The following is a 71,336-nucleotide window of genomic DNA, read 5'->3' as shown; positions in this document are numbered from 1 at the left end:
AACACTGCCGAATCTTACAACCTTTTAACAACTACAATCTTTGAGAGCAAATCACAGGATTGACTATTGCTTTTCGACAGTGTTTTGATATCCGGTCCGGTCCGATCGGTTAAACCGTTTCAACCGAGACCCAAGGCCTTCGTTGAGCAAGTTATCACTTTCAAATTTTCACCCTAATCCCTAGAATTATGGACATCAATCAATCAGCATAAGACAACAATTATGTTAGGGCTTTTAGAGAGAAAATGTTGATGATTCCAAAAATGGTGAAAATAGTAATTTCTGATCAATGAATCGATTGAAAAATACAAAAATCAGTCAACTAAAACAATGACCTATTGCCAGTGATTGATGAAGCAAACACGAGAGACGTGAGATTGGTTTTGGTTAAGAGGCCGAGGGGAGTGTTATCGCCGGAATAGATCCTATCTGGCCTAAGTTGTTGACGCCAACAGTGGTGTTTGAAGTGTTTTTGCGAGATTTCAAACTTGTAAACACTTATATGTAATTTTTAAAGGTATTTTTGTTGAATTTCAAACCTTTAGACGCCGATTTAACCTACCAATCAAACCGATTCAACCAGTCAATTCAAGACCCAGCCAATTTGCCAAGTTTCACACTAGGTTGATTATTAAAACATTGCTTTTCGATATTTACTAGTGTATCAACTTTATTAGTAAGACACAGTAGGAATTTGTGTTTTTATAGCTGGAAACCTTTAAAGAAGAATGAAGAAGCATGTATCTACTTTTGTTGAAGCAAACAAAGGAGGAAGAATCTGAGGGATGTCATTGGCTAATGAACCATCACATATAATGCCATTGCTGGCCATAGGCATACAAATACAAGTAACTAAAATAAATGGAAAGATCACGAGCTCATCCAGAACCAGAAGGCACACAACATATAAATTCTTTATTTCTTTTTCTTTCTCATCAATTAATTTGGTAGAGTCAGTAGGGTAAATTCTGAAGCAAGACGGTAGAAAGTTCAGGCGAAAAGCTGCGATACTATGAACCGAAGTAGCTTTGGTATCCAGAGGCAGTCTAATGGTGTCCAAAAGAGTAACAAGAAACAAGAAAATGATTTCCAATCGTCATTATAAGATCAGAGGAGAATTTGTAAAGAGTCAATTGCACCAAAAACAAATGCTGAAAAAGCCACAAGTTATAAAGGCGGAAGAGATACAACCTCATCGATTATAATAAGGAGGGTTACCCAGTGGTGATGCACCACCTGGTCGTACATTAGGCTGAGCACCTGGCTGAGTCATTGCCATACCAGTTTGTGACGAGGGTGAGGAACCAGGAGGTGTCGGTGCAGTGGCATAGGCAGGGACTGAGGATGGTGGGTATGTTTGACTGGGAAAAGTGCCAGCAACTGATACATAAGGTGGTGCTCCTGCCTGTGCAGATGGATTCCAAGATGGCACTTGTCCGCCGGGAACTTGCGGTTGCACGGCAGCTGTGGCTGCATACTCACTCCCAGGGTACATGGACGGGGCCTGAGGATTCTGCCATACAGGTTGCGCGGCAGAGACACCAGGGATCTGCTGTGCAGCAAGCAAAGTTGGGTCTTGGACAGTGTAATCTCTACTTTTATCACTGTAAGCCTACAAACAAGGAATTTGAACAAATCAATATAGTTTGTAAAGCAAATCCCCTGAACCATATGATGTAATTAAATATAACAAACCAAAAAAAACAAAGCAAGGGGGCAATTAAGTGTCAAGAAGCATACTTTTTAGGTGCCAATTGTTTTTTCGACCATGAATGAATCCACTTTTTCTTATAAGGATGTCTATATATTTTCCTCTTTTATTTTCTCATGAACATTAACTCAAAGCATATATTTATACCTTAACATTGAGATCAGTATGACGAGAGTATGATAGATGAAGCTTACAATAGCCACCATCATATATGCAGTGTCCCTCTAGAGATTCTTTTGCAAGTCCTGCGGTTGTGACATCTGGAAATAAGAAACCTAACATCAGTACAGCCTAAAAGAAGCCTCAATACAGAAGGTAAGAGCATGATATAATAAATAAGATAACATTTTCATGCCTTGAAAAATTAAAATAAGAAACCGAATATCATATACAGGATAACATCCAAATTAAGGTAAAAAGATTTTTGGTCACCAAAATAATTCCAGTTGATAAAAAGTGTTCAACTAACAACAATGCCCAGGGTCAGTCATGAAAACAAAACCCTAAGTGAGATGATAAAGGCATAACTAAAAGGAACGGTTGATAAATCCTTGACCTCAAAAAAAGGGTCTGCTCACGTTGCTCCCTCAGTCAAAGTGATGATTTGATTTTGATTAAGAGAGTTTTAAAAGCTTCAATATCAAAAATCTATGATACGAACAGACTCCCATACCTAACTTACTGTAAGTAGCAGACAATGTCATGCTTCATCTCTCTCTCTCTCTCTACTAGATGACTACTATATCCTTGTAAGAACCAGAAAAAGAAACTACAAAATAGAGAGTACGACGACACTTGTGTGAAGTGTATGAGGTTCTACTAATCTCCAAAGGGAGGGTATGAGTGGTACTTTACCTTCCAAATCTTAACTGATTACCAAACAAGCTATAAGTGAATACTTTTTAAGAGCAAAATTTTCAATGAACGATTATCACTCTCCCAAACTTGCCTTGCCTTGCTTTTGCATTGTCCAGACTAACAAAAGCAGAAATTCCGGGTCACTATCTGGCTAGCTAGAGTTACCCTTTTATGAAAGAATTCCCCAGACACTGCAATTGAACCACATAAATTTGATCACCTCCACTGAGAATCATTCAAGTTTATTAAACATGAATAACAGGGTTCTGAGAATACCATTTGTCCCAGTATACTTCAAATTTGTCCTCCTAAAATTACAATATCACAACAGATTGACAATCATCTTTTACTGCATTGGACATTTTTTTCCTTTGCTACTCAGAAATCCCCAATCTTTATAAGGAAGTCACTGAGATTAAAAATGCGAACTACGGCCTGACACTACAAATTTGGTAGTTAGTGAACCTAAGCGGCTTTAAGGATTTGAACCCGTAACCTCTTAGTTGAAACCAATGGTCCAATAGTCAATCCCAAAAATTAATTATGTCCAATAAAATGTATGATAGACTACATCAAGGCTCTTAAAAGCAAACAATGCAAACTAAGACTTTAGTCAGACTTCGTTTAGTGGTAGGCTGAGGCACTTGAAATCGCATCACCCACTAAAATCTTTTGCAGAAACTGAAACTTACCCCAGGCATTCACTTCCTTGCTACCAAAATTTAAAAGTACTGTACAAAAATACATCAATTTAAAACATCTTCTATTCTCCAGTATTTGTTTTGCCACTTCACATGAAAAGAGCATTGATGAGAGAATTTTCCACCTTTAAAAAATGGCAATATATCATCAATTCAAAGATGTAAATATTCAGTGCATAAGGATGTTTTGTCCATAAAATACATTGAATCTAGGTTTGGTGAGCTTGTGGGTTCAATTACAGTTTCTTGCATATGGAGAAGAGGTGAAGAAAAAAACCAAAACAGGAAGGAAAAAAAAGGCTAAGAAAAAAAATGCCACATATATGATCCTAATCCAAGAAAGATTCTTGAAGCAAGAAAAACTAATGGTCACAAAATGAATGAACAAATTGTAGTCAAGTTGCAACTTACATGCCAGAACTACAAAAAGAAATAGGCTTCCAAGACATCAGGTTTTTGAAGAAAAAAGGAGTTACTGTAGGAATAAGTAAAGAAATTAACACTCAGGAAGGTGACAAACCGGGATATTGAACTAGAGCCTGTGTTCCACCGTTTTTCTCAAATATAGCAATTTTCTGGACAGTGCCAAATGCAGAAAATACCTGTAACAGGTAAGCCAAATACATTGTATAAGAAAAATCAAACTAATAAATCAGTAATACATGTGAAGAAACATATATACAATTACTCACTGTATGGAGAACATCCACTGTGACAGCATACTGCATATTCTCAATTGAAGCAAGAAGTACATTACTCTCAGGTTCTTTCTTCTTTCCGTCAGGACCAACAGTAGGCTGGAGATGACAGCTTGTCAGAACACTCATTACTACAAAAATAGACCAACTGATATAAAATCAAGAGGGTACCTGCATAACACCCTCAATTGCTGTAGGATTCACAGGAAGGTAGGGATTTGTGTAGTCCCTGCAATATTCATCAAATAAAATCCATCTCTATTCATTCAAATATTATACAACATTGCTTATACATGAGCTTCAGAAACTGTATAAAGAATGGGAATACAGCCAAACCAAAATCATAAAACACATAAGTATCAATATGAATACAAATACAAGTTATTGTATAAACAAATTTAGGAAAATACATCCACACCACATATATGCACGCATGAAGAGCCAGGATGTCACTATGCGTACAGAAAATTTATGCAAGGTAGAGAAGATTCAAGAGACAAGCAATAAGGTATAAAAAATAATAGTTGAACTCTGATCACAATACAAGAAGCCACAATGCAGCATTCACTGAAATGCCACCACCACATAAAGCTTAAAAGGTTTTCACAAGCAAACTTGGTGACAGTTACAAAAAACATCAATAGAGTTTAATTTCAAATGATCAAATAAAAATACGCCTACTGATATGAGAACTTCCTTTTTTTTTTTTTTCCCCCCTTCAATAAATATGACAATATTAAGCATGATGTACAAAAATCAATTTTAGAGTTTCAAGAGAGAGATAGAAAAGTGATTGAATAAAAAAGGCTTCATGTGATACAGTTCACAATAAATATGCAAGTAACTCAGTGACAAAGACGTTAGCATAAACATTAAATTACTCTCAAAAGATTAAAGAAATTACTACTCTTCCATGACAACACATCTGTGATCTGTTTACCAAGCTTCACTAAGATCCTAGATGACAAAAACACACACATCAATTAGAAAAACCTCAGATGCCAAAAATAGACAATAAGAGTAGTGTAAAAGACTCAACGTGATGAACATGATCACACAAAAAATAACGAAACATCAGAACGTCAACCTCTTGGTTCCCTCATTACCTGCTTCGATGAGACTGAAACTTTATATTCAAATCTGTGTGCGCAGAATATGAGATACGCAAGTGGCAGGAACCAACATGTTCTGGAAGCAAGTACCTGAATTGAAAACATGAGCCCAACTTAAATATTTTATTCCAACTAAATAAATTTCAAAAGTGAATGTGGAGAAATTGTTCTAGGACAAGCAGAATCAGTGCATGCCTGGGAATACTTCTCCCATCCAATGCATTCCTTGCTGCAGATGCAGTCTCAGCATCAGTGAACTGAATTAATGCCTGCCAAGATATGTAAACTTGAGAATGAAAGCAAAAGATCAATGCAACTTCAAAACTAACAATATTCAATTCTAGATTTCTCACCTGGAAACCAGCAGCCTTCTCAAAAGTGGCTATCTTGTGCACAAAACCGAAAGCAGAAAAAACCTGAAACAAGTTTCGGATATATATGATCACATCCTAAAAAACACAAACGATAACAATGAATAGGCCACAAGGTACCACTCCAAACATTGATTCAATGTGAGAAGAAAAAAATCCAAATGGATAAGATATAAGTGCAGAATGACACCTGTACATATATGCGTCAAGATAGACCTTAGAAAGGAGTATGACGGACATGATAAAATTTCCAAACTGTCTCCAACAAAAGAATCTAAATAAGAGGCATAACCATCTGTGATTCAATTGATCTCAATCAAAATTGACATAATTTAATCAAGGTGCCAATTATGAGAAGACAAAAAAATTATTTATTCGGATGTTAAAAGTTGACGGATTAAAGGTGGAAAGCTATTAAAACAAAGATTTCTTATCAAAAAAGAGGAAAAAAATAATGCCAGTAAGAATGAAGAACATAAGGTTTTTGAAATAACCAACACAACACAGTTTTCAAACAGGCATGACTCCATCAGTCATCAGACACCAAGTTTAATCACGATATATTACATCAGTGCATCACCGTTTCCAATGTTTCATAAAAAGATGCTTTAGAAATCAACAAGAAGAGAGAGAGAGAGAGAGAGACAGAGAGAGAGAGAGAGAAGGAAAAGGAGGTTGATTAGCAATATGTATGATATCTTCCCCACTGAATTACACAGCATATAGTTTCAGGTTGACATGTGGGCAAAAACTATGAATATAAGCATTACATAGAATTCAAGCTTTGAAAGGTATTTCCAAGACCCAACGTTATGTTGTTGGTTCATAAAACATCTTGACAATCTGAAGTTAAAAATTACAATAACTAAGAGTATAAACTGTGTTAAATTCCAGACAAAACACAATAGACAACTACTGTGCTACTTGCACCATCTCAGACATCACCTTGTTTAAATACCTATCAGGCCAACATTCCTCATGAATTTGGCAGTTCTTTCATACTCTATAAAACATAGATCATGGAAACAATAAATGGACTTGTGAATGTGACATTGTCGAGCCCAAATGGGATACCTTTAAACAAAAAGCACTTACCAGGTGAATAACATCAATGCTCACATCACCAGCTTCTACACCTTCGATAGTTACTAGTAGAACATTTCCAGGAACATCTCCTGGACTCTTGTTGTTGACAATTTCATGTCTATTTGAATACTGAATATACACAGTCTTACCACGAACCTGTGCAGGTTCTGATGATGAAGCATAATATGAAACCATCGAAATGGCTTGATTTAAGTCTGCCTGCAAAAAGTTACTACTTCAATCAACTAATCAAAATAAAAAAAATTGTAAATCGCCAATATTCAACAACCCAAGAAGCAGTAGCCCTTTAATAAAAGCTTTGGTAAAACCAGACGCACTAGTGGTAGTCCAACTTACCTTGCATTCTCATTCAAGTACAAATCAACTAAACTAAGAACCAATCCCAAACTTTTGAGGTCCACTACATAAATAATCTTCCTCCATAATACCCTACACTGGGCAATAGTTTCAACAAACCGTTTAGAAGTCAGTCTCCTTGTCACTACTTTTAAGTTTTACCAGTGAAATATTTAAACTGCCCTCTCTATTTTATCCCTAGTATGTGAATTGAACGATTTTTCTGTAATGGAACACCAAATGTCAACATCGGATATGACTCAACCATCTCAGTCAACCTCCCATTTACTCATTCTCAACCGGCCCCACCTCTACATTCTCACTTATTATTTAGTCGTTCCATGTATCTCACACGTCCAGCTTACCTCCTCATTTCAATGACATGCAATTCAGGAGCAGGTCGTTCTCTACTGCCCTTGACTTCGAGGTATAATCTATTGCTACCTCATCTTTCAAGTATATTATCAAACAATAGAAAAGTAAATCTACATCGTGTTATCAATTTTGGCTTCAAAATCAAAACATACAAAATTAGCGCAACCCTTAATTCTCTAATTAATTTTACTAGAACAGCAACTGAATCAACTAACAATAGTAAAAATTACGGCATAAACATCTATTTTTACATTTTATTCCCAACTAAAGCTAATAAAAAGAAATCCAATCTTCAACGAATCTGAAACAAAGTAATTAAAGTACTTACGAATTCGACGAAGGCCTGGTTACGATTGGCGCCGACATTGCACTTGGTGTTAACGATCTTGCCGAAGGGTTTACAGAGCTCGACGAGTTCCTCTTCCGCACACTCCCAGGGGAGGTTACGGAGATGGAGGACCTTCGACGGGGTCTGAGTGTATCGGAACTGCGGCTGGCTGGAGGTTGACATCTAGATTTTGAGGATTTTTAGGGTTTGAATTGTGTTTGGTTGTCTAGAAAATTCGTGATTTTCTCGGGAAATTTTTCTCTTTCTTCGAGAAGAGGAGTCAGTTTTTGTTGGGACTTGGGTGTGGTGTGGGTTTTATCTCAATTGGAAGATTTGTTTGTTTAAACGAAGTTACTAATTTGGGCTTGTAACGAAATAGTCTCTGGCTGTCTGGCATTTAACCGATGGGGGTATTATTGGTATTATAAGTCTCTCTTTTTTAATTTTTTTTTTCCTTTTTTTACTTTTCCTTCTTTTACAATAATTGAGTTATATCAATAATGTATTAACTTGGGACAAAAACAATAATAAATGTAATATCCATAAAATTTGGGAAAATTTCGTAATTACCAGGAATCAATACGCCGTGTGTTGCACGTGTAATAGGTCCCAATAAAAGTAGAACCCAACCACCAAGCTAGGTCAAAACCCTAGAAATCAAGCAAACACAAACACAAACACAAACACAACTCAGAAGAAGAAGAAGAATTTTTGGCCCAAATCTTACACTCTCTCTTCCGTACATCGACTTCTATCGAACTCAGATTCGTTCCCTATCAATACGGTACAACATTTCTACGCTCTTCTCAATCTGTCCTCCAATTTGTTTTCTTTAATTTGGTTTACGATTTTGTTTCTTAAGAATTGGGTTGCAGTAATCCTTTGCCGTTCGGATCTACTTAATGTGAATTAAGGATTGACTTTTGTTTTCTATTTCTTTGTAAATTTTTATTATTAACTGTATGTTTGGAGTGAATTCAATTTATTGAAGTTTATTTCAGTTTTAGATTTTCGGTTAAATGTTGTTGACGCTTTTAGTTTCTATATGTTTTTTAAAAAGGATATAGACGATAATTTTTGGGTAAAGTGATGTTTTTTCATTGTATTTGGATGGTTTATTGTATTGGTTTTTTTAACTGTTTAGGTTTTGATTTCTATCAGATATAAATTTGCCTTTGTGTAATGGCGGGTCAGAGGAATAGTTATGGGAAGCGGCCCCATTCGCAGTCTGACCATTCGGACAGTGGTTCTAATAAGAGGAGATATTCAGGCGATGATAGAGATCAATTCGTGATTGGTTCAGATGATACTGTGTACCGATACTTGTGTCCGATTAGAAAGATCGGGAGCATCATTGGAAGGGGTGGGGAGATTGTCAAGCAATTAAGAGTAGACACTAAATCGAAGATAAGGATTGGGGAAACGGTTCCAGGGTCTGAGGAACGTGTTGTTACTATTTATAGTGCTAGTGAGGAGACTAATTCCCTTGAAGATGGTGGCAAATTAGTGTCTTCAGCCCAAGATGCACTGTTCAGAGTGCATGACAAAGTTATTGCTGATGAGTTGCATGGTGATGAGGACTCAGAAGGTGGTCACCAAGTTACTGCTAAGCTTCTTGTACCATCTGATCAGATTGGATGTGTTATTGGGAAAGGTGGACAGATTGTTCAGAATATTCGTAGTGAAACTGGTGCTCAGATTCGCATTCTTAAGGATGACCATTTGCCTAGTTGTGCCTTGAGCTCAGATGAGCTTGTGCAGGTATGCTCAACAAAATATTATAACTTCCCTTGTTCTGCTAGCATTTAAACTATATAACAGATGCCTGTGCTTTTTGTCCTTGGTTTTCGGAATTTGATCTCTTGCAAGTGTGTAGAATATACTGTTGCTTCTATGACTCATGGAAAGCATAACGAGCATTATGTGGTTTCTGACTAGCTTCGTTCAAGAAGCTATCTCATTGTCTACCACTAGATGGTATCAGGAGAACATAGGTCATATTATAGTATTACTTGTTGATGTTTTGTTATTATTGCTTTATGGTGTGGTGGGGTTGTTCGTATTTTTGTCCTCTATTAAGCTTGCATTTCTTGGATTTTGATCTGTTTTCATGAAGTGGTTTTTATACTTTTAACATTTTGGCCTTTGCTAATTGAAGTCTTTGAATGCCTGTACTTATGTGGCAAATTTACCCATATCCAAGAAAATAAATAAAAAATGAAGGAGCCTATCACTTTTTTCATACCTTGTTGGCTTAGGCTTCCAACTGAACTTACCTAATGCCTTTTCTGTTGGTGTACAGATATCTGGGGAAGCTGCAGTTGTGAAAAAAGCTCTGTACCAAATTGCTTCTCGCTTGCATGAAAATCCATCACGGACTCAACACTTGCTTGCTTCTGCTGTCTCCAATGTGTATTCTTCTAGCAGTTCACTCATGGGTCCAACTGCTGCCGGCCCAATTGTGGGAATAGCTCCATTGATGGGTCATTATGGAGGATATAAAGGTGACACCTCTGGTGACTGGTCGCGCTCCTTATACTCTGCTCCGAGGGATGAGATGTCTTCAAAAGAATTTTCCCTTCGGTTGGTTTGTCCTACTGCTAATATTGGAGGTGTGATTGGCAAGGGTGGTGCTATAATCAATCAGATTAGGCAGGAATCGGGGGCATCTATCAAAGTTGATAGTTCAGCAACTGAAGGAGATGATTGCTTAATATCTATTTCGTCTAAGGAGGTTGAATTTTAACGTTTTTCTGTACTATACTTAGAATTGATAAATGTGAAGTATCTTTCTGTGTAGTGCTGATCATATTATAATTTTACACTGTTCCAGTATTTCGAGGACACATACTCGCCAAGCATAGAAGCAGTTGTGCGGCTGCAACCCAGATGCAGTGAGAAGATTGAGAGAGATTCAGGATTAATCTCATTCACTACCCGCCTACTAGTTCCTACCTCACGAATTGGCTGCCTTATTGGTAAAGGAGGAGCAATTATAACTGAGATGAGGAGACTGACTAAAGCAAATATTCGCATCCTTCCTAAGGATAGCCTTCCAAAAATTGCATCTGAGGATGATGAGATGGTGCAGGTAGATATTGTGGGCTTTGCTTATACATGTATTCTTATTCCCTATCATGCATATTTGTAGCTGCTCGGTATCTAATATTTAATGGTAACTATTCATTGCAACTGTTGATGATCAGATATCTGGAGACCTTGATCTTGCCAAGGATGCTCTCGTACAAGTAACTACGCGGTTAAGAGCTAATCTTTTTGATAGGGAAGGTGCAGTTTCTACATTTTTGCCAGTGTTGCCATATCTTTCTATGTCTGAAAATGGCTCAGACAGTTTAAACTATGAAAGTAGAGAAAGCAAAAGGCATGTGCGTGGGCATCCTTACTCTGGTGGCTATGGTTCAAGTGATTTGGGGGCTGCTGATAGATATGGAAGTTATGGTGGTTCACAGGTATTTTAGTTACTACTATTATTTTTACTTGCTCTGTCTGATTTCAAATTTCTTTAGCACAGATATTTTCTTTCTTCTTTTTTCTTTAAATTGTTGCTATGTTCTAGTAATCTCTTCCTGAATTAGATTTATAACTGTACGTACATTCGCCCTGCTCTATAGACTTCATACATTCACCCTGCTGTGTGGAAAATTAATTGTTTCAAAACCCATTAACTATTTGCTTTACAATAATCTTCTGTATTTTATGTAGATTGGTGGTAGTGGAAGTTCTTATGGAGCTTATGGAAGTTATTCTTCAGAACGTAGTGGTGCTTCTGGGTAAGAATTACTTTTTCTTTTGTGTCTCTCTTTACTGTCCCTATGTCATGGGTATTGTTTCTTTATTATCAATTAATTGGTTCTTATCCTGGAATACAGTCTAGTGATGCTCTAGGGTTACAGATGGTGCAAATCCTTGGGTTGAGCATGAATTATGAGAGTTTTTCTTTGCATGCCTTGGATTTTATCCTAGTGTCTCTATTTAGATTCTCCAATTTGTGTGCTCCGGAGTTTCTAGTTTTAGCTTTCTTTGATATGGTCATTTTATTGTTTTGCTGCTTTATAACCCAAGAGTCCTCATTATTAGCTTCTGTTACCAGGTTATCCAGCCATACCCCTGTTTCTCGGCGCAAAAGCTATTACTAGAATCCAGTGATGTCCATGCAGGTAGTTTGTGGTTTTCCCTTATACCCTCTTAATTGATATAATTGACAGAATCCTTTTGTTATAGGCCAGTCACATACTAGTATATGACAGTTTGATATCATACCTATCCAACTCCCTATATGTAGGATTCTGATGCTCTTGTTTTCCCTTTGTTGCCTCGCCCTTCCCAATAAAACAGCTGAGATCCATGAAGCCTGAAGCCAGCCCACTGCCTCTTTTGATGAAGCCTGCCTAAACTGGAAGACCAGATGAACCAGGGTTGACATACTCATGGCCCACCCTCATGCTTGTACTTAAGACGGACTAAAATTATGTGGAAGACTTGTTTATTATCTATTGAAATTTGCCATGTCCATGACACCAAATTCACCAAGCTCTACATACTGCGTTTCCAAGAACCTATATAGCCAGCATGCCTGTGTTGCTGTGTTATTTTGTTTTTATCTTTCCCTAGTTGAAGTTTCTTTAGAAGTACAAAACCATGTTAACTCATCTTCTGGCACTTGTATTAAGTGTATCAAGTTTTGTTGATCTACCGTTTCTCAGCTACATTGTCCCAGTTTTATGGTTTTAATTGTTGTGGCATCAGTCCTTGGAAACTTAAACCAGTAATGCCAAGTTGTGAATTTTGCATGGCTAATTTGCTTGCATTGATATTTTATGCATTTTTCATCTCAATATGAAAGCAGGCATCGTTGCTGTCTTTACAATATAGCGCTCCTTCATTGTTAAGTACAGCTGCCTATGAATTGCCCTTGCTTACTACCCTGTTGGGGAGAAAAAAAAAAAGAAAGAAGGAAAAGAACATGCATAACACATGAGAGTGAATAATGAGGCTTTATGCTGATTGTTGCACACAGTTTGGCTGTGAAATTCTAATATTAGTGCAGGGGAATGACTTTTGTTAGAAAACTAATAGAAGCATGTTATCATATCATCTTTGTGCTCAAATCGTCTGTATGTGGCATTTCAGATAATTTCATTTGTGTATTTAAATTGCGTTTCAGGTTATGCCCTTTAATTTTAATTTTACATATTCTTTAGCACTTGGTTTTTCAGCCTTCTCATGTACTTTGAAGTAATTGCTAGTTTATGCAGCTTTCATAAGCATTGTTGGAACTGAGAAATTTAGGGTATGTTCGGTTATGTTTCCAAATTCTGGTTATTCAGTTTTACCTTGGAATTTGTACTATTTATGCTTGGTTAAGTTTGTCATTTTGAGTTTTTACAAAATAGGAAAATGATTGTTTTTGTTTTTGTCTCATGTTAAAAGCACTAAAAGCGGAGAATGACTACCTTTTATTTTCAGTCTTTTCCTTTTTAACAAAAATTCTCTTCATCTATGATATATAAACCCTAGATTCTCTTCCATATCTCTTTCATCTTCTACCCATAATTATGTTCATCTAAAGTTGTAGATGTCTCAAACCAGAAAAATACATCATTATAATCCTCCTCTCAGCTTTCTGAGAATTTCTGGTTCAACAAGACAACATCCCTTTTAAGTGTTCATCAAACTTGAATCCAATTAATTTCTCTTAGTTTTGTTTATTATAATTAAAGGGGAGAATGACTACCCTTTGTTTTCACTGTTTTCCTGTTTGACCAAAAATTCTCTTCATCTATGATATAAAAACACAAGATCATCATCCATTTCTCTCATCTTCAATCTGCAACCATCTCATCTTGATGTCCCGAACTCACACCAAGAAAAAAAAAAAAAAAATCATAATAATCCTTCTATCTTTTCTCCACTTTTGTTATTTTGACACATGAAACGAACTCTCCTTTTTCTAGTTTGTAAAATCCCAAAATGAAAACATAAATTGTACATATTCCAAGACTAAANAGACAACATCCCTTTTAAGTGTTCATCAAACTTGAATCCAATTAATTTCTCTTAGTTTTGTTTATTATAATTAAAGGGGAGAATGACTACCCTTTGTTTTCACTGTTTTCCTGTTTGACCAAAAATTCTCTTCATCTATGATATAAAAACACAAGATCATCATCCATTTCTCTCATCTTCAATCTGTAACCATCTCATCTTGATGTCCCGAACTCACACCAAGAAAAAAAAAAAAAAAATCATAATAATCCTTCTATCTTTTCTCCACTTTTGTTATTTTGACACATGAAACGAACTCTCCTTTTTCTAGTTTGTAAAATCCCAAAATGAAAACATAAATTGTACATATTCCAAGACTAAACTGAAAAAAGAGAATTTGAAAGCATAGCCATAGTTTCTTTGCAATTTCATTTGGGTATGGATAAGGTTTGGAGAGGTCATAGTTTCTGGGAATTTTCATATGTGTAAAGGTTTTAGGAAAGTAATATCTGCAGTTCCAGAGCCCTCATCAGAAAGGTATGTTGCATGCCATTTTTTCATGGAATACTTTTGACTAACTTCAAAGGTTGCTGAAGGTTGATCTACCAGTTTTATGGGGTAGTAAGTTGCAGGTTGGCTTCTTCAATCTTATATTTTCTGTGATTGAGAATGTTTTGCAATTGTGGCTGATTTATCACAAATGTATCTCATACGGCATATCATCTGGCAGGTTACTTAATCGGAGGAAAATTCAATTGTATCCCTTTGTTGATTCTTTACCTACTTGATATTGCCTCTACTTTGTATTTGAATTTGATTGTACAGAAGCACTGAAAAAATTTTGCCCAGAAAAGAAAGTGTATAGAAAATAGTGTTCACATTAGTATATCACTATATTGTACTTCTTTATGCATGAGTGGGTTGGAATGATATATAGATGCAGAGCAAATTTATAGCAAGTTACCATCATCAACCTTATTTATGAAGGTTTATTACTGAAGTCAGGATGAAATATAATGTTGTAACAATTAGTAATGAAATATCTCGAGAGTTAAATTTATCTTGCAGTGGGTTTGAGGGAACTTTCGAACATTTGGCAGTCTTAGATATCTTGATTTCATTGACTTGTTATTTCGATGAATCGTTTCTTCAAAAGATCGGGGTTTGTTAGGTATATTATTTGAAGTATGATAATCTAAAAAACTATTCTAAATAGGATAAGATGAGATTAAATCAAATAGTATAGGATTCTGAGAATGTGTTTTGTACATTTTTTTTAAAATATTTAGATTACTTTTTAACCCTACATTTGTTAATTTAGTTAACACGCCTTTACCTTGATCCCCTAACAATAAAAATTTATAAATTAACAAAAACATTCTCATTCACTCAAGTTATTGTTGGTAGCTGGCTATTATCGTCGGATGGCAATTGATAGTCATCAGAATAGTGCACGATCAGTTAGATCTATCCAATATTGGTTAGATTCACGGTAGATCTAGTCGGAAATGATCAGATCTATAGTTGAAATATAGTAATCGTTGACAACAGATATGGTCATCGTCAACGGTCAAATAAATTTGGTTGTTTTCAGTCAGATCTATGGTTAATGCGTCGTTCTGACAATCGGTGGCGGTTGGTGGCCAAAGGTGACTTGGATTAGTGGGGGTAATTTTTGTTAATTTATAAATTTTTATTGTGAAATGTAATTTGTTAAATGTTTTGAATTGAATAGAGTATGACTGGATTTTGGATTAAGTAATCAAATATTAAAACAAACTTGTTTTTTACTGTTTAGAACAGGGGCATATAAACGCTTATTTAGACTCATTTATCAGATTTTATGGTTGGAACAAAAAAAATTTCAGAAGAAATCAAGCGGGGCAGAAACCACATAAGCTTTTGTTGTTTTATGATTAAATAGAGTAAATTTAACCCACCTAACTCACCTCCCTCAGCAAAGACCCAAGAAGTAGTACAGCTTGAAGACAGTAAAAAAAAAAACAGTTGGGGAGCCGGAGACATAAATGAGGCAGAAGCTTTTTATATCAACTTGGGTGATGGATAGATCTTTAGGGTTAAAAGATCAACTTGGGTGATGATAGAGACATATATGTATTGATTGTTAATATATCTTGGTTTTAGCACCTATGCAAAGTCACATCCTCCACCAATGAACCCCTCAAGTATCTAACTTTCTCTGCCACAAAATTGACAGTTCTAAACGTGCCCTGTTTCAGCAAAACCAGGCACCATTTAATACTTGAATTCAATAGCTCTGCATAAATTTTTTAAAAAGAGAATAGAAAATTGAGTTATAAGCAACTATTAGAGCTTTCACTGCCAAATGGGTTTTCTACCCAATCCCCGTCTTGTTCTCTACCTGTTTCTACTTCTTGTTTTGTTAAGTTTTTCCTATGCAACTGAAGAATGTTAGGTTTCTCCTTTGGGACATTAACTTCAACTCCTCTCTCTATCTTTTATTGGTTGTGTTGCTTGATTATCTGCCACATGCCAACTCAGTTTCATATATATATATATATATATATATATATATAGAAGAGATTTATGTGGTAATTTTTTCATCATCTATGGTCTTGCATGAGGGAATGAGGTTATGTGGTGCAGCCAAGGATGACTTGCCGGCGAACTTTCATTAAGCATTACTATGTATGCATACATAATGTGTTTAGGTTGATCGGCGAGTCACCTTTGGCTATACAAATGCCTCCTTCTCTCATGCTAGATTGACGATGATAATGGTGGTGATGATAGAGACAGACCATAATAAAAATGATGTTTTAGCAACAATGAAATATGTATGTGGATAGAATTAAGAATGTTTAACTTCTTTGATAGTTTTTGCTTTCAGGTCATTTCCGTTCTTCAAATCTACTACAGGTTTTGTGCAGGTTTGTATACCATTTTGTACGTTTACTCTTTATGTTAAGCTTATTACCTAGACATGAACATGGCTAAGTTTATGTTGCTAGCTACTTTAATGGTGGTTCATTAATCAACTAATTCCTTCATGGAAGTTTAAACTATGAGACAGGATGAAGCATTATATAGATCTTGATGATTAAATAAGTTTTATTTATGTTACAAGTGTGATCATTTATTCATCTCAGCAGAAAATTAGAACATATTATTCATTATAATGAAAGAATACTTCCCTTCAATCAAATGCTTGCATGAAAATGAAATCTAGAACTGTATGAAACATAGCCTTTGTTCTTAGGAAGGAAGTTCGATTTTAATGGCCATAAGGTCAAGATTTGCATCATTTGAGCCTTATTGAAGATGTTAGGTAATGCTGATTGATCTTTTGATACAATCAATCAATGCAGAAGTTTCCATTTTTTGATATTTAATTCCTTTCTTCTTTTTGCTGTCAAATTAACTACTACTTTGTTCACATTCATAAAATTCAAACTTCATTAAAACCGTTGCCACCCCATTAATGTCACCTCTGTTTGAACATTAATACCCACACAAGAAAATTAAGTAATGATCCAGCCATGATTATTTATCAGAAAGTGAACTTCATAGATAAAATCAGACCAAACCAAACCCAGAAAGAGTTAATACAAAGAAAACTTAAAACATCTGAAGCTGCATAAAGTTACAAGATGATAAAAAACCCTAAAGAGAAATGAGACCTTCTCGAACAAGCAATCCAAACATGAGAACAAAGAGGCCAACACCGATGCATTGAGTTGGAGAAACGACAGTTTGTGAATAAGCTGATAAAGTTATGGTTGCTCCAGCTAATCCAATGAAAAGAGCATTCAAGTTTGGATTCATTTCTGCTACTCCTTTTTCTTCTTCTTCTCTTTGCCTTAATTTCTTATCAAGAAAGAATGTATATGGATGGCTGGCTGGCTGGCTGTGGCTATTGAAGAATGGTGAAAGGTTGATGATGAAATCTGTGGCCTCTTGAGAACAACTTTAAGCCAATGTTTACTGTTTAGATTACAAAGTCAACTCTTAGGGATGATGAATCTGACATTAAATATTTTGATACATCAAGTTGCTGTCATGTTGAGTTTGGTTGACTTTGGTTTGGTGATTTTTGGGTTGGGTTAGTTGAATGTGACCCAACCCATCGTTGTCACAAAGACATAACGAGAAACCCACCCATGGCTAGCTTATGGCGGTAAGGGGGGGTTGCAAATGGTCAAACCCACCATGTTGATTTGCTTGTTAGGACAAAGATAGTATATTTGTCCATTTACCTAGGGAGTCATGACGGTGTGAGTTGCTTTTGGATAGCTCATCATGAGAATTAATCGACACCGTGAGATAAGTCCTCTTGACAATTAATCGAAATACGTGTAAATTTGTTTAAACACCGTAATTATTAAAAACCAAAACCAAAAAGACATAACAAGTTATGGCTCGTACAATATATATAATATGTTAGGAATGATAATAACACTATATATAATTACTCCGATTAATTCATTCGATATGATATATAATTTTTAAATGTAACAGGCTATTACAAGTCTTAGGAGTTTAAAAATAATTATAATCTAACATCTCTTATAAAATCGAGCAACTCTAGTTCTTATGTCATGACTTTATTCGGGGAACAAATCAAGAGTATCAATTTGAGGTGGGTACGAGATATAACATAAATATTTACATTGAAAGATGATTTAATTTTCACCATTATCTCAAGGATTTGTTGATACTAGAACTTAGTCGATGTATAGAATCATAAATGAATAATTTAATAATTTCTTTATTGTTATGGGCCATAAAAGACCCAAGACAGCCCAGTTCATAAAATCATTGACCTCTCCTCCGGTCAGTTTTTCCGGATCCTATGAACTTTGAAAAAAGGAAAACAATACAAGCCTAACTAGGGATGAAAATCAAGTCGAGCTACTCGAACTCGACTCGATGTTAGTCGGATCAAGTTTGAGTTCGAATAGTTAATTGAGTCGAGTTTCATCACAGTATAACTAAACTCGATATATTAGCAAGTATTTCTAAGCTCGATAGTTAGGTTGAGAGTTTTTAAAGTAATAAGGGTCACATGTAATTTAAAAGTTATAAAATTTACAAATCCACCCCTATTAGATTAGATCGAAATTGAGTTCGAATTCGGACTCGACTAAAACTCGAAAAAAACTCGATTATATGAACTTGATTTCCAATTTTAAGTACTGAATTCGAATTAAAACTTGATTTCTCATGCTCAATCAAGCTCAAACTTAAACTCGAACTCGGTACTATAGTAATCAAGTCGAGTTCGATTTATCGACTCGATTTCACCCCTAAACCTAACCATCCGACTAAGTTCTCATGGTTCTCGTTGGCCAATTTTCATCGATTAGGGATTCAGGTTCTGGTTGGCTTTAAATAAAAAAAATGACCCTTTGTTGCTAGTAGATATGATGAGGAGTTTAGTAATGAAGAGGTGGCGAAGAGGAAAAGGAAAGACAAACGTCTCTTTAGTATGATCAATTAGAAAGTATTACTTACCTTTATAAACTAATTATACAAATTATAATGAATATGATGTTGTATAATTAGAGTAAAAATTTGAAAGGTATTTTATTCAACGTACAGTTTTAAGGTTAACAGGTATAAACACATATACCCGCTCGGCTTCCAAAGCTCTGATATCATTTACAACCACATAATATTTGTTATATCCAATCTAACAAATATTATTATAATTAATTACTAAATCCTAGTTAATTAATTGGAGAGAAAAATACATAGATTCAGTTTAACAGATTAATTCATACTTGGATATCAATCGTCTTGAATAAACATTTTTTCTTGTCTCGAGTATACAATTTAAAAGTAAATAAGAGATTGAGAGAATTTTTCAAAACTGAAAATATTATTAACTTTTCTCTTAACAGATGTACATACGCTTCTCGTTATATAGAGAAGTCCCGAACTTCGATTGAAATTGAGTCCGTGAAAAGCTATACAAAAGTCAGTCTAAAACCAATTACAAAAGTCTAAACTAGTCTGAACTAAAATAAGAAAAAGTAAAGATAACTTTGACTAACAAATTAAATAAAACCTAGAGACAACGACATTAGGTCTATATGTCTTCTATGTGTCTTACACAGAATATATTATAGACGATTAAATTTACAACATATAATAAAAAGTCAACATCCAATGCCTCTTTAAATTTGGAACGTTGAAATCTGTCGACAAAATCCTGGATGTCCACGTATTATTTTCTGTTTGTTTGATACACGTCAATGTATTACATGTTAGACGTTTTCGATTGTCCAAATCTCCAATCTCTTAGATTCGTATCAACCTTTGAAGTTATCCACTTCTATTAAGTTAGATCGAATACACCCGTGATAAAAAATATAAAAAAGAGAGAAAATTTGAAAGGTAAATTAAACAAGTTTCAATTAATGATATATAGGTTTGTTTATCAACTATAAAAAAGTATTCAATTGAGATCATTGGATTGGTCATCACAAAATCAGAAGAAATTAATAAAATAAAAAATAATTTTTTTTATATAATTAGTTTATAGTATAATGTTATTTATTAAATTCAAACAATAAATAAAATACTTTTTTGTTAATGTTTTCTTCATTTATTATTGACGCTGGTTTGTTGCCACCAAAAACCAAATACGACATGTCGTTTAAGCTAAAATCCAAACGCAAAACATTTAAAGACACTGTATCAATGTGGTAGTAGCCATTAAAGAGAGCAAGAACACAAACAAAAATCACTGAACTTGATTGATCTCACATGTTCCAAATCCTCTCCACTCTCAAGAACCGTTCCAATTACAAGATCCCCAACGTCAAACAGGTTCGTTATCTGTTTTACAAAAAGCAAAACGCTTTCAAAATCACTTCTTTTACTGGCTCTTCACTCTCACCAGCATCATCACAACTCCAAATAAACGAACCCCACATAGATTTATCTTCAATAGACTGCTCTGGTGTTGCAAAATCTGTTCTTTTGAAGTGTTCCCATTTGTTAGAGGGAAAGAAAGATATTAAGTCAGGTGCTAGTGCCTCATTAAAGGGACTGCTTTTGGATTTATCAGATGCGGTGCCTGAAACTACGCGTAAATTTTTGAGGGTTTTGGAGCTGAAACCTGAACATGTGCTTGAAATATTACTGGGTTTTCAATATGAGTGTGAAAAGGTTGGATACGAGAGGGGAAAGGTTGAGACTTTATGGGAAATTTTTAAGTGGGCTAGTGAGAAGAATAGAGGTTTTAAGCATCTTCCTAGGTCTTGTGAGGTTATGGCCTGGATGCTTATGAGGGTGGGGATGTTTAAAGAAGTTGAGTATTTGGTTTTGGCTATGGATGGTGAGGGAGTTTTGTTGAATGGAAATGAAATTTTTGGTAAATTGATTGAAGGGTGTATTAGCATTGGTGAGTTAGAAAGGGCTGTTTTGGTGTTTGAACGAATGAGGGGGCGGGGCTTAGTTCCCTCATTGTCGTGTTATCGTGTTTTTATTGATCATTTGGTTGAAATGAAGAGAACCCAATTGGCTTTTCAAGTGTGTTTGGATATGATGGAGATAGGGGTTAATTTGAGTGATGTAGAAAAGGCTTGTATTGAGAATGTTGTTAGATTACTTTGTAGAGAAGGAAAGATTCAAGAGTCGAGAAATCTTGTTCGGAAGGTTCTGGCCTTCGGGTTGGAGCCAAGTGGGTTTTTGCTTAATGAGATTGCTTGTGGATATTGTGAGAAGAAGGACTTTGAAGATTTGCTAAGTTTCTTCATCGAAATGAAGTGTGCACCGGATATTCTGACTGGCAATAAGACTGTTCATACACTCTGTTGCATCTTTGGGGTGGACAGAGCAGATTTCTTCATGCAGGAATTGGAGTGTTTAGGTTTCAGACCCGATGAAATAACCTTTGGGATATTGATTGGGTGGAGTTGTCGTGAAGGGAATTTGAGAAGTTCTTTCATTTATCTATCAGAGATTTTTTCAAGAGGCTTAAAGCCTAATGCTCGTTCTTACAGTTCTCTTATAAGTGTGCTGTTTAAAGAGGGTATGTGGAAGCATGCCAACGACATTCTTGATGAGATGGTAAATAATGGCACACATCCTACTTTATCCATTTACAGACTTCTTTTGGCCGGGTATTGTAAAGCTAGGCAATTTGATGAAGCAAGAGTGACTATCTCTGAGATGGCCAAACTTGGTTTCATTGAACTCTCTTCACTGGAGGATCCGCTTTCCAAGGCATTTGAAATTCTGGGGCTCAATCCATTGACTGTGAGATTGAGAAGGGACAATGATGTGGGATTTTCTAAAACAGAATTTTTTGATAATCTTGGGAATGGACTTTATTTAGATACAGATCAGGATGAGTTTGACAAAAGAGTAACTAAGATTCTTGAAGATTCCATGATTCCTGATTTTAACTCTCTTGTAATGGTGGAATGTGCTCATAGAAATTTAAAAGCTGCACAGCTGTTGGTAAATGAAATGGATCAGTGGGGTCAAGAACTGTCTTTGTTCGTCTTCTCAGCATTAGTGAAGGATCTGTGCGCCTCTCGTTCTCATATCAAGGCATGTACCATTCTCTTTGAGAAACTGCCGAAATTGGCTAATCAGCTAGACCATGAAACTCTTAATTTGCTTGTTCAAGCATGCTGCAAGAAGGGATTGGTCCACAATGGGAAGGTAGTCTTTTTCGGAACGCTCCAGAGAAATCTAACCATCAAGAATGAAACTTATACTGCTCTATTAACCGGTTTGTGTAAGAAAGGAATCTTGAGGGACCTCCATGATTGCTGGAATATTGCTATAAATAAGAACTGGTTACCAGGGTTGGAAGATAGTAAAAAACTTGTGGAATGTCTTTGCCATCGGAAAATGCTGAAGGAAGCACTAGTGCTTCTTGAGCACATGCTAGAGTTCTACCCTTATTTAAGGTCAGATATTTGTCATGTGTTCCTGGAGAAGCTTTGTGTTATGGGTTTTTCCACGGCTGCACATGCATTGGTGGAACAACTTTTTCAGCAGGGCTGCAACTTGGGTCAAATGGCTTATAGCCATGTCATAAAAGGATTGTGTGAGGAGAAAAAAATTTCAGTTGCCGTTAAGGTGTTGGACTCTATGTTGGCTAAGAACATGGCCCCTTGCTGGGATGTTTGTCTTATATTAATTCCTCGGTTGCTCAGAGCTGATGGATTTAATAAAGCTATTGCATTACGAGAGATTAGCTTGAAGGAGCAATCTGTGTTATCATTTTCTTTTGAAGGTGCTTTAATAAAAGGATTTTGTATGACAGGGAAGGTTGAAGAAGCATCTAGTGTATTCCAGGATATGTTATCCAAAGGGCTGCCTGCAGAAGCTGAATTATGTAATATGCTGATTGAAGGGCATTGCCAAGTTAACAACACGAGGAAGGTCAGGGAGCTACTTAGTGTCATCATAAGAAAAAAATTAAGCCTCTCAATCTCTTGTTACCGAAATTGTGTTCGCTGGATGTGTATGGAGGGTAGGGTCCCTTGGGCATTTAGCCTGAAGGAGCTCATGCTAGGACAAAACAACACTGATAACCTCGTCATCTATAACATTTTGGTTTTCTATCTTCTCTCGTCGGGGAACAAGTTTCTTGTGAATAAGGTTTTAAATGAATTGGTAGAGAATAGATTGCTGCCTGATGAAGTTACTTACAATTTTCTTGTATATGGATTTTCGAAGTGTAAAGATGTCTCAGGTTCTGTGCAGTATCTTTCTACTATGATTTCAGAGGGACTTAAACCAAGCAATCGCAGCTTAAGAACAGTTATAAGCTGCTTGTGTGATGTTGGGGAACTTGGAAAAGCATTGCAGTTGAGTCAAGAAATGATATTAAAAGGCTGGGTTCATGATTCAATCATTCAAAATTCAATTGTTGAGGGTCTTCTTTCTCGCTGGAAGCTTCAAGAAGCAGAACATTTTCTGCATAGTATTGTAGATAAAGGTCTAATCCCCAATACCATCAATTACGATAGGCTAATTAAACGCTTTTGCGGGTATGGAAGACTGAACAAGGCAGTTGATCTTTTGAACATAATGTTAAAGAAGGGAAATGTCCCCAATTCCGCTAGTTATGATTCTGTAATTCAAGGTTTCTGTACACGCAATAAACTGGACCAAGCTCTGAATTTTCATACTGAGATGTTGGCTAGGGATCTGAAGCCAAGTACGAACACATGGAACACACTTGTCCGTAGATTGTGTCAAGAAGGACATACTGCAGAAGCAGAAAAGCTCTTGATTTCAATGATTCATATAGGCGAAACTCCAACCAGGGAGATGTACTCTTGTGTAGCTAATCGGTATTGCCTGGAAAACAATCTCAAGAAGGCATCAGAGCTCATGCAAGCAATGCAACGAAGCGGTCATAGTCCGGATTTTAGCTCACACTGGTCTCTGATAAGTAACTTAAGCAATTCCAGTGACAAGGCCAGCAGCAATGACAACAGCCAAGGTTTTTTGTCAAGGCTTCTTTCTGGAAGTGGATTTTCATGGAGAAAGGACTCCAAAACCAAACTAGGTTGATACTGCAACATAATGATTGAGCTTCTTATCTTTATTAATTGATTTTTTTCATTTTTGTATTTGTGTATTACATCATATAATACTAAACAGGAAAATTGTTCCTCTAGCTAGCCAGTATAGAAAACTGATCTCTTGTAGCATGACATGTATACAACTGAAGTGAAATTTTCCTGCTGAAATAAGTATTTCATCTTTGCTTCTATAACCATTTGTTCTTTGTTTTCCTTCCTTCATTAACATTTTCATTTCCATGTAGACACTAACTAGCTCTAGTACTTAAACTTTCATGCCCCACATTGCGGAGTAGCCCTCTGTTTCTTTTCCCCAGTTGACCTCAATAATCTAGTTTACAGCTAACACACTGATTGTTTAGCCCGACTGTATTTTCAATGGGAATATAATAACTTGAAGACACACCAAATGAACTTTCTGAGCTGCACAGGCTTGATCATCAGAGTTTGAGATTTATTTACCACAGTACTTTCATATAGATGATCAATATTACAGCAGACTTGAAATTTCATGTTACTGAATTGAATTTTTTGACATGTGTGACAGCCCTCTAATCTAAGAAGCAATTTTTTTATTTTTCATGCTTGCTTTCACATCAAACAAGCTGCATCATTAGCAGAGCCTTAAATCCAGCTTTTGTCTTGAATGCTATCCTTAAGAAAAACATTTTATGTTAAATCACCCTAAAATTAGCTAGCCAGATTCAGTTTAGACTTGGTCTAACTAAATAAAAATTATCCCTTTCAGACCTAAACTCACACTTGTTTACTTTTGGGCTTCATGTAAGCATCTTTTATCCAAAAAGCATCTATTTAATTATAGGAATCCAAGCTTTACAAATTGAATGCTCATTCGTTAGCAATGTAGAATGTGACAAACTCCTAATTTTATGGACTTTTCGTCGTTGCGAGGTTGTAAGACTTGCCTACCGGGTAGTCAGTCTGCCCCGATAACAATGTCATATCATGAGTCCAATAAAGTAGATGTGTTTCAGGTGAACGATGCTTGTGTAAAACCAAAAAGTAAACCACCTCTAGAAACTTTAATTTGCTAAGGGATCGTCAAAATAGGTATGAGTCTAGGCGAGGTATACATATCACACCATTAGTAAGTTAGTCTAGTCGAATTGAATCCCATCACATACATATTTATTTCAAAAAAAAAAAGTTAATAATGATTGAACCATTAACAATATAATGTGGGATACATTTCAGTAGGGGTAAGCATGAGTAAAGGGTAGAACCGGAACCGACCCCCTTAAGGTTCGGTTCTGATTCTAGAAAACTGGAATCAGGAGTCCCCGAGTCCAGTTTCGATTCTTATAGTATTGGAACTGGGAACCGAAACCGAGGTCCGGATACCCAAGTAGGAACCGAGACTAAATTATAATTTTTGTAAACTATTATGGGTGTATTTGAAATTTTTTTTGGGGGGTATATTGTTATTTTCAAAAAGTAGGGGGGTAACGAATTTACCCTGGTACCCGGAATCGAAACCTATGTTCCAAGTTCCGATTCTAGTTTTATAGGAACAAGAATAGGTCGGTTACAATTCCAATTCTGATTCTTTCAAAAAATACAGGGTATTTAGAACCGATCACCCCTACTTTCAGATCAGTTTAGATATCAACTTTCATGAGATCACGTTCATTAAGCCGTAAATTTTGCAATGTACAGAACTTGAACCTTGTCTTTTTCTCCTTTCCTAATCTCTTTATACTCAAAACAAAAACAAGCTCCATGTGTCATTCTAGATAAACTTCTGATCCCTTTTCAGTTGGGGATAATGACTAAAGTGGATTTGGTTCAATCATAAACCAACTAAATTGCCTATTGTAAATGACACCAGCTGCCACAAAGGCAACTGCCCCATATTCAGGAAGCTCCCTGGAAGCTTCAAACTTGGTAATGGTATATACCATATCTAATGAAGAATGTTAAGGAGATTCTCCCTTCTTGCCTCTCCAAATAGAGTACAACTATGAAAGCCATTTTTTGCCAATTCGGGTTCTGTGGTTTGGTTGAATTAGAACAGCCACTAACATCAAACTTGGTGAAATATTCATAAACAATAGAGCAAGTACAGCAGGTAATCCTTAAAAAAACATAACCCCATAACTTTAGTTAGTACGGTCATGTTACAAGCACGACATTTTCCTAAATTTTGGCTAAAAATATAACCGTCCAAACATTGGCTACATGCATATAAATACCATGAAATACTCCTCCAGCATGCACATTCAAGTTTGTAACATTAAGAACTCTTGAAAACCTTCAAATATTAAGCTCAAAAATTAACTAGTTCAAGAACAAAATGAAGGGAGGTGGTGTTGAGGTTGGTGTGGCAGCCAAGGATTCAACTCAAAGAAATGGGGTGAATAGAGGGGTGTCGATACTTGACTTTATTTTGAGGCTTCTAGGGTTCATTGCAACACTAGGAAGTGCAATTGCCATGGCAACAACTAATGAATCACTTCCTTTTTTCACACAGTTTATTCGGTTCCGGGCTGAGTATGATGATCTTCCCACATTCACGTATGTTGTTTATGATCGTTGAGTTGAGTTGATTATGCTAGCTAAAATGTGATAGAAATCTGTAGACTGATCTTAGGTAACTCTCTTTTGAACAGGTTTTTTGTGATTGCTAATGCCATTGTTAGTGGCTACCTGATTCTGTCTCTCCCTTTTTCAATCATCCATATTGTGAGAAGCAAGGCTCAAAAGACTAGAATTTTGTTGATTTTCTTTGACACAGTAAGTTCACTTTAAGCTGAGTTTACTATCGTCTTCCTACCTCTAGTAAATGAATTTGCAATGTTGAAGCTTATTCAGTGTAATGTAAAATGAGTATTCCAATGATGTAGGCAATGCTTGGTCTTTTGACTGCGGGAGCCTCAGCAGCAGCAGCTATTGTATACCTAGCACACAAGGGAAACAGAAAAGCAAACTGGTTTGCCATCTGCCAACAGTTCAACTCCTTCTGCGAGCGCATTTCTGGTTCTTTGATTGGTTCTTTTGTAGGAGTCGTGTTGTTTATTCTGATAATCTTGTCGTCTGGTGTGGCGCTTTCACGACGTTGATATGTCATGCTACTTTCCAACAATGCTCTTGTGATCACTGCACTCCTCCCTGTATGTGTGTGTTTGTGTCTCTGTTGGTTTGTGTTTGCATTATTGACAGTGTATAAAACAGAGCATGACTGTGTTTATCTTTTCTGTAAAGTTGGTTTTCTTTTTTAATGTAATGAATTTGCTGGCTTCCAAGTTCATGGAGATTGATTGAATATTCTATAAACTGACAAACACTAGCACACAAGATTCACTATTCTAACTCAATAATTCAAGATCCATATAATTATCTAATCCCACTTGCATCTGCTTTCTAATAAACAATTGAAGATTTATATAGTGCAACTTTTGCATGTTCACTCTGCAGTACAAATTATGTACTGGCACAAAGTAGGAAGACATATTTTCTTGTATATCAGTGCATAGAAAAATAAATCAAATTACATAAATTATTTCAGCACGTACAAGAAAAAATTTGTGTAATGTTTAGTTACAACACTCCACCAGTGAAATTAAAGTTAATAGCATGGGAGCACTTAGGTTAACTACTTGCAACTCAACGAACTGGGTTTCTCCTATCTAATTTAGGTTTTGAATTAAGCAAATAGTGGGTGAGAGCTTTATCATCAGCTTCGACAAGGCTACGGCCAGGCTCTTTCCATACCCCACTGCCATCCATCAAATTCCTCACCTTCTCAGCCCCATCCCACTCACCTTGTGAAGCATATATGTTGGAAAGTAATACATAGTCGCCACTTTCGTCCCTCCTCAATTTGAGTAGTCTCTCGTTTGCGCGCCTCCCCAATTCAACATTTCCATGAATTTTACAAGCCCCGAGCAGAGTCCTCCAAATAATGGCATTGGGTTTGATCTTCATGTCGTCTATGAACTCAAACGTTTCATTCAATAGCCCAGCACGCCCAAGCAAGTCCACCATACACCCATAATGCCTAATATTTGGCTCAATATTGTATACATCTTGCATAAGCTTAAAATATCTCTTCCCCTCTTCCACTTTACCTGCATGACTGCAAGCAACTAAAACTCCAACAAAAGTGATCTCATTTGGCCTGACTTTCAACCTCTGCATTTCACTAAACAAAGTAATTGATTCCTCGGCATAGCCATGAAAAGCTAACCCTATAATCACTGAATTCCACGTTGAGTCGTCTTTCTCCTTCATCCCATGAAACACTTCCATTGCTCTCTCAATGCTACCACACTTACCATACATGTCTATAAGCGCATTCCCAAGTAAAACTTTTATATCCCCGGAACTCACCTCCAAAAGCGCACAATGTATCTTCTTTCCCACTTCAAGATCCCCCATGTCCGCACAAGCAGACAACAAACTCAACATAGTCACTTCATCCGGCCGTTCTCCTACAACCCTCATCTCCTCAAACATCTCCAATGCACATTTATTCAATCCACACATCACATACCCAGAAATCATAGCATTCCAAGTCACAACATCTCTTTTAGGCACCTCATCAAAAAGCGCCCTTGCTTGCGCCATTTCTCCTTGCTTTACATACCCAGTAATCATCACATTCCAAGAAACCAAGTCCTTAACCGGCATTGCATCGAAAAGACTTCTTGCCACACTTAACTCTCCTCTTCTTGCATATCCTGCAGTCAAAGCAGACCAAGCAACAACATCCCTTTCCTCAGAAGCATCAAATATACCCCTCGCGACACTCAAATCACCACAATTAGCATGAAAATAAATAAGGGTATTCCTCTCAAATTTATTAAACTCAAACCCGTGTTTAACAACCTTTCCATGAACACAAAACCCCATGTTTCTAAACAAAACCCTAGTACAGGCTTTAAGCACAAAAGAAAAAGTAAAATTATCAGGCTTTATACAACATTTCTCCATCTGGGTATATAACAAAATTGCATTTAATGGGTTTAGGCTCTGAGCTGAGCCTCGAATCATAGTGTTATACATGAAGGTATCCGGTTCAGTAATTTGAGTAAACACTTTGTGGGCATAATTCATTGCACCTGAAACAACCATAGCACTGCAAAAAATGAGCTCTCTTAAGGCTGAGGGATTCGAATTGAATCCATTGATAATCATAAATGCGTGAATTTGTTTTAAAGTCCGGAGATTTGTGCATTTTCGCCACAAACTTGAGCTTTGTTGGCGGTTTGTTTTTCTTCGTATCATTACATAGTACTTTTCGATCTTATTTTCTTAAGCCTGGGCCCTTTAAATACTCTTCATTATACAAAATTATGTAAATGTAATGGGCCGCAAGCCCAATTAAAAATTCTCATAATTAATGGGATTAATAAAAATAAATAAATAAATTTTGTATTTATTTTTCAAGAACTTTTGACACGTATGATAAAAATAATCTTAAAATTATAATTTAATAATTTTTTTCAAGAAAAATTAAAATTATTTACTTTCTCAAATAATAAAACTATATTTCATGAGGTTTATAAGTGTTTTGACATATTATTTATGATAATATAATTAATTTCTCTCTTCATAAAATAAATATTACCCGTTCATGGGTAGCCCAGCAATAAAGGCGAACCAAGGGGGTTGTGATACCTTTGCCCATGACTAGAGATGGCAATGAGCCCAATATTTATGGGTATCCGGCCCGACCCCGCTTTATCTGATGTTCGCAGGCTTGGGCTTGAGTTTGGGCCTAATTTTAAGGCCCAACCTCAGGTACGGGCTGGGCTTGGGTATGTCTTCAAGCCCGGCCTGTCCGAACAATTTTAACATTAATTATACTAAATTACTCTTATATTATATATTTAATTACAAGAATGTCCTACATATATATACTCATTTTTCTCAAACCCTACATGGATGGATGGATACACTTTGTGGAAAGTTATTGATACATTTGGTGAGTATTCAAAAATAAATTAATATTTAAAAATTGTTTATAGAATTAAAAATATAAATTTTTTTGAAATTTATTAATATTTAAAAATTCACATTATAAAAATGGGCGGGCTTGGGCCGTACCTAAGGTTACAAAAAGCCCGTCGGCCCGGGCTTGGGCTTTACTTATGATACCCGTGACGGGCTCGGGCCTTTGTTATGAGGTCGGGCTTGGGTCTGGGCCAAGGGGTACCCGATCCCGGCCCGGCCCATTGCCATCACTACCCATGACTTACCTGAGGGTCGTAACAGTGAGTTGTTGTGAGATAGCTTATCTTGAGAATTAGTCGAAGTGTGCGTAAGCTAGTCCGGACACTTCAGTTAACAAAAAAAAAAAAAAAAAAATGATGATATTAAATACCTTATTTTTAAGAGTAATGCTACAGTCACCGAAGTAGTACGCCGAATGACGTGACAAAATCCTGACCGTTGATTAATATTATTTGGGATTTTGTCACGTCATTCGGGCACTACCGTCGGTGGCTGTATTATTTTTATATTATTAATAAACAATTATTAGTCTACTTAGACCTTATAAAACAAAATATATCACAAAATACTTCAAAAATCAATTTAAAAAAAAAAAAACAAAAAAAAGACCCACCAATGGTAGAGTTTCATATCAACCGAATGTAACATTTCAACTATAGAATGTTAATCTAATCTAATATTAATCTTGTGGGTTAGTCAATTAGTTAAAAATATTCATGTTATTCACAATGTAATTAAAAAATTTGATTAAGTGATTATTAAAAGAAATTAGGCATTGGTTGTTATCAAATAAACCAACCATAATCTACCACATCTTCAATATCCTCTATTTTATTTTTATATCATACTCTAGTTGGTTACAACTCCCACCCTATGTGTTTCCATTTTTTTTTCAACTAGATTATGTCATGACATCTCCGAAGAATAAAATTATTATAATTTAATTTCTAACTCCATAGTCTCAAGGAGATTTTAAAAATTATTATAATTCTTATATTGACTTCGACACTGATTATACCGTATTTTAGGGGTCAAGTATAACATTTAATGAATGAGGCTACGAGGAGATCAAAAGATAAAAGTATATTCAAGAAATTGGATTTAATGAGCCATAGTTGCCCTAGGCTAAAGCTATGTTATGTCCCCCCGAAGAACATAACATTTACTTAGAAATAAAGAATAAAAAAAATCTTTGGATTTTTGGGTATTGTTAAATATGCAAAATTATTCTTCTACTACTTCAAAAATACTAATAAAAACTAATTTAGATATATATTCTTCGTTCTTTGAGATATTTAAAAACGTCAAAAAATAAATGTTTTCATTTATTTTATTTTCTTTGACTTCGACAATAATTGTAGCGTATATCTAACAAACATTGGAAAAATTAGGAAATTGCATTTCAAGGGTAAAGTATAATGTTCAACGAATGAGGTTATGAGGAGATCAAAGGATAAAAGTATATTCAAGAAATTGAATTTGAGTTGCGGTCACTCTAGGCTTCAACTATGTTCCGTCCCTACTTATATACCTTTTACTCAAAAATAAAAAAATAAAAAATGTCATAATATACTTATATATACTATCGTCTACATGGTATATACTTTTATTTATCTTTTCATTAATTTTTTTTTTATTATTATTATTATTGATTTCGGTGTTAATTGTAGCATATATTCCAACATTTGGTAGGAAAACCATGAAATTGCATTTCAAAGGTAAAGTATAATGTTCAACGAATAAGGTTACGAGAAAATCAAAGGATAAAAGTATATTAGGCCTTAAGCTATGTTCCACCACTACTAATATACCCTTTACTCGAAAATAAGAAATTAAATTATTTTTCAATATATTAAAAACCCCTTTGTTTTCATTTCAAAAATTAATAAAAACATAATTAATAAACCCTTAATTTTCTTTTAATTCTAAATATTGGCACCATCTCTATACATAATTTTTTAAAAATTAAAAGTTTATAATATGATTTTTCAATAATATAAATATAGTAGCCAGAATTGGTCAAAGAAAAAAAATAAAGTTAGAAATTGATAATAAAGATATTTCTGTCAATTTAGTTAAACAACTTAAATTGCCCATAAAGATTAATTGAATAATAATTAGTGATCCAAACCTTGGTCCCAATTCTTGATTAATGGTGGCCGACCTCTTAATTAATTAAAAGAAAAAAAAATTAATCACCCAATTAATTATTTTTGAAGAATTATTTATTAACATTGACTAATTGTCATCTTTCAATTATATTGCCTCCCAATGAGGTCTTTGTATGACCACATTATTTGTTGAGATAGGCTAAAGTTTTTATGATAATACTTCATAGTATATTGATGTATGGTCAAGAAAAGATTTACGTCGCTCTAATACTGGCCATAAAAAAAACGAAAGTATAATAATCATTTCAATGTTTTTCTTGCCAACGTTTTGACTTTTAATGTCAAGAGTTAAATTGAAATGTTACTTACTAATGATGCATATAAAAATCTAATTAGGAGTAAACTGTTAACCTTTGGTAGCTCAAATGGTATGACGGGTGTTGAGATATGTGGTTAAAGCGTACGGTCTTAGGTTTGAATCTCTTTAAGTTTCAAGATTTAAGCAGATGATCATAGGACATGCAAACTGGCATCGTGTTAAAAAAAAAATATATTTTTTTTAATTACCTTTAATCAAGCACTAATTTTCAAGTCAATTAAATTGAAAAAGAAAAAGAAAGTCAATTAATCACAAAATTCCAACAGTTAATTAATAATTGGGTAGCCTAACTCTTACCTCCAATCAAACTCAACCTTATTATTAGTGTTACTTTCCTACGCAATCATTTTGCGCCACGTTTCTTCTCCCTGTCGTGGCACCATGTCGGAACAGGGGAAGCAGGGCCCACAGTGCCAGCTCAAAAACGGGTCAACCCACTTAAAGTTTAAAGTTTGGTATTACTTTTGGTCTCACCCAATACCAACTCTCCATGTGGAGTAGTTTGGTCGTTACGCCCGTCGGCAAATGGCGGCACTGTCTATTCCTATAATCCTATTTCTCCAATCTGCCGTGGCGGAAATCAACGTTGACTGAGCAATTGAATATGGGCCGTCGGATCAAGAAGGTTGCCAAGACGGTTGAAATTCTTCTGAAATGGCTAACTGCCACGCGTCCCCATTGGATAATTTTAATTTTTAATTTCCTGAAAAGGAAATGAGTTATTTGGCACTATTGTAAAGCACATGTTTCCACCCAACGTTTAGCAAAATTGCAAGTTTCCAACCCTAGTTTTATTTATTTCAGATTCTCACCTTTAATTAAACACGATAAATGATTGTTCAACTAAGGGTGGGAATCTGAAAAATTGACTTGGGCCTTTTATCAGCGAATAGAAAGTCAAAAACAATCGAACAACATACCCATACAAACTACAACACAAGGAGAGTTTTTTGGTGTAGTCTGATGATGCCAGTTGCTCTCCGATCGAGCAGAACACAATCGAGAAGATGCCCAAAATTGCAAGGTGGCAAGTGGGAGTGGACGAAAAAGTGAGTGATGACGGCAAGTGGAGGTATGAGTTTTGTAGAAGAGGTCATGGGGAGTCAAACAATGGTTTTGAAAGTTATTTTGAAGTTCGGGGATCGATCAAAAAAAGCCAAAATTTGGTGGCTTGGGTGATGCTAACATGAGCCGTTTCTTGCTAACATGAGCCTATTTTTTACTTAAAAAAGCACCAATGCATGTTAGCGTGCTAACGTGAGCCTCACTACAGTGAACAGTTAAAATTAAGGAAACGATGTTAATTTAAAGATGGAAATCTTGAATAAATGAAACCAGAGGTGGGAACTTGCTGTTTGGCTAAATCTTGGGTGGGAGCATGTAGTTTACTCTTTGGCATTATTGATTACCTCTCCAATTAAGAAATGAAAACAACAATTATTAATAAAGTAATCAAATACGACAAAACTTGACCCAACTTGAATCTTCCTATTATTTCTTTAATTAAAAAAATTGCCTTCGCATTATCATATGAGGACTGAGGTTAATCCATCCGGTAATGTCATCGACTAAATGTTTAAATTATACATTATTTTCGTTATTAATGATTTAAAACTAACTCAATAATGTTGTTAATTATATCGTTAAGATAGAGTTTTCCCTTTCTTTCTTTTAAGAAATCTTCATATGTTTTTATGGAGTTTTTTTTTTTGGGGGATAAATCCGAAACATACATATTTGAAAACTTTTAAGTATGAACTTAATATCTAGACTGAAAACCTAAATTCTTGTTCCACTTCATATTTTACATTTTTTTTTTCATTTTCTGAGTAAATTTTTTTTTTTTTTTTTTTTTTTGTTTACAAAGATATCCGAACCAGTTTACATACCTCCAAGTAAATTCATTGAGGAAAGTATTATTTTTGCTCATAGCAGGAAATCGAATCATGGATTATAGGTTGAAGTCATTGTAGCCCCCATTTGTTCACCCTTTCTGCTACGCTATCCATGGATGAATTTTTTGAGTAAATTTAAAACAGACATAATAGAAAGTTGTTAGATACTAACTTAAAATCTGAACCTAAATTTTCAAGAATAAAAATTAACTCATTCAAACCTTAATTAGTAATCGTATGTTAAATCTTATAGACGAGAGATATCTATACATGTATGAATTTAACCCTTATTAATGATATAGTAATGTTGGGTATGAGAATTTTGGTTGATTAGAGATAAGTACAGTTCAAATTGTGAAAGCCCCACTTGGTAAAGGGTAGCTAATGAGCATTAATGACTAAATAATGGATAAACCTTTTTCTAAAGATGTAATTTAGAAACAAAATCTAGTTATAAGCTAAGAACAACCTTACTAGATATATTGGTTTGAATCCCTCGGGTTCTCAAGATTTAAGTAGGTGATCATAACGGTGAGATGTTGTGTTAGTCATCTACAAAGATTAGTCAAAGTGTTCGCAAGTTGGCCCGAACACCCTGTTTAAAAAAAAAAAAAAAAAAAAAGAAACCGTAGTACATATATATGTTTAACTTTGTAGCATTTTTTTTTTTTTTTTAGGTTAAATTAATCAACCACTTATTTGACTGACTTTTTAGTCTTTTATTATTGCATTATTTCAATAAAAAACAGTTAGCTAGGATTGGAAAATTAGTCACCAAAGATTTGGCTCTTTCTTGCGACATGAAAAGCAAATGTTGACATCCACCATTCAAGAACTTACCCAAGAAATTTATTGTATATTTTACTAAATAATGATATTGTTTTGATAATATTATTATCCAAACCATCTTCAAAAAAAAAAAAAAAGTTTTAAAATAAAAATAATCGATGTCTCTTGTTAGTGTTTAATTTCTACGTTCTCAATTTTTTAACATGTGAACCAAAAGTTGATAATTAAAAGTTTCTAACACGTTCGCATCTGGGTATTTTTGTATTTACTTCAGTAATAAGTTTTTGTCTTCTTCAAATTACTCCGTTAATTAATTTATAAAGCGAATAATTAGAGAATATATAAGGGAGATGTTTAATAAGGTTGGAGACTTAGATTTGATTACAAAATGTGAAACAAAGACTTCCATGTTCCATGGTCAAAAATTAAATTGAAAAAGATATAATAAAATATCATATAAGAATGATTTTATTGATTTTTTTCAAGATTCGATCTCAATATATGTAGATAGATGCAAAGTTCGCATTGTTTTTTTAAGCTCATTATAAACAAGTATTAAAAATACTATATTAATATTTCTTATAATTTAAAAATCTCTTTTAAATTCTAATTAAAAACTAGAACCTTCACCGAACCTTACAATCATTGAAAAAATTTTAATTCAAGTAGGCAGCAGTAACGGCAAGCCAAGGGGCTGCAAATGAGTAGAACCCACAATCCCATGTTCGATTCTCCGTTGGACGCAAAGATAATATTTTTGTCCATTATTTACCTGAGAGACTATAGTGTTAGATTGTTATGGGATAGCTCTCTTTAAATATTAGTCGAGATGTACATAAGCTGGTGTGAACACCTCAATTATTTCAAAAAAAGAAAAAAAGTGTTTACAAATTCCAGACGGCTATATTAGAAATTAGGTACACTTTGTGTTCAATGTGAATTGAAAAGACGTAGGTTGTCCACATAATTGTGGGTAGGATTCTCACTAAATGGCAATCCTATAATGATTTTTGAGGGTCTCAATTGAGGAAAAAGGGATCAATATTTTCATATGTTTGGTTCATTCAAGTGAGAACTATACTTTCAAAACAGTGTACAAATTGTGACTACCACAAAAAACCCAAACCTAATTCTTTTGAATATGAACATGACCATGTACATTCATGTACTTGAGCTTTATTTTCTGCATAGTTCCATTCTTTGTCGACCTTACAAATTTGTATTTATTAGTATCAAAAGGAGATGAAAATAAGTATTACTGGGTTTCACCTTCCCTAAGTGCTTATTAATACACTATTAAACAGTAGTTAACTTTGGTTAAACAATGACAACTAATATTCAAGACTTTGAGTCTACTATGAATTTCTTTGATCTACCTAATAAGCTTCATTTCATAATGGGGTTGGTTTCAAACGTTCATACAGGTTGACCAGATAATGTTATCAGATTGATATTTTAATTAAAAATAACAATGAACCGAGATTGTCTCTAATCATTTTCACATTTGATAAAGTAAATTGAATGATATTGTTTTCTATTATGTTACTTGAATAATATTGTCTCTTGTTATCTTTTATCTTTGATAACATCGTTGAAACGATATGGTCATCTTTTATTTTCACGTTTGATAATTATCTGATGTTATATTCACATTAACTTGCAGATATCATAATTGGGTATTTTTTTTAATGAAATTAAAAAAAATAAAGAAAAAAAAAAACAATTACATGAAGAGGTTAAAACAAAGAGAGCACCCACCAAAGTTGCCTTATAAACCACGTTTCTTTCTTTTCTTTCTCTCTAAAAACCAGTATTTAGGGAGTTCTGTTCCACACAACACTTCCCTTTTCTCTAAGCACAAGATTATATTTCTTCAATCTCTCTCAATTTCATCCTTTGCCCATTTCACTTCTGATATTTTTAACAAGAACCCATTTGAGAGATTTCAAAATACTTTTGTTTTCCAATGGAAAATTATGATGAGCAGATGGAATTGCCTCCGGGATTTAGATTTCATCCCACTGATGAAGAGCTTATATCTCACTACTTGACACCAAAAGTTCTTGACACTTCTTTTATTGCTAGAGCTATTGGTGAGGTTGATTTGAACAAGTGTGAGCCTTGGGATTTGCCTAGTAAGTGGAAATGTTTTTTTTGTTTTTGAAAATTATGTTTTTGTTTTTGTGGATGTTGTTGTTGTAACTTTTGTTGTCGTGTGTTTTGTGAATTGAAGGGAGAGCTAAAATGGGTGAAAAAGAATGTTATTTTTTCTGTGTTAGAGACAGAAAATACCCAACTGGGCTGAGAACAAATAGAGCAACTGAAGCTGGTTATTGGAAAGCCACAGGCAAAGATAAAGAGATTTACAAAAATAAATCCCTTGTTGGAATGAAGAAAACTTTGGTTTTTTACAGAGGAAGAGCCCCAAAAGGTGAAAAAACCAACTGGGTTATTCACGAATTTCGATTAGAAGGGAAATATTCTGCTTATAATCTTCCCAAAACTGCCAAGGTAACGATAATTCCTCTGATTTCCTCTGTTTTTTGCTCTGTTTTCTTTTGGTTAATTTTGTTGTTTTGGTTTTGGGCAGAATGAATGGGTGATTTCAAGGGTGTTTCAGAAGAGTCCTGGAGGGAAGAAAAAGAATATTCAAGGGATGGTGAAATTGGGTTCATTTGTAGAAAACAATTTAAGTTCTTCTCCTGTGTTGCCTCCATTGATGGATTCTTCTCCTTACAACAACAGTGAATCAAGAACAACAAATGTAAACGAAACGTCTCACGTGACCTGCTTCTCCGAGCCCATGGAGGATCAGAAGACTCAAGAAGAAGAAGACATGATGGATCCCTACAACACTTCCCTTTTAGCTTTTTCTTCTTCCTCGAACCCACAATCTGATATTTCCCCTGTTTCAAACTCGTTTTTCATGCCAACTTTACCGAATTTGCACTACCCAGATTCATTTTTTATGCAAGACCAGTCCATTCTGAAGATGTTGCTTGAAAACCATGGACCAAACATGAAGAAAACATTTTCAAAAGCAGAGTTTTCTCAGGATTCAGTGGTGTCAAACCAGGAAGCTGTTCAGAAATCATTTGAAGATCATCATCATCCATCAAGTTCTGGTGGACCAGTAGACCTTGATTGTCTGTGGAATTATTGAAACTAATATTATAAATCATATTGTCAAAGACTAGGAGATTTAGAATCTTCAGTAATTATTTTTGTTGAAAAGTTGTGGTGGTGTGTGTAAATAGATTATTATTATTAATAATAATCTACAGTCATATAATAGGAATAGCGAATGAAATGCATGTATTCTAAGAAAAATAAATAAACAACTCCATTTTACACTGACTTCTTATTTATACTTAGTCAATAACATTATTTGATCGATATTTTAGAGCTTTCCTTCATCGGATTTGTTATGGTACTAGTCAATAACGTTATTCGGTGTATTACTAAGTGGGTATTGTAGAGTGAGTCTATTTCTCTAAGTTTTTCACATTTTCCTTCATACCCATGTGCATTTTTTTCTTACTCTATTAAATCAATAACGTTATTTGTTCGATATTTTAGTTAGTATATAGACTTCTGATTCAAATGTAAAACTTTTTTTTTTTTTTTTTTTGGTGACTGGGGTGTCCAGGCCAGCTTATGCACATGTAACTAATCCTCCAGAGCTCTAAATTTGACAGTCCGGTAAATCCCCTTAGCAATCACCCTTATTAGTAATCTAGGTGGATTGAACTTATGACCTTTTTACTAATACACCCAAGAGTCTTAATTGACCACTGGGTCACCCAGTGGTGGTTTCAAATGTAGAACATTGTTTTGATCGTAGGATGAACGTATGTATTTCTCTAATTTGTTGGTGTTTGAAAATTGTGATAACCCAATAATTTTGATTTGGTAGATTAGTTAGCAAACCAGAAGAGGTGATTGTTTTTGTGTTTGTTGGAGTTGTCGACTACTTCAGCATTAGTGGGTTACGTAGACGCATTCGGGGGTCCTGTTGTATAACCGTTGAAGGATTTGTTTAAGTTATTAATTCCTTATTGGGATGGGCTTAGGAATAGGAATCCCTATAAAATTAGGTTTTGTCACTTAAAATTAATATATAAACATATTTTTCTTTTGTTATGAGTGTAATAGCAATAATATGATAATTCATTCATTGTAAACGAGAGAGGTGAAGAAGTATTGCAATAATATTGACTTGATTGGACGTAGTTCATATTGGGTGAATTAGGATAAATCGCGCGTATTACTTTCTGTCTCTGATTTGCTTTATTTTTAATTTGTTCTCACCGCTGTCACTATTTCATTCAATGTTGTGTGTGTGTCCCCGCCTCTGTGTTTGTGGCGTTTGTGTCTGTGTCCATGTGTGTGTGTGTGAGAGAGAGAGAGAGAGAGAGAGAGTCAAAGGTTTCATGTTAGATGTTAGGCCAACAACCAAAAGCTTGATATCAGTCAGTGATTAATAAGAATAGGTGACAAGATACACGAGTGCATTTCATTTCTGCCAAGTAAATATTCAAACCAAAGTACAAATCTAAAGATATGAGAATTCAGAATTCTCATTGCCTTCTCTTCTTCTTGTTCTTGCCATTCAACCTTTGTTGATAGCGGTTCTAGTGAACTTACTTCTCACATGAATAGTTTTCTGTAGCTTTCAACTGTTATCAAGATTATTATTAGTGTTGATGATTAATTAAAGGGTAAAGTTACATGTGTTTTGATTGGAAAAACCAGATGTTCTTATTGACTTTCTCTGCATTTCCCAATATAGTTGACTTAGGGTTCTTGACAGCTGCAAAATCTGATTTTCTTGTTGAAATCCCATGAGCATTTTGGGTTCCTTGCATGTTTTTTTATTGTCTATCAAATGGGTATTAATTGTATTATTATAATTATCGAACTTGATCAAGTAAAAAAAAGTAAAGAAAAACATCGTCCGAATCTAACGGATAATTATCGAACCTTATCATATGAAAGAAGTAAGTGAAAGCTACTACTGAACTCAAAGCTTAACAATGTCATGAAGATTATAATTATCGAACTTTATCAAATGAAAAACAGTAAGAGAAAACATCCTCAGAATCTAATGAATAATTATCGAACATTATGGAATTAGGTCGACTCTTATCAAATAAAAGGAAGTAAGAAAAAGGTAAAGCTACTACAAAACTAAAAAGTTAATAATAAACTACTTATGGGTAGCTGAGTGGTTCAATAGGAACTCTTGGGTGTATTACTTCTAAGTTCGAGTCTCTCTTCGGTTTTCAATAAGGATATCCACTAGAACTTTTATTTGACCAGTTGTTCCAGGGTCCTAAAAAAAAAAAAAAAACTTAACGGCTGCGTTTGTTTGTTTTTTTTTTTCCCTATCATATTCTTGTTTTATCCAAAATACACATTTGTTTCTCTATTCTCAAAATCCAATCATATTCTATTCAACTAAAAATGTCTAGATTTTTTTGAACCTTTAGGTTTGTTAATTTAACTAAACACCCCCAACCGGTCACATTCAGCCGGTCGCGCGTCATTTCAACGACTTCTGTCCATCGTCCGACAATGGTAGCCGGCTGCTGGCATTTAATGGGTGAGTGGGGCTGTTTTTATTAATTTTAAAACTTTTATTGTGTGGAGTGGTTAATTAAATTAACAAATATAGGGGATTAAAAATAATTATACAAAACAAATTTTCAAATTCAAGTCTTATCCTCGTAATAATAAAAAAATTCAATCTTTTCAAAAATATTACTCAAAATAATGAAACAAACACACCCGTTAACAATACGATGAAGATGGGTAATGGAATTAAATTGTAGATACAAATTTGTGGATCTCCATTATACTCATATTCTCATTCTCTCAACATTAACTAGATTAGGTTATTTTTCATAGCACAAGCCTTGCACGTAATAGATATTACTAAGTGTTACCATTTATAACTTTGGAGTTATACAAATTGAATTTTCTTGCACAAAAAATCCAACATCCACCGAGCTATTCTTGAGTGACTCACTAAGTGATTGCCTTAGAAAAAACTACTGCTCGTTTTGGCAATTAGGGTTTCATTGGTTGGAGGGTTGTAATCATGTATTTCATATTCTCAGCCATTAATGAGTTCAAGAAATTGGGTATTCTGTCTACTCAAAAGATAGTGTCAAAAACATAAAAGCTTTGTCTAGTCTTTCCCTTTTAACTTAAATCAAGTAGGAATTTTTTGTTCCAAATAATAAATAAGAAAATACCAATTCAAGGTTTTTAGAATTAGGAATACAATAGATATGATATAAATTTATTCATTTTCTATTATTATATATATATATATGGTTGTTTTTGAAGAAAACTAATAAAAACAAGGATTTTTTTTTTTTATATATAAATTAATATATTATATGATATAATATGCTTATTCATCTTTTTATCTATTATTTTAATTTATCTATATTTTGAAAGAATATCCAATCTTTAAATCTTGCATTTAGAATTGTATTAATAAAATACCAAATCTTCTCCTAATTTGATTTTTATTCGACTAAAAATATAAGATTGTGATTAGTGATAAACAAAAACATAGAATTAAAAACAAATCACAATTATACACGTTCATTCTTGTACAAACTTTCCAAATTTACAACATTATTAAATGACTAATATCAAAAGGTCTCGTTTTTTTGATATAATATTTACTTTGTAAAATAAAATATTACAAATTACAGTATTATGATTAAGTTGTTAATAAATAATTCTGAACGGATCATAAAATCCTCAAAATAAATAAAAAAAACAAAAAAACTCACATCAGAAAATGATCCTAAGAAAGTAAAAGGTACCCTCCTTTTAAAAATATAAATGAAAAAAAGAAAAAGAATGGGCAAAGAGTTTGGACAGAGAGTTAGGCCGGAAGTAAGCCCACTTCCCCCACTTAATTACTAATGACAAGGTGCTGACCTCATCACATGAGGGGCTTACAGTCTTTTCTCTGGGATAGCCACGTCATCTTTGTATTTTAGTGTAACTATCCAATGTGCCATGTGGCATTCCATTAAAATATGTAAACTCATATATTCATTAGCACCTTCTATTTTGGTACAGTTTTATTGTGGGGACCTTTTCCCTTTTTGGTTCAAGACTCACAATAATGTAAAAAAAAAATTAAAAAAATATAATAAATTCCCATAATTCGAATGCAATAATTCCTATTATTTTTTCCTTATATTCGTATTTAATTTTATATATAGAAACAAGGAAAAGAACTTGCTTATAAGGGATACTGTTAGGGCCAAAAATCGTCCTTGGCCCAAATAGGGAAATAGGACCACTAATGAAGAAAAGACCAGGCCCAGTCCTAAAGAGGCCCAAGCCAGATTAGTCCCATTTGATACGAGATACGGCCAACCCAAACTATCTGGGCACGGGCCTCCCAGTTCCAGCTCACCTCTTGGGCCAATAGGCGAGTTTAGAGCCAACGGCCCCCATTGATCACTTTCTTGTTCCTGTTCAATCTCCTATTCGAAGTCACTTTCCTGTTCGTGATCACTTTCCTACTCGAAGTTACTTTCCTGATCAGAATCACTTTCCTATTCGGACACTGGAAAGACAGCTTACCACGACCCTAATTCTTCTAGGGTTTGCATCAGAGTCACATTAGGACTCCTACTCCTACTCCTACCAGGATTGGGAGACCAGACAGTCACTATATAAACAGAGGACAACCCTCTCACAAAGGACACGACATTACACCTTCACACTGAAAGCTTTGACTTGAGAGTTTTACATCACCGCCGTAGTCACAGTCCCCGACTAGACTTCCGGTAACCTTTTACTCCCTAGCCCTCACTATATTAGCCTTTCAGCCTTGTTGACTTGAGCGTTGGAGTGCCTTCGGCAAACACCACCCCTATGTTTCCCGTTCGCTTCACGCGTTTGTTTTTCTACGTGTGCAGGTACAGCGGATCGCTAGTGGCCTCAACCTCACGGGATCAGACGCTCCTTCCGTACAAGTAGATTTTCACATCTACAGATACATAAAAGACCTTTTTTTTTTTTTTTTTTTTGGTAATTGAAGTGTTTAGATCAATTTACATTTACCTCGACTATTACCTCAAACTATTCTTAGGGAGAGCTATCCCATAATAATCCATCGTTGCTACTCCTTTTGCGCCCAATAAGGAGTCGAACCTAGACTGTGGGTTAGATTATTTGTAACCCCCTTGGTTCGCACGTACTGTTGGACTATCCATGAGTGGGTAAAAAGACTCTTTTTAAGAACAATAATTTAGAGAAAAAAACAAGAAGACCTCTAAAATTATTATAAGAATTTAGCTCATGAATCAAAGTCTAAGGTTAATAAAACACAATTCAATCAAAGAATATTGTTTGAAAACTATATCATATAATTTTAATAATGCAACATGAATATAAATTAGAATTAAGTTGGTGAGAAGGTGAAGCAAACCCATAACCCTATGACATCAATCTTCATATATATAAATAATTTTTGCCATAAACATTTACAGGACAAAGACATTATTAACTTTTAAAATATGGTATCTACCATCATAACAACACGACTATATATGATTGGTACATTCAACTAATCCTAATAATTATTTCTTAATTACAATCAATCAATTAATTATATATATATATATATTGCAATGTGATCTTCACATGCCATAGCATGAATGTGCTTTTGATTATTTGAAAATGTTTTTGAGTGTCACGTACCATTTATCCTCAATTTTGGATCCAAATTATCAGGGGCGTAGCTAGGAAATTTGTTTTGGAGGCCAAAATAGAATGTTCAATGAATGAGAATGAATCCAAAGATTTTGTGTTCGAGTTCCACAAAATAGTTACCTATCTCATTTGTGTCTTACCTGACCCATCAGGCTTGTACGATGTTGAATAGACCTCGAGGATTATTTGAGGTATAGCAAGCTGGCTCGGACACTCCAATTAACCAAAAAAAAAAAAAAAATTTGTTAAGTTTAAAAATTGGGGAAGCCAAAAGGAAATTTGAATTTGTAGGAATTAAGTTATAATTTTCTATACAAAATTTAAAACATTTTGTTCTACCCCAACTTTGAACATAACTTCACCCCTGTTAACTAATATGATTGTTTATGTGTCAATACCATATCAATTATAAGATAATAACATATTTATCTCTTATCTCATATGGGGATTTATGTACAAACTAAATGCACAAATTGACGTGATATTGACACATAAACATCTGAATCAGGATCCTGACTATGTACACATGAAATTATTGATAGTTAGAGGACGTAAAATTGTCTTAGGATTTTAAGTACACATGCCACTATGAATAAGGAACATAGGTTGGTCTTATATTTGCCTTCTTCTTACATAAAGAAACCTAAAAGAAGTACCTTTGTTTGGTTGTAGGACCAAAAGCTCCTTTGTTTAGAAAAGGTAGATGGAGGCTTTCATGTCTTTCTTCAATTTACTACAAGGATTTGGAGAGTAAAGTGATGTACTTGCATTTCTATTTTTAGCTAACCATTTTGTGGAATCAAATTTATTATAATTTTACTTGCTTTATTGCTTTAATTGCATTTCTAGATTGTTTTTCATGCAAAATTCAGTGAACCCTTCTCTCTCTTTCTTCCCTACAATAAATGGTGAACCTTCCCATAATTCAGGTTTCAAAGTTAGTATTATTGATTAAAATTATTTAATTTTAAATTGTTTATCTACTTTATTCAAAGGGTATTTAGAGAATTGTTATATCCTTAAGTTGGATTTTTTTTTTTTTTTTTTTTTTTTAAGGTAGAAACCAGGGCTACATAACATTATACAAGCCCAATGGAATAAGATAATTGCACAAATGTGATAGATACTTCTCTTGCGACTCAAACACAGGATCCCATATGTATAACTAACTCGAATGACTAAAGGGTTTGTCATCAGGCCAAAATGGAAGAGAATAATTGATTTAAAAAAAGCATATGGAATAAAATTAAAATTCTTCCAAATTTAGGTGGTATGACGATTGCTAATTGAAGGTAGAAAGTAATAAAATTAAGATGTGAATTGAAAGGAGAATAAGTTGAGAGAATGTGACCAAAAATAGATGGAAATCAATTATGAAATTTTTGTTTGATGTAATGAGATTGGAAAAATAGCATCAGCAAACTTTGATGCCTAATGGGCTAAAATCCATTTGAAGTGACAGAGAAACTAACCAGAAAGGAGGTATAATCAACACAAGAATACCTGACTATGACGTTGAATTATTAAGTTGGTATTGCGAAAAACAATATTGGAAACATGAAAAACAAATGTTATTATTGCAGCAAAACAATATTGTTAATATTCAATGAATAAAACGTCATCATCGACAATTTGACGTGATAATCGTGCAGGATGTCCAGACTTTCATGATCAACTAAGATTAGGTCAAGGTGTCGAGATTACGGAACTCCAACAAACCTATATCGACATCTAACCTTCAACTAGTATTATAGGAAACAAATTAACCCAAAAGTTTAAGCTAATTATTAAGACAAAAACGTCGTGATCCCATGATGTTATAGTAATTGACATTTCTCACATGGATGCATGATCATGAAATGGGATGATAGAGAATTGAATGATGAGAATTGAGATGATGACATGTAAGTGAGGTATGTGTTTGATTGAAACAAGAAAAGGTTAAGGGTTTGAATAGATCTGAGATTGTGAAGTGTCTAGTTTTGTAGGAATTTAAACCAACATTTTGAAAGTTAGTTAAAGCTTATGTAAGAAATTAGGTTAGGCCCCTTCCTACTTGTACCTAAATTTGCTGAGGTTTTTTGGGCCTAAACTTTGGGCCTGACTTTGTTCAGTTAATTATATAAACTAGATAAATGATTTTTAGACCTTATTAGATTGATCATATCTTCCCTTACTAAACACATCTTTATTATATTTGGAAAAAAAAAAAAATCTTTAAACCTGATTTAATACAAAAAATAACCCTACTTAATTAGGCTTAATTAGGGTTTTTATTTGCACCCATTTTCCTCAATTTCAAACTTAGTTAGGGCTTTTGTTTACAACACTTTCCCACTTTAATTGATTAATATCCCCTATTACTAATTACACATTTAAGTGTTTTTAGAAGTTTTAATGTTCTTTCTAGTAGTTTTTATTAAGGCTAAACTTTTCAAAAATAAAATAAAATAAAATAAAAGTGGAGGATATTAATCAATTATGTAGGGTTTAAAATCACTTCTGTTATCTTAATTAAAAATGAGCTTAATTATCTTCTAAAATATTTGAGCTCAATACAAAGTCTTTGTTGTGTACTATTTATTCGAAGTATAGTTTATTAGAGTAGAATTTACAAAAATAAAACTTTTATATGAAAATTCTTTTAATTATTTAGTTATGGAAAAGTAAATAATGTGTTCACTAATCAAGTCGAATTTCTTAAATAATGAAGAGATATATTTGACATTTCAAAACGAGTTTACGAAAAATCTTGATTCTCGATTTGTCCAAATTTCTTATAATCTCTTTATGAGTTGTAACTAAAAGATACAAACCTTTTTTTTTTTTTTTTTAAAACATCTAAGGGCCTGTTTGGCTTATTATTTTTATTTGTATTCTCAAACAGATTTTCCCAATAGTGTTTGGCTTATTATTCAGACAATAGCACTTTGAAAATTTGATCCTGACAGCTTTTGACCGTTACAGTTTGCAGCTTTAATTTTCTCAGTTTTTCTTCACTGACCATTACAGTTAGCAGCTTTTATTCTCTCTCATTTGTTTTTCATTTTCTCAGTTTTCTTCATTGCATTTGTATTTCATTTTCTCAGTTTTCTTCACTGCATTTGTGTTTCATAATATGAGTTTTTGTTTTTTAATATCCACGGGTGACAAAATTACCAATAAAATATTTAGTATTATTAAAATGTAACTTGATAAGTTATATATATAATAATACATTATTTTAACAAAATACAACAAAATATTATATTAATAAATCATTTATAAAAAAAGTATATTAATCAAATATTCAACACAAATATCAAGGTCAAAATACTCTACCAAACATATATTCAACAAATCCTATTCTCGTAATCATAACCCTATCCAACTATCCAATACTATCCCCAAAATCCTATCCAAAATAATAAACCAAATGCACCCTAAATTTTTTTTAGCTTGTAGATAAATCCAATCAAAGCGATATTAAAATGCATAAAACCTTTTGAAAATCTTGGCCATATATATCTTTAATTAATGCAAGTGTAAAATGTTGGTAGATATTCATAATGTGAAACCATAGTTATTTTTCCTTGAACAAACTTTTAATTTATTAAGATGATGAAGTTGTCGATTCTTAATTTCTTATAGTTGTTAAATTAAATTGATTGGTGACAAATTACAGGTTTGTGATATGATCATTGTCCTATTAAAACAGTTCTATGTATGAAGTTGACACAATTTCTCCATCTATAGTGATATAGCCAATGGGGGATGTATCAACAACCCACAAAATTAATTTAGGAAAAATCATTTAAAGTTATTTTGTTGCATCAAATATTAGCATATAATTAACTAGTTTCTTGGAGATTAGGGTTTTATAACTTCTTAGCTACGAACGAGCATGGTTTGTGTCAAACTGAAGTCAATACGATGAAGCATTGTTCGATGACTTTGCATTATTTTTCTTTCTAGGCATCGTTGTTGATGTCTTACAATGCAGATTTGAGATATTCCAACGCATATATATTTCATTGGAGAACTATGACAAATGAATGACGTGATAGGTATCATACATGATGTTTTGGAAGTGTTTTTAATGAATATGGTCCATTGCATGAATTTAATGGATATTTGGATGTAAGATTAACAATTTAACTAATAGGGTCCATTCCATGAGTTAGCCCTCGAAAATAAACGTTTTTGGTTGTAATGTATGAAGCTTTACATGTACGAGTTTTGTGGTGGATATTAATTTGGAAGTCACACTATTAAATTAAAATCTCGAATTATTATATTTATCGATCCAATAACATAACCGAAAAAAAGAAAAAACTATGAAAAGTCTTCAAGGATTTAAATAATTGTTGTACTATCTCCTTGTGTTAGGTTCCTAATAATAAGTACTTGTCTCCTTAGCTTAAAGAGAAGGATCAAAACTCTCCATCAAATGTGATATAACAGATAGGATATAATTTTAACACCTCTAGATTAATTAAAATCTACTTGCAACTTCAGTTTCTCAAGCACATAAAACTCTTATGAAAACAATAAATATTGTTTATTTGATCTCTCTTTATTACTTTAATTGAAATATGTTGTTGTGAATTAAATATAAGCTATCAATGTTAATGCATTGTCAATTGATTTGGATATCGACATGATTAGCACTCTCGTGACTTAGTTGCTTACTAATATGATGGCTTGAGCCCTCATGCATGCTTGGATAGAGTGGGGTTTCTCTATACAAGTCCTCAATTTGAGGTTTCTCCCAAAAGTGTCATCATCTTGGATTTTTAGTTTATTCAAAACATGCATTTCCTATCAAACAATTAGATGTTCTTATCTCATTATTGTTGTTGGGTTCGATTTCAAAATTAAACCTAAACATAAAGTCCGTTTGGTTCTTTATTTCATACCCTATTCCCAGTCCTATTATCAAAATAACTGTTTGTTTCATTATTTAGGAAATACTATTATATTATATTTAATTGCTTTTAGACCCCTTAAGTTTATTAATTTAATTAAACACCCCCAGAAAAAAGTTTAAAAATTAACAAAAACACCTCTACCCACCCATAGTTGCTAGATTCCAGCAACCACCGTCGGTGGTAGCCGGAATATGTTACAACAGTGTACAAACGACTAGAAATGGCCGGTAATTCGCCGATCTAACCTTTTGCGGCCGTCGATCTGGCCTTTTCTGGCTAGATCGATGCACGATCGGCCAGATCCGACTGGTCTACGTCGTAACACTAGATTCCGACTAGATTCTGACGGGGGTGGCAGGAATCTGGCACTGTATGTGAGTGGGGGTGTTTTTGTTATTTTATAAAAATTTTATATATTGGGGTATTTATTTAAATTAGCAAACTTATAGGGTTTTTTTATTAATTTTTAAATTTTACCTCGTAATAATCACTCAACTCAACTATCTAATACTATTTTCAGAATCCTATCCAAAATAATAAACTAAACAAACCCCTAAATATTCACATCTTACGAATACACTAATTTCTCCGGTAAGTAATTGACAATTAGGTGGACGAATAGACGATCACCAAGTGTGATAGGAGGTCATTTAATAGTGCATTAAGACAATGTTGGACCATGCACAAGGGTGGAGCTATCAAGTGATGAAGAAGAATTTAAGGTGCGTGTCCCCTCCATTGTCCTTGCCAATTACACCCACTAGCTATTTGAGTTTCCTTATTAAATATTAATTTTTTTATTATTTTTTTATTTTTTATTTTTTTGGTGCTTCATTCGTTTATTTTATTTTACTTTTAATAAATGGGACCCTTTTCTTTGTCTTTTCATGCTAGAAATTAATGAAGAGTGAAGATACCTTTACAAAAGCTAAGAGCCCACCTCAATAAATCTCTCTTGTTCTTGGACCCTAAGCTTAATCACTAAGTTGCCCCTTATTAATTACATATTTTTAAACAAAAAAAATTCGACAATTAGCTTATATTATAAGGTCACAATCACCACCATTAAGTGTCACCCTTTCTTGGCAGGGTAAGTTTGATCAACCCCACATTCTTGATGATGAATTTTTTCTTTTTATTTTTTTTAGAATTTATTGATGACTTTATTTGAATCCAAGAAAAGAAAATTTGATTAAAAGAGAGTTTGGATAATTAGAATATATATAATTTATTTTAATTAATTAAGATTAAGTGAATTTAATGTAAGGTTTCTTTTCTTAGTGATGTATTTTTTATTCTAAAAAGAGTCAAAGACTATGTAAAATATAGTTATATTAGGAAATTAAAATGGCCTCTAATAATTAAATATGTAGCTAATTATAAACACAATGCCTTTTAGGTTTAGGGTTTTAATTATAATTTCTTTTACAATTTTAGACTTGTAGTATTTTACCAGCTAATTAACTAGCTGGCTACCTCGATTAAATGTGATACTTTTGGATTGGGAGTTGGGACCAATATATATTTATGTATATGCATAAGACATTTATTAAAATTAAATTATAAAGAGCTTTATGTACCAGCATAAAAAAGTTATCCGTGCGGTTCATTTCATTTCACATATAGTTTATATTTTGATTTTGAGAAATTAAATTGAGTTTCATAACACCAAGAAATCTGCTCAAGTTAGCTTACACGTACCTTAACTAATCTCTTGGGGTCCTGAAACTATCGGTCGAGTAAGAGTTTTAGTGGCTACCCTTATTAGCAACCGATGAGGAACTTGAACTCAGACCCTCTTGAATAATACACCCAAGAGTCTCTATCAAACTACTCGATCACCCTAAGATAGCTGATGTTTTCTTTCATATCTTCATAACTTCACGATGACACATTTTCAATGATTTCTCTCTTGGTACATTTTTTTACATCAACAGACATCATAATCTTGTATCATAAGGATGTGACATCAATTAATCATTGAAAAGAAACTATATATATACTAAATATTTTGATCATTTAATTTACCATGAAAGTTTGAGAAATTTCACATGTTGCCCAGCTATTAATGTTTGTCACTCGTTATTTTATTATCATTGTTTATTCACTTATTGCATACATAAATTCCCCTCATGGGTTGTTTTTTTTTTTAAAAAAAAAAATAACAATTACAGAATATATAACTAAATATAGTACAAGCCATTAGCATTATTCCCTTTGATCCCTCATCTGAAAAATAATTATAACAAATGAAAAAGGGGAAAATTAATTAATTGCTTGTCAGCTAATAATAAATATTTATTACTATTATTATTATCATTAATTCGCCGAAAGGAAAGTTAATTAATTACTAGTCATGAAACTTTAATTTACTCTCATTAAGTAGATTGCCCACAAGTCAAAATCCAGCTGATGTGTAATTTGATCCAAAAACATGCTTGAATATTAGGTCTGCCTAGATTTATAATTGATCTTCAGTTTAATTTTTTTTCTTCGAGTCAACAATTGAGAGCTCTTAGGTCAAGCAAAATTATTAGTCAACATATTCAAATTAAATGTGAGACACCTCCACTAAACCTTAGGGAAGTCATCTCATACCAATCCATCGTCGTCGCGGCCTCTCAGGTAAATCATAAGAAAAAATACTATCTTTATACCCAGTGAGAATATGAATCACCTAAGACTATGGACGGAAGCCATATACGGTCCCCTTGGTTTGTCCTTACCGTTTGGTTACCCATGTGTCGGTATGAGAGTTTGCAAAATTTTCTATTTTAATATGTATCTTATGTTAGAACTTGAACATCGATCCCCTGGATAAATATGAAAGAAGAAGAAGGTTTTTCCTATAATATAATATTAAATTAAAATTTTTAGAAGGAAAACATTTGATGATAATTTTCCTATAGGGTCCTATTTTTTTTTTTTTCCTTTTAGGTTGAAGAAAAATTAAATTAAAGGTACTTGTGTATTAATGTAAATTTAACCTATACTCAGATCAAATAATTGAATTATTTATTATGATTCCCATTTTATTTTTTTGGACTCTATTGTCTCTGCCCATCTCGTTGTTTATAAACACAATCGTTTCTCTTTCACCTTCTTTCTCCATAACCACTACCAGTTTCATATTGATCACAGATATCAAAACAAAACACTTCAACTTCCACTTCAACCTCCGTTACTGGGTTCATCTTCATCTTTAACCCAAACCGCAAATGGGTCGGTCACCCTGCTGTGACAAAGTCGGCTTAAAGAAGGGTCCATGGACTCCTGAAGAAGATCAAAAACTCTTAGCTTACATTGAAGAACACGGCCATGGCAGCTGGCGTGCCCTCCCCGCTAAAGCAGGTGATCGATCATGGACTCATTAATCAAACTCTAAATCATCATTTCCTTTATCTTCATAATAGTATAATCTCATTAATTATTTGTTTATTTACAGGGCTTCAAAGATGTGGAAAGAGTTGCCGCCTTCGATGGACTAATTATCTTCGCCCTGATATCAAGCGAGGAAAATTCAGTTTACAAGAAGAACAAACCATCATTCAACTCCATGCCCTCTTAGGCAACAGGTTCAAAACAAAATTCTCTCTTCTTGTCCACTGTTTTTGTCTTTTGATTCTTAACAAAGGACATTGAAAATTTCTAGGGTTTTTTTTTATCTTTATTATATTTTTTCGTTTTCTTGTCTTCTTCAGGTGGTCGGCTATAGCCACTCACTTACCAAAGAGAACTGATAACGAGATCAAAAATTACTGGAACACCCATCTCAAGAAAAGACTAGCCAAAATGGGGATAGATCCCGTCACCCACAAGCCAAAAAACGACGCTCTACTCTCGAGCGACGGTCAATCCAAGAATGCAGCCAATTTGAGCCACATGGCGCAGTGGGAAAGCGCGCGCCTCGAAGCTGAAGCGAGGCTCGTTCGCGAGTCAAAACTCCGTTCACATTCTTTTCACTCTTCCTCTTCGACTTCAGCTCCGTTTATGAACAAAACCGCAGCTTATACTGCAGCTGCTCCTACTACAATCGGTCATGGCGGCGACTTGGAGTCTCCGACTTCGACGCTTAGTTTCTCCGAGACTAATAATAATAATAATAACAACAATAATGTGGCGGCGGGGGCGCCAGTGATGAGTGGTACTGCTACAACCACTGGGATTGGAGTGAATTCGATCAATATGATCGAGTTCGTTGGCTCTTCGGGATCGTCTCATCATCATCATCAGAGTGGAGGAATCATTAAAGAAGAAGGTGATCAAGTACAAGACTGGAAATATAAAGAGGGCATTGAAAATTCCTTGTCTTTCACCTCAAGTCTTCATGACATGACAATTTCAATGGAGAATCCATGGACTCCCGAGTCTTTAAGGACAAACAGTGTCACTCAAATTCAACTTGGTAGTAGTACTTCTAACATGGAGGAGAATTTCACCAATCTTCTGCTTAATGATTCCATGGACGACGGCGGCCGGGCTCTCTCGGACAGTTGCAAAGATTCCGAGAATAGCGGTGGCGGTAGCGGTTGCGGTAGCGGTGGTGGAAGTGATAGTGGCAGTGACTATTACCAAGATAACAAGAATTATTGGAACAGCATTCTGAATTTGGTGAATTCTTCTCCATCTAACTCGCCTCTGTTCTGATATTAATTTCATCAAGAGTTCAAGACTCCTCCGTAATTAATTCTTTCCTCCATTGTGGAAAAAAATTATTATTAGATCATAGCAATTGGGAAATTTTAATTAAATGTTTGTGTCAAGAACATCATGAATATCAAGTTTTAAATTAATTGTTATTGCTTCCTGATTAGTTTAGACAATATATTAAATTTGGAGTGTGCAATTGTTGTAATATTAATTGTAACGTTATATATATATATTGCATTGGATGAAATTAATTAATTTATGCAACAATAGATGATTTTGTTTCTATAAGTTTATCTTCGAGGTCTCATCTCATTAAATTCAAAACGGTCCAATCTTAGAAGATATAAATTAATTATATATGGGAGTATTTATTTTTCTTTTGTATTTATTAAGGCTTTATATTTTGTGTAAAGATGTATTTATGACAGACTTTATTGCTGTTGGTTTCATGTCACACTCTGCTCTCAATTAATAATTAATAAAAAAATATATTATTAATTTTCATGGATTACAACTTTACATTATACACATATCTTGTCAGCAAAACACATTTATGACTCTTGTTTTGAATTTTCAAAGACCATACCACTGTTACTGTACACCAATTGGAGCAGAAGGGGATGGATTAATTGTCGAAAATAAAATAAAAAAACCAATAAAAGAAGGTTATATATTAGTATTACTACATGCACCACTGGGGGATTTCCCATGCCGATTCTTCTCTTTCATATTATTATAAGGATATAGTTTATATACCAAAGTCGGTAGAAATTATTATTATTTATTATTATTAATATTACTCTGGACCAAAGAAATGAAGATTGTGACAGCTTATTTGCTCACAGCATAATTCTCTTCTCTTCGATGCCTTCCTCAGTAGGGTTCCTCGCCACTTCAATTTATTTCTCTTCTATGCCTTGCTCAGTATGGTCCCTCTTTCTATCTCTTTCGCACACCCGCAAACTTCATATTCATCTTTATCTTGATATTTTATATACATATATAATTTTTTAGATACAAAAGTCTGAAACTTTTAACGTGAAAATCAAATACTAACTTCAACAAGAAATAGCTTAATTTGTACGTATTTTCAAATCAGATACCTTTGAACAAGTTTCTTAATTTTTACCATTATGAAACACAGAAAATAATTTATAAATATTATACCAAACAAAGCCTAAGATGTGTCTTATAGACAACCATCCAAAAAAACAACAAAAAAGTATATCCATCATTATCTCTTACTAGGTCCCTATACATTAATTTGGCAAATTTTGTATTAATAAATCACGATCATAGTGACACTGTTCGGTGGTCTATAATACAACAACATGACCCTCCAAATACTAATAAATGTGTTGGATTGTGAGATGTGATTATATATCTTTGGTAGATTAAGATATATTTGATTTTGACTCTTATTAATTAGTGCATGGGCCTATCCATGAACACTGATTTTGACAAGAAGTTTCATTTCAAACAATATATTTGTACACCTAGCTACTTAATTCATCAAGTTTCATTTGAGAAAAGAAATTTATATGTACTTAATTTTTTTTTTTTTTAATGACAACATGACACCTTTAGGTTTAGGTTTTCCCTTAAGTCATTAGAGGTTAAGGGTCTATTTGATACAGGTCATTCGAGAAAAATTAATAAAAGAAAAGTTAATTAGAGTAGAATTTATTAAAAGTATAATTTAAAAAAAAAAAAACTTTGTTAGTTATTTTGTTAAGAAAATATAAAGAGTTTTTGAGTATTAATTCACTAAAAGAGTTTTAATAGATAAGAACACGATCAAGTCAAATTTATAAAATAGAATAACGATTTTTTTTTTTTAATTTCAACACTTTAAATAAACTGAAACATAGTTTATGAAAAAAGAAGCTCAAATTTATTGGAAGCTGTAAAATAATTTATTTAAAATTCTATAAACACTTTTGGAATACAATAAAACAATATAATAAAAAAAAAAATTAAAAGTATTGATAACTTTTTTATAAGCTTTTCGATCAATTGATAAACCCAACCAAATAGGCTCTAAAATTATTTATAATATTAACCTAATGTATAACATTATGGCTGCGTTTGGTTCAAAATTTGGGGGTTTTGGGAAAAGTTTTTTGAAAAAAGTTAAAAAAAGTTGAATTGGGCGGGTATTACGAGGTAAAATTTATAAATTAATAAAATCTCCTTTATGTTTGTTTTTTTACAAAATACCCCCTATAATAAAACATTAAAAGTTAACAAAAATACCCCTAACCCACCCTCAAACACCCCCAGCCGGCGACCACCACCGGAGGTGGCCGGAGTCGCCGTATGGGCGCATGACCGGGTTGGATCTTGCCGGTATGCGTCGCTATGGCCTTTTCCGGCCAGATCCACGGTGGATCTGGCCGGAAAAGGCCAGATCTACGGTCAGATTGGCCGTCAACGGCCAGATCTGGCCGTATTTGTCTCAACGACGGCCAACAAACGGTCGTCGTTGATGGTCAACGACGACCGTTTGTTGGCCGTCGTGACCGAGTGTTAGGCCTTAGATCTGGCCTTTTCGGCCAGATCCACGTGGATCTGGCCGGAAAAGGCTAGATCGGCGCACTGCCGGCCGATTCAGCCGGTAGTGCGCCATTCTACCAGATTTCGGCCATTTTCCGGTGGTGGTGGCTGGAATCTGGTAATGTGGATTATGGGTGTTTTTTTGAATTTAAAAAAAATATTTAGGGGTATTTAATTTAATTATCAAATTTAAAGGGTTTAAAAAAAGTTGAATAATTTTGGGAGTAGTATTCCCAAAAATCTGAATTTGGGTATTTTACTGTTTAACTTTTTTGGGAATACTAAAAGTAGTATTCCCAAATGTAAACAAACGCAGTCTATGTATTTATACCTACTCATGGGTAGCCTAATAGCAAGGACGAACCAAAGGGTTGTGCAGGATTCAACCTGTAGTTCCAGATTGGTTCCTCGCTGAATGCAAAGGCAGTACCTTCTTCCATGATTGTCTGGGGGCCGCGGCTGTGGGTTGCTGTGGAAACAATAGGGGTGAGCACGGGTAGCGAGTAGAACCGGAACCGGGGGTAAGAACCGGAACCGGAACCGGAACCTACCCAAAACCTGCACGTGCGGGTAGGTTCCGGTTCCAATTTTTGGAACCGTACTGTGCGGTTCTGGTTCCGGTTCTTACCCCGGAGGAACCGGAACCGGAACCGGAACCTGTAAAAAGGGTACCCTGTTTGGAATCTGTAGGGGGTACCCTGTTTGGAACCTGTTTGGAACCTGTTTGGAACCTGTTTGGAACCGTTTTGGAACCTGTTTTGGAACTGTTTTGAACCGTTGTGAAACCTGTTTGGAACCTTTTTGGAAATATTGGAACCTGTTTTTGGAACTGTTTGAACTATTTGGAACCTGAACTATAATGAAATATTTGTGAAAGTAAAAATGGGGGAGTTTCTATTATTTTACATATAAAAATATTTAAAATAGAAAAAGTTAATTTTTAGAATACCTAATTAAATAATTACGAATACAATTATACTTATTACATATAAATTACACCATATTAAAAGCTTTAAATATTATAATACATTAATATTAAAGTTTTGATCAATTAAGTGAATATTGGAATATGATCCAATTAAAGTGTTACATTTTTAATGTTATTAAAAGAATTATTTTGAATAAAATAGTATATTTGATTGAGTAATATATATTTAGTTATTTACTTCATATCAAGTTCTAAGTATATCTATAATAAATAGTAATTAATTAATTATATATGATAAATTGATGAACATTAATAAATTTAATTACTAGTTAAATATCATACTTAATCAATTATAACATTAATTAGTTAAATGATTACTTAATTAATTAAATTTTATAACATTACTAATTGATTTATAGTATAATTATTAGCATTACATAATTGATTACTACTTAATTAATTGACTTTATTATAAACATTAGTGCAAACTTAATTAAATGATTAAAAATTTAATTAATTATAATATACATTAAATTTATAGTATGATTATTTAATAGTTAATTCACTATACATTACATATAGTATGATTAATAATATATAACATTACATAATTAAATAATTACTTAATGATGAGGTTATGATATTATGTTTTAAACATTAGTAATTACAATTGCTACATAAACATTAGCACAATACTTATAATGATAAGAAATTATTAATATAACATTACATAAACATTCATTATAAACATAATTAATATACATTATAGTTAAATAATTACTCAATTAAATTATAATTTATTATATTAATATATATTTGATCACTTACTTAATATAGCATTACATAGTTAAATGATTACATAATTACATAATTAGTTATGAATTTATAACATTACATTAAAACATTGTAATTTACTAATTTACTAATTTTTACATACTTAATAAACGATTAAAAATTTAATAATTATACATTACCTATATATTATAATATAATTACTTAATCATATAACATTCTATTAAAACATAGTACATTAATCAAATGATTTGAAATTAATTAATTAAATATTAAATATAGATTTATAGTATAATTATTTAATCATTTATACATTACATTATACTATTATAATAGATCATATAATTATATAACATTACATAATTAAATAATTACTTAATTGATTAGAGTTATGATATTATATTTTAAACATTAGTATACTAATTTACTATATAAAACATTAGCACATACTTAATTGAATAATAAGAAATTTAATTAATTATAACATTATATAAAAATTTCATTATAAACATTAATTAGCATTACATTATAGTTAAATAATACTCAATTAAATATAAATTTATTATATACATTATATTATAGACTTACTTAATTATAGATTATATAGTTAATGATATATAATACTTAATTAGTTATGAATTTATAACATTACATTATAAACATTAGTAATTTACTATACTATTACATTACTTATTAAACGATTAAAAATTTAATTAATTATAACATTACTTATATTATTTGTAATATGATTACTTAATCAATTTTAACATTCCATTATAAACATTAGTATATTAATTAAATGATTTGAAATTTAATTAATTATATATCAAATATAGATTTGTAATATGATTACTTATCATATAACACAATTATACTATTTTAGTATGATCATAAATAATATAACATTACATAATTAAATAATTACTTAATTGATTATGAGTTATGATATTATATTAAACATTAGTAATTACTAATTTACTACATAAACATTAGCACAATACTTAATTAAATGATAAGAAATTTAATTAATTATAACATTACCTATAAACATTAATTAAGCATTACATTATGTTAAATAATTACTCAATTAAATTATAATATTATTATATTACATTATATTATGATCACTTACTTAATTATAGCAATATATAGTTAAATGATTACATAATTACTTAATAGTTATGAATTTATAATATTACATTATAAACATTAGTAATCTACTATACTATACATTACTTAATTAAAAGATTAAAAAATAATTAATTATAACATTACTTTATATATTTGTAATATGATTACTTAATCAATTAAACATCCATTATAAACATTAGTATATTAATTAAATGATTTGAAATTTAATTAATTAAATATTAAATTATAGATTTGTAGTATGTACTTAATTCATTATAACATTACATATACTATTATAGATAGATCATTAATTAATATAACATTACATAATTAAATAATACTTAATTGATTATGAGTTATGATATTATATTTTAAATATTAGTAATTACTAATTACTACATAAACATTAGCACAATACTTAATTAAATGATAAGAAATTTAATTAATTATAACATTACCTTATAAACATTAATTAGCATTACATTATAGTTAATAATTACTCAATTAAATTATAATATTATTATATTACATATATTATAATCACTTACTTAATTATAGCATTATAGTTAAATGATACATAATTACTTAATTAGTATGAATTTATAACATACATTATAAACATTAGTAATTTACTATACATTACATTACTTAATAAACGATTAAAAATTTAATTAATTTACATTATTTTATAATTGAATATGATTACTTAATCAATTATAACATTCCATTATAAAAATTAGTATATTAATTAAATGATTTGAAATTTAATTAATTATAATATTAAATTATAGATTTGTAGTATGATTACTTAATTCATTATAACATTACTTATACTATTATAGTATGATCATATAATTAATATAACATTACATAATTAAATGATTATAATGATTATGACATTATATTTAAACATTAGTAATTTACTAATTTGCACAATATTTAAGAATTATTATAATTTTATTAATTATAAACATTATATTATAAATTTATGGTATGATTATTAATTAATTATAAAATTCTATTATAAACAATATTATAATACTTAATTAAATGATTAACAATTTAATTAATTATAATATACATTATAATTAAATAATATATTACTTAATTAATATAACATTACAATTTACATTGTAGTATGATCACTTAATTAATTATAACATTACAATTTACATTGTAGTATGATCACTTATTTAATTATAACATTACTGTTTCTAATATTATTTACTAAATTATATTTGGTATATTATAAATACCCAATTAACCAATTATAACATTAAATTAATAAATTATAAACATAATAATTATTAAATTAAAATAGACCCTGGCAAAGGCAATGTTAGTAATTAGTATTAAGAATTGTTATTTGTTTAAATGATTTTGGTGAAGTTATTTATGTGAATTGTGATGAATAATTGTTTGTGTTTTGGTTTTGATTGACGAGTTATGTGAATTGTGATGAATTGGTTGAATTCAAAAGTTGCTAGAGATACAGATTATGAGTTACATTGGACACAAATGAATGAATAACGAAAATTTGTTAGGGGTGTATTTGTAAACTTATAAGGTGTTTTTGTTATTTTTTAAACTAATAGGGGGTAATTGATTTTTTACAGGGTACCCTGGAAAGGAACCGGAACCTGCATTTTAGGTTCCGGTTCCTTGAATTGAAGAACCTGTACTGTGCGGTTCCAGTTCCGGTTCCTTTTTTTGGGAACCTGTACTGTGCGGTTCCGGTTCCGGTTCCCCGGAAAAGTGCAGGGTACCCGGAACCGCTCACCCCTAGGAAACATTATATATTTCATGCAATTAATTAATTTTATTTGCATGCAACTAGAATTCTGTTTATGGTTATGCTTATGCTAATTGATGTATATTATTAATTAACACATATATGTATAAATCAGAACCACTGATTGTGAAATGTGATTTGTTTACGATAATTTATTAATTAATTAATTACTGTGGAAGGAGTTAATGAAGGTGACGAGGTGCAGTCACGTTTTGAATAAGAAATGATAAAATAAATAAATAAATAAAACTTGGAGAATTATTTATGGGTCCAACAAAAAGGTTGCTTTATATATATATATATATAAATGAATAGCTTGCAGATCTTCCATGTGTCCAGCTTATAATAAAATCCATAAACATTTTCCAAATGGTCAAGAATTATTGTGGTATTTATATAAATTATACAAGTTCCAGAACCATCACCAATGGCTCTATTCTTTTCTTAATAGTTTCTTTAACATATCATTAGGGAATTCATAGTAATTAAGCATGCAAAGATAATACAACTATCTGTAGATATTCAAATAATTTAATTACAATTTTTGTTTTGAGAGGGAAATATTATATATAAGATGTATAATGTTATTGGATTATTACTGATTTTTCGATAACGTCTCTTTCGTCATTGAAAAACATCAATTTTTCTGATTTTAACGTATGTTTTTAAAATATCATTATCGTCCAATGAAACATCGTTATAAAGATGTATTATAAGCGCAAAAATTGTGGTTAAATATACATTGTCCTTGAGATATTATAAACTCTTAAATCATATAGTTTTGAGGTAACACTGCGCTCGATTGAGAATATAATTAAAATTTTAGTTTAATTAATGTAAGGATGGATAATAATCCTATAATTATAAAGTAATTGGGCAGGGGCTACCTAAGTTTGATTCTTCTTGTTAAATACTATGGAAATTTAAGGATCAAGACACTGACAGTCTCTTATGGAGGACAATAGTAGGTGGTTGTGAAAACCATTAATTGTTTCATGGAAATATGGAGTCTTAATTCATATAATTGTTCATGGAAAAATGGTAGAAAGTTTCTATTTAGATGCAAGAAAATATACCAAGGTGGGTCATATTGCAGTACATAATGCATATTGATATAGTTACGTCTATAAATTGGCTAGGTGGGTCAAAATTATATTTATTATTTGACATACGCTAAGGTGATAAGACACCCCATTACTGAAATGTCGCTTCTACTATTATTATTTTAATTTTGGCATTTATCATAGGGATACCCTTTTTTTTTTTTTTTTTTTTTTTTTTAATGATTGAAGGTGTTTGAGTTAGTTTACGTGTATTTCAACTAATTCTAGGAAATCTTAGAACTATCGATCGGATAAGAGTTATAATGACTATCCTTATTAGCAACTGAAGAGGGATTCAAAATCAGAATCTCTTGAGTAATATACCTAAAAGTTCTTATTGAACCATTCGACCACCCAGGGATTGGTTTACCCCTTATCTTTATTAAAATTTAGAACCATTGATGCCTAGCTGCCATTTTCTTAATTAATTAACCCAGTTGAAAAAATTACAACAATGAAGAAATAGCAAGCTAGCTACATGTATAGGAAAAATTGCTGCCAAACAAGGTGAAAGTTTTACTATACACCACTATAATTCCGACGAAAATACTGAACCGTCTATACCTTTGTTACCATCTTTCTACAATGCTATACCAACGTGAAAATGAGACTTCGCGTTATGTTTCTTTACTGTGGCACGTTTTGAGCTGCATCGAGGGAAAGATCAAAAGACTGCAACACACCATTGCTTCAATGGAGAAACTGTATACACAGACACCATGTCTGATATCAGTGGAAGTCTCTTTAGTATATAGTAGTTGTTCAGTTTATGATATGATATTATCCCAGCGAATTATCTGATGTTTATTGAAACAAATGTAAGATTTCAATAGTTAATGATAAATATACACTTATTATTAAATAGGTAAAGGGTGCATAAAATGATCCAAATAGAAGAGAGCTATAATATCTCTAGTCTAATGGGGTAGAGATTAATGTGAGAACGCCCAGAAACAAGGTGCAATTTCTGGTGATAATTTGATTGTTAGATGGAAAAGAAGAAGAGAACAGAAATAATAACCACCACATGGAAAGTAGAGGAATATTTGAAGTCAATCGATCTGGGTGAGAAAATAACAAAAAGATTTGGACTGTATAATTTTCTTATTAAATGACGAGGATGAGGAAGCCAGCTGTGTTTGAAAATGGTGGATCTATACTCTATAGTCAAATGCAATGGTGAAATTTTGTCCACTCAAAAACACACAAGAAGACAACATGTACAATCCATCTGTATATTTTCTTCTTCTTCTTTCTCTTCTCTTTTTATGGATCATTTTTTCTTTACATGGTCGGACATTTATTTCTCAGGATAATGCTCCTCACATGGGTCTTAAATTACCTCGACTGCGCCCAGCTGTTCTTATTCAATGAACCTCTCTTCCTCTCTCTGTCTCTCTCTTCCCATTTAAGCATGCATGTTCATTTCATCCGTAAGTAACTCTCATAACTCATATACAAATATTTACCTTTTTTTTTTAAATTTAAACTCTCAATTTATAATAGTAGAAAATCCTAAAAATATACTCACAAGGGTTTAGCCAAATTATCTGGTCTTTTGTTTGGTTCCATAAAGTCTGAGGTTTAAGTATTTTCATGGGCATTGTCTAGATGACCAAAACATTATCGTTTTCTATTTTCTAAAGAAGATTAAGGTCAGCAAGAGTTTAAACCCAGTTTCAAACTAGGACTTATGAAATAAATATGAGAGATTTTTGGATTATAAAAAGAAAACCCTAAAAAAATTGATTTTTTTTTTTTTTGGGGTTAAATGAGGTGTTAGGCCAGTTTGCACTTACCTTGACTATTCCTCAGGGGAAGCTAGTCCGTTGCAATCCACTGTCGTGCGGAGGCGGCTCCCCGGGTAAATCACGAGTTAAAATACTACTTTTACACCCATGCGAGAAATCGAACCTAAGACTGTAGATTGAAGTCATACACAGTCCCATGTAGGAATCCAACCTTGGTGGGTTAAAAAAAATTGTCAAACAAGATTCATATTTTAAAAGAATTGTAAACGATTGTAAGAATTAAAAACAAACTAGGATGAGGTTTGTGATTTGCTTCCACAAAGTCTGAGGTACCTTCATGGCTAAATGCTATTGTTTCATGTTTTCTACGTTGGTACAGTTCGACAAAAACTCCAGCAAGGGTTTCAGTTTTGAACTTGAGTTTTGCTAAACAAATATAGAAAATTTTGTCAAAGAATAATATGGATGTAATGTATGGGGAGTTAGTTAGATAGATACAATATACATATATAGTACCTTCGTGTTGATAAAACTGGATGAATAATAATGGAGTTAGGGTTACTGAAAGTCTGCAACTGCAACTTTTTGTACATAGTTTGTTCATCAATGGTAGACTCGACTGGTATCTTATCTGAAATTTAATACGCATATGTAATGTAATAAATGTTTATACTATAAATGTCAAAGTAAAAAGTCCACTACGTAAAACAAACAAACCATCCCATTAATAAATATTCATCTCTCGCTATTTCAAATATTGCGGCATCTATCCACCCATAAATAGCTCAGCGGTAAAGGCAAACTAAGAGAATTGTGCATGTCTTCAACCGACAATTTCAAATTTGATTTCCTGTAAGGGGCAAAAGTACATGATTTACTCAGAAATTCTTGTTTTTACTTATTATTTTTAACTATTTCAATAGTAAATTTTAACTATAAATTAACTAGGTAGTTAGTCGGTGGGTATAACTTTGGATAATAGGCAGAGATGAAAGTAGTTCATGGAAGCTTAAAAGAAAAAACCACTATTATGGATAAAGGTCAAACGCATCACCTATAAATATAATTTAATACTTTGCATTTAATGTCCACAGGATTTAATTTATACGCTACGAATCTACTGAATTTTCTGCTCCAACTTTATGTATTTTGGTACTTGAAAACCCATAAATCACTTCAATTTATTCATCTTAATTAATGTGTATCAGGTTCACACATCTGGCTCATGCATAATAAATAATCAATATCAACTTTTCAGGAAAAAAAAAAAAAAGGGCGATTTAATAAATATATATGATTTGCACAAAGGAGAAATAAATATGACGCATGATTAAATTTAAGTAAGAGATGGTATGAAACTTGTTATCTGATGCAGCAGCATCAATGAATAAATCAATAACTCAAGCAACAAAAGATTTTTATGGTAGTTTAAATGTTAGACGCCGATCTTTCGTCCATTGTTTTTATATTGCTTTTTGTGTTTTTTCTGCGTACAATTGCGGCCTGTGTAAGATATGAAAGAAACTTAAAAAGTAGATCCCCTAATTTGGGTAAAAAAATCAATTTATATATTGTTACAATAACAAGCTTTTAAATAAAGTTAATCTAAAATATAATGATACATGACGTTAATCCACGTTCTAGCGATTGACCGCATAATTTTGATTTAGCAACCATCATACGNTAAAAAAATTGTCAAACAAGATTCATATTTTAAAAGAATTGTAAAAGATTGTAAGAATTAAAAACAAACTAGGATGAGTTTTGTGATTTGCTTCCACAAAATCTGAGGTACCTTCATGGCTAAATGCTATTGTTTCATGTTTTCTACATTGGTACAGCTCGACAAAAACTCCAGCAAGGGTTTCAGTTTTGAACTTGAGTTTTGCTAAACAAATATAGAAAATTTTGTGAAACAATAATATGGATGTAATGTATGGGGAGTTAGTTAGATAGATACAATATACATATATAGTACCTTCGTGTTGATAAAACTGGATGAATAATAATGGAGTTAGGGTTACTGAAAGTCTGCAACTGCAACTTTTTGTACATAGTTTGTTCATCAATGGTAGACTCGACTGGTATCTTATCTGAAATTTAATACGCATATGTAATGTAATAAATGTTTATACTATAAATGTCAAAGTAAAAAGTCCACTACGTAAAACAAACAAACCATCCCATTAATAAATATTCATCTCTCGCTATTTCAAATATTGCGGCATCTATCCACCCATAAATAGCGCAGCGGTAAAGGCAAACTAAGGGAATTGTGCATGTCTTCAACCGACAATTTCAAATTTGATTTCCTGTAAGGGGCAAAAGTACATGATTTACTCAGAAATTCTTGTTTTTACTTATTATTTTTAACTATTTCAATAGTAAATTTTAACTATAAATTAACTAGGTAGGTAGTCGGTGGGTATAACTTTGGATAATAGGCAGAGATGAAAGTAGTTCATGGAAGCTTAAAAGAAAAAACCACTATTATGGATAAAGGTCAAATGCATCACCTCTAAATATAATTTAATACTCTGCATTTAATGTCCAGGATTTGATGTATACGCTACGAATTTACTGAATTTTCTGCTCCAACTTTATGTATTTTGGTACTTGAAAACCCATAAATCACTTCAATTTATTCATCTTAATTAATGTGTATCACATTCACACATCTAGCTCATGCATAATAAATAATCAATATCAACTTTTCAGAAAAAAATAAAAAATGGGCGATTTAATACATATATAATTTGCACAATGAAGAAATAAATATGACCCATGATTAAATCCAAGTAGGAGATAGTATGAAACTTGTTATCTGATGCGGCATCAATAAATGAATCAATAACTCAAGCAACAAAATATTTTTATAGTGGTTTAGATGTTAGACACAGATTTTACGTTCATTACGCCCATTGTTTTTATATTGCTTTTTGTGTTTTTTCTGCGTACAATTGCTTGTTTAAGATATGAAAGAAACTTAAAAAATAGATCCCCTAATTTGGGTAAAAAAAATCAAGTTATATATTGTTATAATAACAAGCTTTTAAATAAAGTTAACCTAAAATAGAATGACATATGAGGTGAATCCTTTTTCCAGGGATTGACCGCATAATTTTGATTTAGCAACCATCATATGTGTTGTATTATGACACACAGTTTACATAGTAATAGAGATATGCAATGATGTCGATGGAGTTTCCCTCAGAAGTCGTTTGTATACCTAATTATGGTGAATGGCATCGGTGTATGTGGGTATATTTTGATGACTTTTGTCCATGTTGGACCAAAACACTATCAGAAAAACTCAATTTATCCTGTGATATTAATTCAGAGCTTGCTAAAATTGTTTAAAGTAAAAGTAAAGGATAAAGTTGAATAAATAATATTAATGGTTTAGGGATGGACCAATGACCCCTCATAGAAAAAATTTCAATGCATTATTAATGAATTTCAATGCATTATTAATGAACTCTTGATCCAAATTTATGGTGTATATTTGGAAAGGTGGCATCACTAGAAGCCATCAAATTTTGGGATTTTATTTATTTATGAAATTATAATGGGGGCATCTTATGATGATTTAGAGATACAATTGATAAGAGCTTGAAAATACAAATTTAGTAAGTGGTTTATGGGGATTAATTGTGGGAAATTATACTTAATTTGGTAAAGTTGCTTAATATTTTCATAATTTTCTTTTACAGGATCACGGGTGTTTTTGAGTGTTTTTCAGGCTACTAGTGCTTAAATATTATGCTTGAATGAAGAATCATGTCAGCAATGGAATGAGTGACGAGTGGAAACAAACGGATCAACAATCGGAGTTAAATTAAAAAAGTTATGGAAGTTGAAGTAAAGAGAAGATTTTAGATTACGTTTCAGCTTGAGCATGCCTCGGTCTTTTGATAATATCTTGATCTGTAGAACTCGGATTAAGACAGTTCTTTGACTTTTGGAAAGCTGATTCAAAGGACTACATTTCATATGTTTTCCACTTCCCCAAATTGTATCGTTATAGAGTTCAAAAATCACTATCTCTGAAGAATAGTGGAATGATGCTGGAAGAAGAAGAGATTACTGTGCCGCTGCACACTTTGGCCAGTAGCTACTGTGCTGCGGCACACTTTTTCCAGTAGCTACCATGCCGTAGCAAAATGTCGGGGCACAGTCAAGGAAGTTAAGAAATTGTCATCCGTTTTTAGGTAGGAAAATAAGGTTAAGAGTCCAAAACCAAATAGAATTAAGGAAAATAAAACTCTAACCCTTGTGGGATATAAATATGAGTCTTTTAGCATTATTTTGAGAATTCTTTGAGGAGAATAAGAGGAGGAAAACCTGTAGAGAAGAAAAGTAACATAAATTTTAGAGCTTTGATTCACAATATGGAGAAGTTTTTCTTGTTTCTTTTTTTTAAACTCGTGATGATTGTTTTAATAAAGATGATTGTTTCTTTCATGTTTATTATGAACTAAATTTATTCTCTAGGACTAAGATGTAGCCCAATCTCTTGATTATGTATTGATTTATGCTTGTTAATTTTTATTAAGAATTCTTCCTAAGTTTTACTATTATTCCTAATACTTTTGACTCTTAAAGGCCCTTGAATTAAATGAACTAAAGAACTAGGTTTTGATCGATAGATGATACTTAGTTGGTCTACGATAGTGAAACCATAGGTTGAGCGAACGCTAGAGATAGGTTACCGTGACTTGTCAGGTTTTGGTAAACTCCATAGAGTGTAATGATCTTCAATTGCTTAAATCTGATTAGATATAATTCGGGTTAGTAATTAGGAGTTAATTCGATAATTGTTCGAAAGAAATTTATTGGAAATTTATGGAGTTTGACCTGTAAGAAGAGCTTAATAAAATTAGCATAAGTGATCGATACATATGAATAAGAGTTGGTGTGAAATATATGCCTTAGGTCTAGTCATCTTGTCTTAACCCAAAGATTTATTTTAATTGTCCTCTGTTCAGTTCTCTTTTTAAAGTCAATTATTAATTTAGTTTAGATTTTCCTTGATACAATTTAGATTGATCAAATAGTAATAGGATAGTTTAATTGGTAATTGATAATAGTAATTTCCTTGGATTCGATATCCGTATTTTTATACTTTTGCATAATTTCGTACACTTGCGAAAATCTACAACAACAATAAAGAGTAAATGACCTTCTTCCACCTAAATAATGGTCTAATGACACTTTCTTACCCAAAAAAGTTTCAAAATACAACTTTACTAGTCAAACAATATTTTCCTGTTAAAAATTTTCGTTAAATACAATGATATTTTTTTTTTTTTTTTTTGTGAAGATGAAGGCCATGTTTGGCTTTTTATTTTTATCTCTATTTCCAATCCTGTTCTCCAAATAATATTTGGCACATTATTCCAGAAATATTATCCTATTTTTTAATTACTTTTAGACCCCATAAGGTTATTAATTTCATCAAATACACCCTGAAAAAAAATTTAAAAATTATCAAAAATACCTCGCGACCTATACTTGCCAGATTCCGACAACTACCATCGGTGGTAGCCGGAATCTGTACAACGGCCTACCTGACGACCATAAATGGTCGGAAGTTCATCGATCTGGCCTTTTCCAGTCAGATCTCTGGCCGGAAAAGGCCAGATCTGGTTGTGAACGACGGCCAAAGAAATGGTCGTCGTTGAGGTCAACGACGCACGACCAAAGAAATGGCCGTCATTGAGGTCAACGACGGCCATATCTTTGGATGGCGTCATTTTGGCCTTTTTGGCTTATTATTTTTATCCCTATTTCCAATCCTATTCTCCAAATAATGTTTGGCACATTATTCCAGAAATATTATCCTATTTTTTTAATTACTTTTAGACCCCAAAAGGTTATTAATTTCATCAAATACACCCTGAAAAAAAAGTTTAAAAATTATCAAAAACACCCCCGCGACCTATACTTGCCAGATTCCGACAACTACTGTCGGTGGTAGCCAGAATCTGTACAACGGCCTACCTGATGACCATAAATGGTCGGAAGTTTACCGATCTGACCTTTTCCGACCAGATCTGACCGTGAACGACGGCCAAAGAAATGGTCGTCGTTGAGGTCAACGACGCACGGCCAAAGAAATGGCCGTCATTGAGGTCAACGACGGCCAAATCTTGGCCATCGTTGACAAAAAAAAACAGCCATATCTTTGGATGGCCGTCGTTTTGGCCTTTTTCGGCCGTCGACGGCCACGGCAGGCCCTAGATCTGGCATTTTTCGATCAAATCCGTGGTGGATCTAGCCGAAAAAGGCCATAAAGAAGCGTTACGACACATATCCGATCGGTCTGTGTCGTAATGCGATTTTCTGACCAGATTCTGACGGTAGTGGCCGGAATCTGACACTACAGGTGATGGGCGTATTTTTGTCATTTTACATATTGGGGTATTTATTAAATTAGCAAACTTATAGGATTTTTTTATAAATTTTTAAATTTTACCTCGTAATACTCCCATATTCAATTATCTAATACTATCCCTAAAATCCTATCAAAAATAATAAACCAAACGCAATATTCTATTCTTCCCTCTTTTTGGGTCAATGTAGCTTTTCCCTTTCTCTTTTCCTTTCCCATTTTTCTTGGTTATATTTTCTTCGCCGACATAATCCATTATGCCTAGCTGCCTCCCTCACCAGCTCTTTGTCACCCAAAACCCATTCTGCTTACCTCTCCACCAAGCCGCCGCCTCAAATACCTCCTCTCTCTATAGCAATCACGCAACCTCGCAACTACACACAGCTGAGTAGAAGCCATCAAATTTTGGGATTTTATTTATTTATGAAATTATAATGGGGGCATTTTATGATGATTTAGAGATATAAGAGCTTGAAAATACATATTTAGTAAGTGGTTTATGGGGATTAATTGTGGGAAATTGGGCTTAATTTGGTAAAGTTGCTAAATATTTTCATAATTTTCTTTTACGGGATCATGGATGTTTTTGAGTGTTTTTCAGGCTACTAGTGCTTAAATGTTATGTTCGGATAAAGAATCATGTCGGCAACGGAATGAGTGATGAGTGGAAACAAACGGATCAAGAATCGGAGTTGAATTGAGGAAGTTATGGAAGTTGAAGTAAAGAGAAGATTTTAGATTACGTTCCAGCTTGAGCATGCCTCGGTCTTTTGAGAATATCTTGATCTATAGAACTCAGATTAAAACGATTCTTTGACTTTTGGAAAGCTGATTCAAAGAGCTACATTTCATATGTTTACCACTTCTCCAAATTGCATCGTTATCGAGTTCAAAAATCACCATCTCTGAAGAATAGTAGAATGATGCATAAAGAAGAAGAGATTACTGTGCCGCAGCACAGTGCTGCGGCACACTCTAGCCAGTAGCTATTGTGCCACGACACACTTTTTCTAGTAGCTACCATGCCACAGCACAATGCTGAGGCACAGTTAAGGAAGTTAATAAATTGTCATCCGTTTTTAGGTAAAAAAATAGGGTTAAGAGTCCAAAACCAAATAAAATTAAGAAAAATAAAACTTTAACCTTTGTGGGATATAAATAGGCGTCTTTCAGCATAATTTTGGGGATTCTTTGGGGAGAATAAGAGGAGGAAAACCTATAGAGAAGAAAAGTAACAGAAATTTTGGAGCTTTCATTCACAATATGGAGAAGTTTTTCTTG

At 33.1% G+C, this 71,336-nt stretch overlaps 8 protein-coding genes across 11 annotated transcripts; 5 read left to right on the top strand and 3 right to left on the bottom strand.

Moving 5' to 3' along the window:
• Positions 1-1,073: 1,073 nt before the first annotated feature.
• LOC116112012 (polypyrimidine tract-binding protein homolog 1) lies at positions 1,074-7,897 on the bottom strand. 3 transcript variants are annotated; one of them, XM_031398177.1, is made up of 10 exons: positions 7,598-7,897; positions 6,547-6,756; positions 5,434-5,496; positions 5,276-5,349; positions 5,075-5,170; positions 4,140-4,197; positions 3,963-4,067; positions 3,791-3,872; positions 1,859-1,971; positions 1,074-1,612 (listed from the first exon to the last, which is right to left on the bottom strand). In XM_031398177.1, exons 1-10 carry the CDS (start codon positions 7,778-7,780, stop codon positions 1,193-1,195), a joined length of 1,404 nt encoding a protein of 467 aa, XP_031254037.1. In that variant the 5' UTR covers positions 7,781-7,897; the 3' UTR covers positions 1,074-1,192. The 3 variants fall into 3 exon arrangements, with proteins under 3 accessions (XP_031254037.1, XP_031254038.1, XP_031254039.1); XM_031398179.1 differs by having other exon boundaries at positions 1,470-1,612; positions 1,906-1,971; XM_031398178.1 differs by lacking the exon at positions 7,598-7,897 and having other exon boundaries at positions 5,434-5,495; positions 6,545-6,697.
• A 361-nt stretch (positions 7,898-8,258) lies between these two features.
• Positions 8,259-13,501, top strand: LOC116112062 (RNA-binding KH domain-containing protein RCF3). 2 transcript variants are annotated; one of them, XM_031398245.1, is made up of 8 exons: positions 8,259-8,381; positions 8,759-9,358; positions 9,900-10,331; positions 10,431-10,688; positions 10,804-11,067; positions 11,321-11,388; positions 11,709-11,775; positions 11,954-13,501. In XM_031398245.1, the coding sequence occupies exons 2-7, from the start codon at positions 8,780-8,782 to the stop codon at positions 11,752-11,754; spliced, it is 1,647 nt and encodes a 548-aa protein (XP_031254105.1). In that variant the 5' UTR covers positions 8,259-8,381; positions 8,759-8,779; the 3' UTR covers positions 11,755-11,775; positions 11,954-13,501. The 2 variants fall into 2 exon arrangements, with proteins under 2 accessions (XP_031254105.1, XP_031254106.1); XM_031398246.1 differs by having other exon boundaries at positions 11,901-13,501.
• Positions 13,502-17,106: 3,605 nt separating this feature from the next.
• On the bottom strand, positions 17,107-17,575 carry LOC116112009. Its single transcript, XM_031398173.1, has one exon. The coding sequence runs from the start codon at positions 17,408-17,410 to the stop codon at positions 17,249-17,251; it is 162 nt and encodes a 53-aa protein (XP_031254033.1). The 5' UTR covers positions 17,411-17,575; the 3' UTR covers positions 17,107-17,248.
• Positions 17,576-20,323: 2,748 nt separating this feature from the next.
• Positions 20,324-24,335, top strand: LOC116112035 (pentatricopeptide repeat-containing protein At5g15280, mitochondrial). Its single transcript, XM_031398201.1, has one exon. The coding sequence runs from the start codon at positions 20,357-20,359 to the stop codon at positions 24,131-24,133; it is 3,777 nt and encodes a 1,258-aa protein (XP_031254061.1). The 5' UTR covers positions 20,324-20,356; the 3' UTR covers positions 24,134-24,335.
• Positions 24,336-26,413: 2,078 nt separating this feature from the next.
• On the top strand, positions 26,414-27,392 carry LOC116112010 (casparian strip membrane protein 3). Its single transcript, XM_031398174.1, has 3 exons — positions 26,414-26,679; positions 26,775-26,898; positions 27,009-27,392. Exons 1-3 carry the CDS (start codon positions 26,459-26,461, stop codon positions 27,222-27,224), a joined length of 561 nt encoding a protein of 186 aa, XP_031254034.1. The 5' UTR covers positions 26,414-26,458; the 3' UTR covers positions 27,225-27,392.
• Positions 27,393-27,677: 285 nt separating this feature from the next.
• Positions 27,678-29,391, bottom strand: LOC116112179 (pentatricopeptide repeat-containing protein At5g15300). Its single transcript, XM_031398354.1, has one exon. It carries the CDS (start codon positions 29,389-29,391, stop codon positions 27,769-27,771), a length of 1,623 nt encoding a protein of 540 aa, XP_031254214.1. The 3' UTR covers positions 27,678-27,768.
• Positions 29,392-37,093: 7,702 nt separating this feature from the next.
• Positions 37,094-38,640, top strand: LOC116112181 (NAC domain-containing protein 79). The gene is made up of 3 exons (XM_031398355.1): positions 37,094-37,429; positions 37,528-37,805; positions 37,885-38,640. The coding sequence occupies exons 1-3, from the start codon at positions 37,261-37,263 to the stop codon at positions 38,455-38,457; spliced, it is 1,020 nt and encodes a 339-aa protein (XP_031254215.1). The 5' UTR covers positions 37,094-37,260; the 3' UTR covers positions 38,458-38,640.
• Positions 38,641-52,056: 13,416 nt separating this feature from the next.
• Positions 52,057-53,757, top strand: LOC116112164 (transcription factor MYB16-like). Its single transcript, XM_031398339.1, has 3 exons — positions 52,057-52,309; positions 52,404-52,533; positions 52,660-53,757. The coding sequence occupies exons 1-3, from the start codon at positions 52,177-52,179 to the stop codon at positions 53,603-53,605; spliced, it is 1,209 nt and encodes a 402-aa protein (XP_031254199.1). The 5' UTR covers positions 52,057-52,176; the 3' UTR covers positions 53,606-53,757.
• Positions 53,758-71,336: the final 17,579 nt, after the last annotated feature.

Source organism: Pistacia vera, unplaced genomic scaffold, assembly GCF_008641045.1.
Source record: "Pistacia vera cultivar Batoury unplaced genomic scaffold, PisVer_v2 Contig656, whole genome shotgun sequence".
Classification (NCBI taxonomy): domain Eukaryota; kingdom Viridiplantae; phylum Streptophyta; class Magnoliopsida; order Sapindales; family Anacardiaceae; genus Pistacia; species Pistacia vera.
This window is presented reverse-complemented; position numbering and strand designations above follow the sequence as displayed.

Bases quoted from the DNA above. Each gene is read 5' to 3' on its own strand.
- LOC116112012 (XM_031398177.1), bottom strand. From the start codon at position 7,780: ATGTCAACCTCCAGCCAGCCGCAGTTCCGATACACTCAGACCCCGTCG. The intron at 5,171-5,275 runs GCATGCACTGAT...TTTTCAATTCAG, and splicing joins GATGGGAGAAGTATTCCCAG to GTACTTGCTTCCAGAACATG. The intron at 4,198-5,074 runs GTAATGAGGGAA...TGAATATTGCAG, and splicing joins TTTCAGTCTCATCGAAGCAG to GGACTACACAAATCCCTACC.
- LOC116112062 (XM_031398245.1), top strand. From the start codon at position 8,780: ATGGCGGGTCAGAGGAATAGTTATGGGAAGCGGCCCCATTCGCAGTCT. The intron at 9,359-9,899 runs GTATGCTCAACA...GTTGGTGTACAG, and splicing joins GCTCAGATGAGCTTGTGCAG to ATATCTGGGGAAGCTGCAGT. The intron at 10,689-10,803 runs GTAGATATTGTG...GTTGATGATCAG, and splicing joins AGGATGATGAGATGGTGCAG to ATATCTGGAGACCTTGATCT.
- LOC116112009 (XM_031398173.1), bottom strand. From the start codon at position 17,410: ATGAATCCAAACTTGAATGCTCTTTTCATTGGATTAGCTGGAGCAACC.
- LOC116112035 (XM_031398201.1), top strand. From the start codon at position 20,357: ATGTTCCAAATCCTCTCCACTCTCAAGAACCGTTCCAATTACAAGATC.
- LOC116112010 (XM_031398174.1), top strand. From the start codon at position 26,459: ATGAAGGGAGGTGGTGTTGAGGTTGGTGTGGCAGCCAAGGATTCAACT. The intron at 26,680-26,774 runs GTATGTTGTTTA...TCTTTTGAACAG, and splicing joins GATGATCTTCCCACATTCAC to GTTTTTTGTGATTGCTAATG. The intron at 26,899-27,008 runs GTAAGTTCACTT...CCAATGATGTAG, and splicing joins TGTTGATTTTCTTTGACACA to GCAATGCTTGGTCTTTTGAC.
- LOC116112179 (XM_031398354.1), bottom strand. From the start codon at position 29,391: ATGATACGAAGAAAAACAAACCGCCAACAAAGCTCAAGTTTGTGGCGA.
- LOC116112181 (XM_031398355.1), top strand. From the start codon at position 37,261: ATGGAAAATTATGATGAGCAGATGGAATTGCCTCCGGGATTTAGATTT. The intron at 37,430-37,527 runs GTAAGTGGAAAT...TGTGAATTGAAG, and splicing joins TGAGCCTTGGGATTTGCCTA to GGAGAGCTAAAATGGGTGAA. The intron at 37,806-37,884 runs GTAACGATAATT...GGTTTTGGGCAG, and splicing joins ATCTTCCCAAAACTGCCAAG to AATGAATGGGTGATTTCAAG.
- LOC116112164 (XM_031398339.1), top strand. From the start codon at position 52,177: ATGGGTCGGTCACCCTGCTGTGACAAAGTCGGCTTAAAGAAGGGTCCA. The intron at 52,310-52,403 runs GTGATCGATCAT...GTTTATTTACAG, and splicing joins TGCCCTCCCCGCTAAAGCAG to GGCTTCAAAGATGTGGAAAG. The intron at 52,534-52,659 runs GTTCAAAACAAA...TGTCTTCTTCAG, and splicing joins CATGCCCTCTTAGGCAACAG to GTGGTCGGCTATAGCCACTC.